The sequence below is a fragment of the Homarus americanus genome, unplaced genomic scaffold (genome assembly GCF_018991925.1).
Source record: "Homarus americanus isolate GMGI-L3 unplaced genomic scaffold, GMGI_Hamer_2.0 scaffold2539, whole genome shotgun sequence".
Classification (NCBI taxonomy): domain Eukaryota; kingdom Metazoa; phylum Arthropoda; class Malacostraca; order Decapoda; family Nephropidae; genus Homarus; species Homarus americanus.
In genome coordinates, this window is record NW_024725489.1 from 1006497 (window position 1) to 1078585 (window position 72089).

A 72089-nucleotide genomic window follows, 5' to 3' on the forward strand; every position below is an offset into this window, starting at 1 on the left:
TTACAAACGAACAACAAAACCAAGAAATACATTATAACCGCCTTAGACGCCCCACACACACACTGACACATGCTTGATCATTCACTCCCGAAATTAGTTAATTAGGTGGGTATCAGACCTCAATCAGGACAACCATAAACACCCAATTTCACGAACATGAGGAGAGGAGAGTCGGTATTGGCAGAGTGTGACGGTGATAACGTCAGCCAGGTGTCTTGGTGGGGGGGAGGGGAGGAGGGGGAGGAGGAGGAGTAGGGGAGGTAGGGAGGGAGGAGTAGGGGGAGGGAGGTGTAGGGGGGGGAGAGGAAGGAGGAGGAGTAGGGGGAGAGGGAGGAGAGGGGTAGAGAGGGAGGAGGAGCAGGGGAAGGAGGTGAATCATTAGGAAGGTTCTCTTATAATTTTGTCTTGTGAGGTGTTTTAATAATACTGTTGGTGTCTGCTGCTGCATCGAGTGAGTGGGGCGAATAGGGGCGAGTGGGGCCGAGTGGGGGGAGAAGGAGGTAGGGAGGGGTAGGGTCTGTGATGTTTGTGTGATTCTGTGTCCTGATTAAAGTCTGTACAGTATGTGTATCTATGTGTCGTGTTCAGTGTGTGTGTGTGTGTGTGTGTGTGTGTGTGTGTGTGTGTGTGTGTAACCTAACTCTAGATCAGAAAGCTACGGTCTCTCTCTCTCTCTCTCTCTCTCTCTCTCTCTCTCTCTCTCTCTCTCAGGGAGGCGTCTTACTCTTGGTGGTAATATTGCCTCAGACACTTGCCTTGCTTCCCATTCATTGCCTCATTATTACCTCATGATGGCGGCACCGATCTTTCTGGTGAGTGAGGGGGAATTATGAGAGAACACTGCCTCACCTTCCTTCCTTCCTTCCTTCCTTCCTTCCTTCCTTCCTTCCTTCCTTCCTATCACTCTCTTAACTACCCCTTCCTCCCCATCTATCAATGATTGAGTTTCTTCAACTTTCTTTAACTCACCCCTGTCACGAAGTCCTTGAGAGAGAGAGAGAGATTGTACATGTTAGGGAGCAATAATTTGTTAAAAGCGAATGACTCTGTGTGTGTGTGTGTCTGTGTGTGTCTGTTTGTGTGTGTCTGTGTGTCTGTGTGTGTGTACCCCTGCATGGACTAGCCCTTAGACACGTACAAATATTCATGAGAGAAGGGGGAGAATTATTCCTGGTAACTCTCAACCTATGATCCTTCCCTTTAAATAACACCAACCCTAACCTAACCTAGCCCGACCCTCGAGACCAACCCAACACACACACGTACTGTAGGGTGAGACAAAGAACGTCACCACACTGCCATCGACAACTTCTACGCTATCTTCTCTCACCTCACGTCCAGTTTGTGGTTCATTTGCGTCAGTTATTGAGGAACTCGGTGTTAGCAGGAGTGAGGCGGCCATACCATAACACCGACTAGATAACCACATAAATCTCGTCCCTACCGACTTATTTACTTATCTTTCTGTACAAACTGGATTATTTCAATATTTCGTATAGATTTCCATTCACTAATAATAAAGACGAAGGAATGAGTAATAAATCTCTTTGATAATAGAGGTGATGTGATTGCCTCAAGAGCAGCGCGCCAGTGTTGACAAGTGACCGGGCAAGAAGTACTAGAAAAAAAATCACGGAAAAAAGTCGTAATTTATGTGAGGTTATAAAGATGTTTTTTTTTTTCGTGTGACTTTTTCCCAGATACTTTATAAGAAAAATGATCTCCTTACTTTTAATCGAGGGAGCGGTGGGTGAATATATACAACACTCGGGTGCTCACAGTTCACCCAGCTGTAAGTGGGTACCTGCCACACTGCCTCCTTGTGTACCGAAGGCTCAATATACAATGTTGAACTAGTCCTCATCTCCACTAGGCTGTTCCCGCCTCTGTAAACATACCATTGTAATTAAAGATGGAATTACACACTTACAGTATACACATGCACTTATACACATACACACACACAGACACACATACACACACAGTATCATCACGTAATCTAACCCATATTTGTGGTATAATAAGAACTGTAACATTATTTAATATTTAGATTCTGTAACTGTACTGCCTTCAAGGTTAGGCTAGGTTAGGTTAGGTTAGGTTAGGCTAGGCTAGGTTAGGTTTCCAAGCAGTGCCACGATACCAGAGGATAGTAATACTCAATTTTTTAAAGCCTGTATTATCATTATTATTATTATTATTATTATTTACCTCGTGTGAAAATAATAAGGTTGAAAATAATGATGAGAGCTTTGCCAACGTAAGGAACTTCACCAAAGATTGAGAAAATAATGCTAAAGATGTTATTATACCCAGTAATTATCAATGTTTTTCCTCATTTTAAACATTTATTATGAAAAACACCAACAAAACTATTTCATTTTTGCGTGATATATTAAAATTTAAGTTCATATTCCACCAGTGACAGTAACTTTGGAATATTTGAAGGATTAGATGAGGCGAGGCTATCGAAACGAACCTGATATATGCAAATAATACCACTGGTGTCTACAGAAGTAAAAACAAAATATCAAACTTCTATATCTTGAGAATAACACTATTTATTTTTTATTTTAACAGTGTAACTTTTTTTTTAGATATGTTAGTTTTTATTCAGAATATAAATACAAGATTTAATCATTGGTGGACGCGGTATATTTCTACACAACATTCGCTTATTATAAAATGTTAGAAAATGGACAAAGGTTTATTAATATACAAGCAGCAGCGCCTGAGAGGATTTGTCGACACCAGGTGCAGTCAAGTCTTACGAGGTGAACTATGTATTTTTATAAACTTTCACAATAAATTCTTCTCCCGGTGTGTCGCTCAAGAGGGGGACATTTTAGGGAATAACTCTCAACTAAGACCAACTGACAGACTGTCCCTAAAACCCCTAATATTGTGGTCATTCCCCCCCACCCCCCAAAAAATTAGGGTCTTGCCTTTCCAATCCCTTGTGGCCTAAAGTTAACTGCCCACAACAAAATCCCTGGGAATAAGGGCCATTTAGGTACGTAGTGTATAGACCTAACTTAGTATAAACCCTTGAGGGCCTTAGTGTTGATGTGTAGTAATAACTTATTTACCTCAATTTATCTTTACCCGTTTCCATAATTCAGGTTAAGAGGGGAATTTTCCGTGTTTCTGACCTCACCCGACCTAACCCGATCTAACCAAAGGTACTTAAAGTTAACCCAACCTAACCCAACCCAACCTAAGGTAACCAAACTAAACGCAACCTAACCTAACCAAAACCTAACCTAACCAAAACGAAACCTAACCTAACCCAAAAAGAGAGGAAGCCTACAATAATATAATCAACGTCTCATCACCTTCTTGACTGGGAATAAAAGTAAACATTCAACTAATCCAAACTATACTCCTTAAGTCTGGCCATTTTGTTGCTACAAGTTTATCGACCATAAATATGTTAATGTGTACACTCTATCTTAAGGTGTACACAACAACAACACACACACACACAAACAAACACACACACACACACACACACACACACACACACACACACACACACACACACACACACACACACACACACACACACACACACACACACACCCTATCATCTTTAGTGCGTCTGTAGTAAACATTCATTATCATCTCACTGCTGGTATGTCTGTCGTAACCAAATGTTGCAGACAAGTGTTTCAAGCTGAGACCTCCTCTATGGGCAGCTGACTGATGCTCCTTCACACTCACGACCGAGTTGACGACGCTGACAGACGCTGACAGACGCTGACAGAATATAAGACGATGAATGACGCAGAACTGAACGAGTGACTGATTCTAATAACAACAAGAGATATATTAAATACTTACAATATAATTCCTACATTCAGCTAATCATAAGACTATTAACTAAATCTGTAAATCTCATCACACTAATTTAACTAATTACCGGACTAGCAAGGTAAATATTATAAAAGCTAAAACAACTAATTAAGCTAACTATAAGACTAATTCAAACTCTATTAAAAGCTAACACACATCATTCAGCTAATCAAGCTATATAAAACTATCACCTCAATAGACCTAAAACAAACTTCAGCTAAACAAAGAACTATTAAAACCAAAGACATAAGCTAACTTAAACCAACCATCACCCCACAATATAATGGCTGATCAGACATAAACCACGTAGCCATAAAACCTAAACCAACAGTCCTATCAGGTGATTGTTTAGGTCCTCCCGAGTGGCGAGAAGACGGAGGCTAATGGTTGTTAATCCCCGTGTGTGTGTGTGTGTGTGTGTGTGTGTGTGCGCGTGTGTGTGTGTGTGTGCCAACAATGGGTTAAGAGACATTACTTAGACAAGTTTTAATGAAATGTCTCCCAATATAGGTTAGCCCATCTGTCCCTCTCACGCACGCACGCGCACGCACACGCACACACACTGTTCCGTGCACCATTATGGTCTTTAGGTAAATATTGATAGATACGTAAATATATGAATCAAAACTAATAAATAATTAATTGAATTGTAAACATAACAAAAGTAATTAATTATAAAACACAACTAATGAAGGTAATACAGAAGGACTTAATAACGTTCAGAAAATACTTTGAAAAATAGTTATTTCGACCATTAATTTCCTTAGTTTTCATTCGAGGGTTTATCAGTGTTATTTCCAGGTCAGGTTAATGTGTTTCTCTCAGGTCACTTGTATACAGACACACACACGACTACAACACAATCCTGAGTTACTTCACTAAAACCTCCGGGTGTACTGTAGTGTAGCTTACTGTGGAGTGGTCGGGCTGGCTGTGTGTGTGAGTCCCTTGAGAGAGAGTGAAGGACCAGCCCCCACACCCTTGATGGCTCGTGGTGGTGCGGAGGGAGGTAGAGTTAGTCTTCAGTACACAGCGAGTGTCCGACCTTCAACTGGGTGGACTCTGGGTGCCCCTGCCTCTCTAAACAACTAAAACTTAAACAACAATAACACTAAATTCGAACACGGGACAAAATACAACAAAAACAAATAAATTGGCGAAACTACCCACTGTAGTTACTTCACCCACCCACACCCACACCCACCCACCCACACACCCACACACACACCTTGGCACAGTTTACACCACTTGGTAATATTTAAGATGAAAATTCGATATCTTAACAGATGACTGAACTAACTGTTGACTGGGTGGCGGTATAATGACTGTGACTGATTGACAGTTGTATAATTTAACTGTAGAATAACAGCTTTTGGAAAGGATGAATTGGATCACCTGAAGATTAACCTAACCTAACCTTAACCTAACCTTAACCTAACACTTACCTAACCTAACCTTAACATAACCTTACTTAACCTCTCCTTACACTAAATATACGATACTTAAAACTACTACAACCACTTTACTACCACACTTAAGGCGGGGGGGGGGAGTGTACAGTCATCGTTTGACCAATAAATTAACAAAAGAAACAAAATACAAACAAATAAATAATAAAAGAAACAAATAAAATAAATTACTTTCATAAAACAAAAGTTAATGACCCAGAGTGATGGATGGCACACACACGAGGGTCATTAACCTATTTAATTACCTGAACTTTATATACCTTCAGGGAGGATCGTTAATTACCACGTGGCGGAGTGTCTTATATTACAGCCTGTTAGAGGTTAAGGTTGTTAGAGGTTAAGGTCGTTAGAGGTTAAGGCTGTTACTCAGGTTAAGGCTGTTAGAGGTTAAAGCTGGAGATGAAACGAGGGAATGATCTTTGTGGTGAAACAGTGAGATACAAGGTGGCTCATTGATTACCTAAGCTAACCCAACCCAACTGGCTCATTGATTACCTAACCCAACCCAACCGGCTCATGGATCACCTAACCCAACCCAACTTAACCTAACACTAACCTAACCTAATGCCCAGGTAGCGTTAAGGTGTTTAATCATCAGGTGAGGTAAGTAAATGTGGTCAATAATTTCAATCAAAAACAAAGAGTCGTCACTACCAGGTAAGCAACAGGTAACAGCGCTGACCCCAGTGATTAAGTAAACGAAGTGGGAGAGGGGAAATACTTCTTGGAATAATTAACAGTAGAAAGATTATAGGGAGGAGGAAGAGGGGGGTGGGCACTACAGAGGTGAATATTAGTGGAAAATTAACTCTCTCTCTCTCTCTCTCTCTCTCTCTCTCTCTCTCTCTCTCTCTCTCTCTCTCTCTCTCTCTCTCTCTCTCTCTCTCTCCATATTAATTTTACACACATATGTGCCTTATCATCTCCACTACATCACGCCACGCGCCAGACAACACCACAAAATATTTATCTTCCCTTGTGACAAAAACAGATAACGTATTAACACGGCCCAACACGTTCTCTCTTACTTAAAAACTCGTAAATAATAATACACGTAGATTATAGCCCCGGAAACTCGCATTTTGTTCTGAGTAAAATATTAACGAGCTGTAGTCTTCATGCACGGGACAATACACACACTACACCCACACACACACACACACTACACCCACACACACACACACACACACTACACCCACACACACACACTCAAGCTTAGGTATAATAGACATTCCTTTAGGGAAAAATTTATATAGAATTATCAGTAGTATTTAAACACTCACTCTGAGAACTAGGGAAACATTGGCTATTGAGTGCCTGAGTGAGGGTCGTTACTGGCTATTGAGTGCGTGAGTGAGGAGGTCGTTACTAGCTATTGAGTGCGTAGGTGAGGGTCGTTACTGGCTATTGAGTGCGTGAGTGAGGTCGTTACTGGCTATTGAGTGCCTGGTGAGGGTCGTTACTGGCTATTGAGTGCCTGAGTGAGGGTCGTTACTGGCTATTGAGTGCGTGAGTGTAGAATTGAGTGAGTAGTTTAACTTTAACATACAGTAGTCACCCCACAACTACCAAGCACAACAATCACACATCCACCTCCATTAATCCTCACTATCCACATATCCACCTCCACTAATCACAAGTTACATCTGTCGGGTTTATCGGGAAATATCGGTTGGGGTGTTATCGGGAAATATCGGTGGGGTGTTTATCGGGAAATATCAGTGGGGTGTTATCGGGAAATATCGGTGGGGTGTTTATCGGGAAATATCAGTGGGGTATTATCGGGAAATATCGGTGGGGTATTATCGGGAAATTTCGGTTGGGGTGTTATCGGGAAATATCGGTAGATCGCTCATTTTTTTCACCATCACTCGGTTGGAATTTTTTTACATTTTAAATCTCTCTCGTCGTCTTTACTCATTTGTTGGAGACTTTCATGTTATCTCTATCTATCCATCTATCCATCTATCTATCCATCTATCTATCTGTCGTTTTTTTTAGGTGGGATACATTCATTTCTCACACACTCACTATCACTCTCTTTCACTCACTCTCACCCTCACATTTTAAACCGATCAGAAAATATGCCACAAACTCTTTATTCCACATATTTGTCGCCATTCGATATAATACAGAAAAAAAATCATGAAGTTTTATGTAGTAAATTTTGATATAATGTGATTTTTTCTTCCAATTTTATTCCCACGTTTAAAATCATTTGCAAGTTGAAGCGAAACATTTTCTCTTTTTATTTTCCGGGTTTTTTTTCGATAATTATATATAAATATACCAATTGGCTAAAAAATTACATATATAAGTTGTATTTATAATTAAGCTGGTTATTTTTTAGGGCAGCTGCTTCACCTACTAGCATTAACGTGAATGAAATAGCGACAAGGTTTATATTAGCAATTTATACGTAGGCTCCTTTGTTAGCGATTCAGACTATATCAACAATTATACGCAGGCTCCCTTGTTAGCGATTCAGACTATATCAACAATTATACGCAGGCTCCCTTGTTAGCGATTCAGACTATATCAACAATTATACGCAGGCTCCCTTGTTAGCGATTCAGACTATATCAACAATTATACGCAGGCTCCCTTGTTAGTCACTGTTGATTACTATACCACGACAGATGTTTATTGAGACATAATGGCTGTTAAATAGCGATAAAGACATGAATACTGCTGAGGTGTAACGCTCTGAGTATGAAGGTGTATTACTGAAGAAATACATTAATCATACATAAAATGAATACGACATAAATATACAAATCACCTTTATAATGAATTTTCAGAACAAAATCCGTGTATAATGTGTTGGTGAAAAATAAATTAACGAAAGGTTTTGTGTTTTGAAATTCGGGCGTGACGACCTTGGGGCGTTTCACAGACCGTCACCTCTGCCGCCGCTAATGAGACACCTTCTGAGAATCACCCAGGTAATTACTATATATCGGCGGTACACCTGTGGATGTCACCTGTAGCATTGTCGATTGATCAGTGAGAAGCATACGTGGAGTAGGTGTGTGTGTGTGTTCGTTAACTTACACCTTACATACCTCTCACTCTCTCTCCCTTTGGTGTCTCTCGCCCTTTGATCTCTCTCTCTCTCTCTCTCTCTCTAACAACTACGATTATCTCTATATTAAATCCTTTAGGAAGATATACCACGACCTTTATAACACTACATCTTGATCATCTAGTCATTGTAGTGAACTAAGGTCATACTTCATTATATCTCTAACTGCACACACACACACACACACACACACACCAGCCTGCACCACTAACTTAACGAAGCATAAAGTTGCCTTGCCGACCAGAACGCCATTATACCCCAGATTTGTTATTGAATTCTTATGTATTTGTTGACGTATTACTCCGCCTGTTACTTAAGCATCGTCGTCTATATGTGGAATTCAAAAGCAGATGAAGCGCTCGACTTAACAAAAGCTCTGCAACAAATTAACAGAACCGGATCTCTTTGTGTTTTAATTGAGAGTGCAGTGTGACAGACATACTTTCAGAGACGCGTGTGTGGTGATTTCTCTCCATAGGAATATATACGAGTTCTTATTTTACGCTTTGTGACTATCGGTGTTATTATGCGAGTTCTTATTTAAGCCACAATTAATTTCTACAACAAACAACAAATAACTTTCAACAAACAAATGCACTAATAAATGTATTTTAAATTCACTCTTGATGTTACAATTCATTAACATGGTACAAATGTTATTATAAACATATATTTCTGTCTTAACATCTAGGACTTTCATACACGTGATGTTCAAACCCGTAGACAATAACTAATGTTTATAAGTGTCATTCTGAGTTAAATTAATGTTTAAGTATTTCTGTGCATCGACAACAAAGGTCTTTAAACAGGCATTATAAGGAGATCCACACTAGCAGCAGGTGTTAATACTAGCAGCAGGTGTTAATACTAGCAGGTGTTAATACTAGCAGCAGGTATTAATACTAACAGCAGGTGTTAATACTAGCAGCAGGTGTTAAAACTAGCAGTAGGTTGTTAAGACTAGGTGAAAATAAAGTGATTACAAAACATTCTGTCATAAATAGTATTCAAATTTCAATATATTCTAACTAATATAATAATCTAGTTCATCCAATACTGTTCACGAAAAGACGCATTGGAGTCACGAGTAATGTTGGTATTATTTTACCTCTTATCATCGTATAATATATGTATGTAATATTCTCTATGTCATCTTCTTATTACATTTTCTGACTAGTTTCATATCCCGGTGTCGTGAAGCCTCGTGTGGTGAAGGGAGTGGTGATAATGAGGGGTGGTGGTGAGGGGGAGAGGTGGTGGTGAACGGGAGGGGGAGTGGTGGTGAACGGGAGGGGGAGTGGTGGTGAGGGGGAGGGGCGTGGTGATGATGGTGAGGGGTGGTGATGATGGTGAGGGGTGGTGATGATGGTGAGGGGTGATGGTGGTGGTGAGGGGGGCTTGAGGAGAGAGGAGCTGTAACCTAGTGAGACCCGCCAGTTAGGTGTCCTCTCGCTGTCACCACCTGGATAATATGTAATAAACAGGTGACAGCCGCACAAACTATCTTGCAACACGATTCTCTCGACGTTCATTATAAAATTTCTTATATATCACTGCATTTTCATTCGAGTCTGACAGCAATATGTTCTTACAGCAACACGTCCCTAAACCAGTTATGATCTAAGTGCAGTGGGACAATTTATAAAGGAAATTCACTTAATAAAAACTAATACATCACTAATACGGTTATGATTTTTGTATACATTATATTGTTTAAGAATTGTCGTCTCAAATCATCCATGGCAGCGAGAGATTTAATATAATTTAACAAAAACATGAAAGAGATGCATATTTTAGTTTGTTTATTTTTGTTTGTTTATATCTGTGTTCATTTAAGTTCTATAACATGTTCTCTTGAGTCTTTAACTACAGAACATTTCAACAAAGCGTCCACAGCGACCCACCAGCCTCACCTACACAGTGAAACCAATTAACATAGGTCTCTTGGGTGAAATACGACTGCAGGAGTTAAGCTGTGAGCCCCTGGTCTACACACTGCTCACGATCCTATAATCTTGGTCAAAATCTCTCTCTCTCCTCTCCGCAGCTGGGTCGTGTGGAGTCCCCTTACCACACCAACATCTCCATCCATCTCTCTCTCTCTCTCTCTCTCAGTTTAACGCCCAATTTTATCTTTTTTCCTTATATTTGTGACTTCGATGATTTACGATTTTCAGCATTATTATTTTCTCCAAAACTGACACTATATAACCAAATCAAGCCTTACCTAACCTAACCTTCCATAACTGTAGTAACTCACTCTACAGGTTACAGTTACCTTACTTGCCAAACAACAGAGGCTTTTAACTCGTGAACAGCCACCACCAGACTGAGACGCTGTGTGCTTGGCCACACAACAGCTTAAAAGCAGTGCTAAAACCTTGTGATTGTCAAGCCTAGAGGAGGTTGTGTGGCCAGGCGGGTCTTTAAAGTTGTGTCAACACCCGCTGTGCACCGCCTGATAGCCTCAGTACTGTGACACTAGGAAGGGGGCTTAGAGGCACGGTCGAGTCGTGGCTGGCAGGATCAGTGATCAGACACAACATGAATAAAACAATGGCGGACTGTTGAACTGTCCTAACACCCCCAAGTGATGTGGTACAGCAGCAGTGTCCCACCTCCAGTACAACTTATCTAGAGAAGCGAGTGGTAATTTCCTCAACCTGTTCGTACACTTTTTAACTATTTCACAAGTTGTTTATCAACCTATTAACTGTTATTGAGTAATTCAATTATGGGGCGTCATCATGATGTTTGGATGAGCATCGCGTCATTTATGTGAAATATATTTTAATTTGCCATTTACAAATCAGAAACTAAATTATGTGCTAAAAGCGTATTTTTTACCTTACGTCATTGCAGACAGACAGACCACTTCGACGAAATAAATAACTAAATTTCATCTGATTTTAACAAACATCATTGTGTTGTTGTTTTTTTTAACTAAGTGTTGGTCCTCACCGAGAGGTTCTAGTTGTGAATATAAACAATAATGGTAAGTGAAAAGGACGATGTTCTAAAACAGTGACGAACTAAATCACCGAGCAGGAGAGATACTGTCACAGTGAGGACGGTGACGGAACACTAAACACCACAACTAAGGTCTACTGATAATATACAAGTTCCCAAACAATATTTAAAATTGACTCCACTCCATGTATATGGTAATGTGGAGACATAAGCTGTATATTATGGCGACACATTTACCTTTTTAACATTCAGTACAACCACATGAGTGTAGGTCGCAGCTGACAGCCGAGTAACTCAGCGTTGGGCTAAAGTCTGGTTTTTCAACGTTGTAGTTTACGGAAATTAATCTTAGAAATTGTTTGAATACTTCCAGATTTTCTCGAACTATTAATTTACGGAGAGTAAATTTTGTGAACGAGGAAAGAAAAAATGAATTTGAATTTATTTAAAAGCATCAAGTGGACTGTGGCCTCTTAGCCTTCGGCAAATAATAAAAAAACAAATACTATTAAACTGTAGTTGCCGTCTTAAGCACATTCAAAATAATTTTTATCTTACTTCTCCACCAATATGCTTTACAAAGACTGCAACAGACGCTTTACTCCCGCAGATAACAAGCCATCAGTAACGTAAAGTACTGTTCACCCAACTACCGCCCTCGTGTTGAACCTGTTACTGTCTCTGCTTCATATATAGTGTATCACTTGCTCAGTCTTCCTAACCACAATGGATGTATATAACTCGTCCCGCCTCTTCCTGGTGTTTACTTGACTTAAAATTCTACAAAATAAACAAGAAGGTCGGGGTGTGAGGACCATGCAACAGGCGGGTGACAGTAACAGAACCTCCCGACACATCACACTGGCACACACACACTGCAGTATTCCTCCCCGAGACTCCACAAGCACTTTCAACTTACCAATGACTGTGAAATAATCCCAGGCAAGCAGGTGTATGTGAACAAGCTCTAGCCAACACCACGACGTTGTTGACAGAATTTGTTAAGAGACTCAGGTCACCAGGTGGCAGAGGACTAGACGTGTGTGTCAGTGAGGTCGTTGTGGGCCGAGGCTCTTCACCAGCCACTTGGAGTGTTCTCACGCCACAAAACTTGGTTATTTCCTGGAGTTATTATCGTCTTTCACTTTAATCTAATTCTACATTATCTGCTGATCTTACACGGAATTTAATATTTATTCAATTGTTTAAAGGTTTGGAATATTTTATTCTTGCTTTACACTTTTATTAAATAGAAATACATATGTTCAATGTAACTTAACCCCGATATGTGTAAAAATTGCATTAGCTTTAATAACATTGAGATATTTAAAGTTATAGATACAATTTACCACATTATGTATTACATATTCTGGAACTTTTAAATACGTAAAAAAGTTTCCTTATGAATCATTTTAATTCTTATGACGGGCCCTTATGTTGCCTTGTGTCCTGCTGTCTGTCCGTCCAAGAGATATTAATTTCCATAGTTGTGTTGGTGTACCACAAGAGGTCAGATGAGTTCAGTCGACAAGATTTTCTGTCATATATTGTTTTTCAGATTCCTTCGATATATTGTCATGCTGTAATGATTAATGTACTCACCTTTAGCTGCAACCAGCGATCATCGGCAACTGGTTCACGCCCTAGGCAAGACCCCTCCTTCCAGCTGTAATGGTTCCCTAACTTACGACTGGGAAGGTGAAGCATGAGTATAGTGCCGCCATTTTGCTTTCTTGTGTACCGAATAGTTAGTGTACAGTGTGTTGTATGCACACTGCTGCTAACTGGTCGCCAGGCCTATGAGATTAATTCCCTACTTGTGTTGCTCCATTAGCCTTGGTTGGTGTTAAGTTAGGTACAAGTAATACAAGTGTGTTAATCAGCCAATTTTATTTCAAAATATGTGACATAAATAAAGTAAGTAACCGTCATGAATAAAGCGAAGTGCAATTCATAAATGATTTATCAATGAGGAAAGTCTTCTGACCTCTGGCTACAGGAAGCCTCCGTCAGTGAGGCCGTGAGGCGCCGCCCTAGTGACTGCTGACACAACAGACTGCCATTGTGACTGCTGACACAAGACAACCGTCATGGCTTGCTGACACAACAGCCTATCAATGTGGTTTGCTGACACAAAAGACAGCGCCATCTACAGCCTCGTGCAGTCAACAAGCAGATAAACGAATAATAGAGAAACTCACTGTAATAAAAGTTAAAATACTGAATAATGACACAACTAACAGTGTAGTGTGATGCTCCTCTGCACGCTAAGATGAAGTGTGAGATTTAGGGCTTTTTATTATTTATGGTTACAACCTACGCTACATAATATGTTAACATCCACGGGTTCATCTGCAGTTCCTGAAAGAGTTGCACGCTGGGCTGGACTGGGCTGGACGCTGGCTGTGTGGACCATAAACGAGTATTTCCCGCCATGATGCAGCAGCACACCACAAGCCTATCATGGTGATCCACGGGTCGTCCACACTAAGCTTTTATATATGCAATTACAGACAGACAATATTTTTTATATATATATATATCTAGTACTGATACATCTCTATGTGCAGTATAGTAAATATTAATTAAATATAAAGCAGACGACGGGAACAGACCTCAACAGGCTCTGTGGTGAGAAGCGTCATCCTCAGTTCCCTCAAGACTCAGTGACGTAACAAATGCAGGATATACTTTGAACTGTTTAAGCTTATTACTACACGGAGAGGCCCACTTTATTGCCTTCTATCAGTCAGTCGTAATTTTATCACATAATTTATTTCTCTCCGACGAATATTTGAATGAGGAGGACCAGACCAAAGGGTGAGGATACAGAGGCTGGTGCTTCATTTTTCCAGAATTGCAGAGATACTGTTGTTGTGTGCAGTGACGGCATGGCGGGGGGGCGGGTCAGACGGTAAGTGAACGCTCCTCACTAACACCTGATTACTCTCACTCATTACCAACACCGCTTGACCACCGTTCCCTGCCTCTCCGCTCCTCCCGCCGCTGACTCTGCTTGCTGCCTTAGCTGGCGTGTTCACTTCCTCTTGCCGAAGCAACTGACGGCGTTGAAGGCGCACTGCTTCCAGTAGGAGCGTTTCCTCTGCAGGTCCTTGATGTCGGCGTTGTTTCTCAGACGCTCCACCATCTGCTTGGCGAAGAGGTAGTTGATGAGCACAGCGTCCAGGGAGCCATCGTCGTCAATCAGCTGCGGGAGACAGAGGGTGTGTGGGTTACTGTATGCTGATTACACTTACACACACACACACACACACACACACGTAAAACACCTTTCATTAATATTCTCAAATAATATAACACACTATTGAAATTACCCTTCATATATATTTCCCCCAAAAAATACTGCAAGCGCGCGCGCGCGTGTGTGTGTGTGTGTGTGTGTGTGTGTGTGTGGAGAGGGGGGGGGGTGCCACACACAATAACACCAGGAAGAAAGTGTCACAAGATCAACAACTTGGGTCGATACCGTAAACACATCCACACTTCAGGCGACCCCCACCCCGACACCACACCTCCTCACCCCCCACACTTCCCCACACGCCACCCTCCACCCACAACCCCACACCCCACCACACGCCACCCATAACCCCACCCTCCACCCTACCCCACCATACGCCACCCTCCACCCACAACCCCACCCTCCACCCACAACCTCCACACCCCACCACACGCCACCCCTCCACCCACAACCCCACACCCCCCACACACACGCCACCCTCCACCCACAACCCCACACCACACCACACGCCACCCTCCACCCACAACCCCCACACCACCCACTGGACTAAGGATAACTCTCACTCAGGTGTTCAACTCGTACTAATACGTAACCTTACCTGTGTCTTGTGGTGCAGAGAAGCGGGTCGAGGCACCATGCTCTATACTGTATACCGACCTAATCTATCCAATCCTAACCTAACCTATCCTACCTAACCTAACCTATCCTACCTAACCTATCCTACCTAACCTAACCTATCCTACCTAACCTAACCTATCCTACCCTACCTAACCTATCCTACCCTACCTAACCTAACCTATCCTACCTAACCTACCTAACTTATCCTAGCCAATCGTAACCTAGGTGAGGAGGTAAGAGAGTGTTTATGAGGAGATGAGGCAGGAAACAGCTCGCCACCATCATCCCAACCTGTCACCACACCAGACAGCCTTAATACGAGTCTCCAGTGTGTGAGATCCCGCCCGCCCTCCCTCCCCCCGTCAGGCACCGTGCAGTTTATGACCCCTATGTCGGACCTGACGAAACCCCACTGGATCGCATAAAACCTCACTATAAACCTCACTAAGTAGCATAAAACCTCACTAGATCGTATATAACGTCATCAATCACGAGATTTCTTTGATTTGGTCCAGTGGTAAGCTTGGCGTGAGCAAATTATAACACAACACAAAGGATATTTACCAACCCACAATACCAGGCAGGAATCACGCGGCATTTTTTTACGAGAATTTTATCGTAGGTCATCCATTGTAACGCCTCCCCTTCACCCCTGGGATCGTTTATATTCCCATTCTGTAATTACTGGCGTGACAGAGATAGAGTGTTTATCCCTCACACCGCTGTAACATAGGAGTAACCGCTCTAGGTTAGGTTATGGATAGGATGAATATTTAACAGATACGACTCAAAAAAGGAATCCAATTTAACTAATAAAATGACGTCGGAAGTACAATGAGACTCAAGAGTAAATAGTTGCGTTATTTTATCCCCCAACACACACACTCTACGTGCTGGTCGACGATATTCTCGGGTTTGTTTATGTGTGTGGAAGAAAACGGTGGTAGGGGAGGGGCTAACTATACTAGATTGCACCCTTCCTGCTAATTTATTCCGAGTTACGAGACAATACGCCTAATTCACCCCAGCTTGAGTAATACCAATATATTACCAGCCTCTATTAATGTCTGGTAGATGTATGAGTCGTGTTTTTTTTATGCTTAATACATAAATAAAACAGCGCTTGATACTGGCTGCATGTAACTCGACCATTCTGAGGAGAAGTTTATACACTTTTACTGCCTGACTCTTGACCTATAAGTGTTATGCCAGACTCTTTCCCTCTCTCTCTCCTACACACTCCGTCCCTCTCTCACACCCCTCCTCCGTCTCTCATTCCCCCTCTCCCCACAATCCTTTTTTTCTCTCTCCCTCGCGACCTTCCTCCCCTTGGCCCGTCACCAACCCTCACTCTCCTCCTCCTTCACGTCCCCCTTATTCCCCTTCCTCACATCCCCCTTTCCCCTTTCCTCCCTCCCCCCCTCTCCCCTCACGACCCCCCTCTCCCCTCACGACCCTCCTCTCCCTGGCATTATCAACGTGACACGAGTGAGGGGAAGCCCTTGACTCCCCTGTTGTCCAATATTTACAGCATCTCTTCCCCTTACACACAAACACACACACACACACACACACACACACACACACACACACACACACACACACACACACACACACACACACACACGCCAATACACACAAATTTATACACCTTCCATCACCACCACCCCATCACCATCATCACCACCATTACCACCACCACCACTATTACCACCATCACCACCACACCAACACCACCACACCACCATCACTACACCACCACCACACCACCCCACATCACACACATCACCACCACACCACCACCATCATCCACCATCATCACCACCATTACCACTACCACTATTACCACCAACACCACCACCCCCTTCACACACCACCCATCACACCACCAACACCACCACACCATCACCACACCACACCACCACCAACTTCACCACACCACCACCACATCACCACCAACACCACACCACACCACCACACCACCACACTACCACCACCATAAATTTAACTAACTAACCAATACATTCTACCTCCAACATCATCAACAACACGTCACTGTAAAAATGAAGATCAATTAGTACAGACACTCATAAAGAAACACCCCAGTTAAGGCAATACTTTAGGGGTAATGGTCGTTTAAATTGAGGCAATGAGGCAGACACAACAACATACTGGCTATGTATTAATACTATGTGGACCTGAATTGACCTAAAATGACCTGATGGATGACCTTAAGACATCGTCCATCTAGTAAATGATAAGTCCAAGTGATAATTTACTGTAGTGTGTGTGTGTGTGTGTGTGTGTGTGTGTGTGTGTGTGTGTGTGTGTGTGGACCTAAACAGGATTGAACAAGACTTTACATCGGCGGCAGCTTAGGTTCTGTAAATCATTTAAAATATTAACTGAAGCAACTGACTTACTGTGAATCATTAACACGTATCTGACCTGACCATGAAGGACAGTGCCACAAGGAAAGTGTCACAAGTATCGGAACTGACCATGAAGGACAGTGCCTGGAGAGTGCCACAGGTAACTGAGGTTAACCTATTCAGGACCTATTAGGACCTGAGGGATAGGTCAACTAGTACTAGAATTCACCTAACCCAACCTAACCAACAACTGACCAAGTCCTAACCAAGTCACCAGTTCACGACACGACAAAACTACAGTGTGTGGATCTCGTCAAATTCCCCCATCTAAATACAGTACCTGGATGTAATCACTTTTTAAATGGACCTGCATAAAGATGGCCACATTTATATACATTGCCTCGACGCCTTGGAGTAATTACTGGTTCAAATTGATGGTGAGTTTTGTGAAGGCATCGAGCTGTCAGAAGTTCAATAGTGTGGGTTCAATTGGGTGGTGGTGGTGGTGGTGGTGATTATGCTTGTGGGATGACAGACAGACAGACAGACAGACCAGACAGAAAAATCGAAAGACAGCTCAACAGACAGGCAAACATAATGAATGAGAAAGTAAAAACAAGAGAGAGAGAGAGAGAGAGAATCAGCTCCTCCAATAAGACCAGATTAGACCAAATGCCAGGAATTATAAAAGGGGAAAACATCTAATCAGACAGGATTGGGAGACGGCAAAACTAATCATCCGGGCAAAGGTTAGGGACAAAAACTAATCACTGAGGGATCGAGGAACAAGATTGGGTGAAGGTAAACAAACTCCATGGAGGATTGGGAGCTGTGATTGGTTAATTCAGTCTGTCTGTCTGAAGAAACACCGACGGACACTGCAGGAACTGTCGCCCAATCATCGCCCGAGAAACCCGCAAACAAGTGGATTCTGTTCAGTCGCGGAAAGATGAGAGATTGAGAGAGTTAAGAAGTGAGAGAGACTGAGCGAGTGAGAGAGACTGCGAGAGTGAGAGAGATTGAGAGAGTGAGAGAGTTAAGAAGTTAGAGACAGAGAGTGAGAGAGACTGAGAGAGTGAGAGAGACTGCGAGAGTGAGATTGAGATAGTGAGAGAGTTAAGAAGTTAGAGACAGAGAGTGAGAGAGACTGAGAAAGTGAGAGAAATATGAGGTGAGGGATACTGAGAAGGGTTAATATGGGAGAATGACAACAAACAAACGACCTCCCTAACTACCTAACAACCCTCGTTAACAAAGGCTCTCCACCGCCCCCCACAGACTTGATACAATCACCCAAGTTAACCCAATCAATACCTATAGCACCATCCCCCCCCCCCGATCATCACCCCTTCTCACACCTTAAGTTAATCATGTTAAATATTCTACCTCGACCTACCTCATGCAATCCTGAGTTGAGAGAGAGAGAGAGAGAGAGAGAGAGAGAGAGAGAGGTTTACAGAAACAGGGAAATATTGGGAGACAGAGAAGATAGACAGATAGACGGTCAGATATAGAAAGGTAGACAGACAGACAGGCAGGCAGGCAAAGAAACGGAGTTAGACAGACAGACAGGTAGACACAGAGAGACAGACAGGTATACAGAGAGAAAAACAGACAGACAGGTAGACAGAAAGAGACAGACAGAGAGAGACAGACAGAAAGAGAGAGAAACAGACAGACAGACAATAACATACAGGGCTCAACAACAACAACAACAATACTCACATGGTTCCCGGCTGGCTGTAAAACACAAACAATAACATTAGTCATAATAAAACATTTACAAATTAATAATGTTTACAACTTTTGTGTTTATCACTTAATATAAACACACGTACATTGTTTACTATGTGCGTGTGTGTGTGTGTGTGTGTGTGTGTGTGTGTGTGTGTGTGTGTGTGTGTGTCTGTGTGTCTGTTTGTGTGTGTGTGTGTGTAACCTATAACAATAATAACATCTAATAATATATATAATTTCAACCATTATATTCAACTTACCAAACTTGTCTATAATTCAGGTGGTAATTAATTGGTGACGTCATTAAGTCCAGGTAATAATTAGTGGTTTAGTGTTAATGTTGTCAGTATGATGATAATTAATAATTATTGAAGGAATAAACGTGAATTATTTATTATAAGTGATATGATGATCTTTATTTTATTATTATTATTATTATTATTATTATTATTATAACCACCACCTCTACCACCACCACCACCACTATTATCACCACCACTACTACTACTATCACCACCACTACTATTACCACCACCACTACTATTACCACCACCACCACCACTATTACCACCACCACCACTACTACTACCACCACCACCACCACGACTACCACCACCACTACTACCACCACCACCCACTAATACTTCACCACCACTACTACCATCACCACCACCACTATTACCACCTCCACTACTACCAGCACCACCACCATCAACACCACCACCACTACTACCACCACCACCACCACCATCACTACCAGCACCACTACTATCACTCACCACTACTACTACCACCACCACCACCATCACTACTACCACCACCACCACCATCACTACCACAGCACCACACTACCACCATCACTAACAGCCTGCATAATCCTCGAAAAATAAAATATTATCTCTGCGCTCTAAGATATCGTATCAATATTGACTGATTTATTCTGTTGGTGTTTGTCTTTTTGGGTGTGTGTGTGTGTGTGTGTGTGTGTGTGTGTGTGTGTGTGTGTGTGTGTGTGTGTGTGTGTGTGTGTGTGTGTGTGTGTGTGTAATAATAATAATAATAAACGGTTTATTAATAGAGTTGCAGCCGGTGGCTGAAAATATACAGACTTACATTTGATTTAGACATAATGATATAATATGCATTGGATACATTTACAGGGCTGTACAGTACATAAATCAGGAGTGTGTGTGTGTGTGTGTGTGGTGGGCGTGCAGGCGTGTGGGAGTGTGGATATGAAATTCCTCTACCACAAAGCACCTGTCTTTATCACTACAGGTGTTCATTGTTTATCTCGCCATTCCTCATCATCTGAAGTGGCTCACACACACACACACACACACACACACACACACACACACACACACACACACACAACACGTGTATTTCAGTTGAACATCAAAGCTAATATACCCAGGTGATGAACTACACAGGACTCAACGCTGTACCAATCTAGAAGCTGCTGTTGTCCAGGTAGACAGCCACTGAGACACAATTGGTGTTCCTTGTATAAGTAAGACGACCAAATCGACACAGTATAGATAAGGTGTTTGGTGTTCCTCTTCCAATCGAGTCTACGTCTGCTAATCTCTTATCTTATTATTCGTATATATAGATAAGTATACATGATATATTTGTCCAATCGTCTCCCAGTCTTCTAATCTGTTATCATCAGTAAAGACACACACACACACACCTCTCTCTCTCTCTCTCTCTCTCTCTCTCTCTCTCTCTCTCTCTCTCTCTCTCTCTCAGCAACACACTAAAACCCCACACATTCCTTGAAGACAGGCCTCGCGTTACCCCGGAGAGAGAGAGAAATGATCTAACACAATCAACATAATAAAGACACTCAAGGACCCAATTAAATAAAAGCCAATGTGGTTATGCCCTAACTGAAACATGAAGGGGTGGGGGGAGGATGAAGGATGGGGGGTAGAATAGAGAGAGGGGGAGTAGGATGAAGGGGGGGGCAGGGTGGGTGGAGGTGGGGTGTGTGGGTGGTGGGAGTGAAGACAGAATTGAGTGAAGGGGGGAAGAAGGGTGGGTATAAGGGAGAGAGGGAGGAAAGAGGGAGAAGGGGAGAGAGAGGAGAGGAGGAGGTAGGAAACAGAGGTGGGTGTAAAAATAGGAGCAGAGCAAGGGAGGAAAGGAGAGGAGGGAGAGGGGAGAGAGGGAGAGGAAGAAGGGAACTAAGACGAAGAAGGAAGGAAGGAAGGAAGAGATCCACAGAAGAAGGACCACACACACACACACACACGTACATTAACCAACACACTACAACACCCACGACAACAAGACCCCACCACCACCACCACCACCACCACCACCACCATACCGCGTCAGTCTTGTCACTTTCAATTCTATTAACGACGAGACACAGATATAATTTTATTGGCCAACAAGTGAGTTATGTCACCATCCATGAAAACCAGATATACAGAGTCAGTGTTTATAAATTCCGTGTCAATATTAACTATCAATATCTCTCAATGCACATATGATAGAACTAATCTGTAAATAGCGGATAAAAGGTAAAATTTATTAAAGTTTTAGGACAATGATCAATTATCTAGCTTTTAAAATAATTGATCATTTATATTTATACAGTCTGTTTATAAAGTCCGTGTGCACTTTTAAATATGATATGTACATATGATAGAAATAATCTGCAAATGGTATATAAAAGGTCATTTAATATAGTTTTAGCACAATTATTGTATATATGTCTGCCCGTCAACATGGCCGCCATATTACTGGTTATAGAAGCAATGAGTTAATCGGGACAGGATAACACTGTTGACTTTGTGGTGTAGAGGATATTGTCTCTACCGCATTGTAGGGCACACACACACACACACACACACACACACACACACACACACACACACACACGCACGCACACACACACACACACACCAACGCTCTCTCCACCCTGGAAATGCCATCCCTCAGTGACCTCCACCACCAAGCACTGGAAAGGTTTGGCAGTGGACTACTGCACCACCCTCATCATCGCCACCTCCTGCCACCTGCAGCCCCCCGCCCAACTCGCGCAGTCCGCCACTACAACAAAATTCAGCCCATAAGAGCCCGCACCGATAGATATAAGAACAGCCCCATCCCATCTATTGTTAAAATAATAAACAACTCCTGATTTATGTACTGTACAGCCCTGTAAATGTATTCAATGCATATTATATCATTATGCCTAAATCAAATGTAAGTCTGTATATTTTCAGCCACCGGCTGCAACTCTATTGATAAACCGTTTATTATTATTATTATTACACACACACACACACACACACACACACACACACACACACACACACACACAGATCGTAATCAACATTCCACTAAATTATAGGCTGTCTGTCTGTCTGTCTCCCTCCACTAATTATATAATATGTTCCTTCACTAAGACTCAATAACTACACGTTTAGGCGTAAGGAAAAAAATAATCAACAAGAAGAGAATATTATACACAGGTAACATGATGCCTTCAATTATAACATAAATAGCGCACCTTTCCTTCCCGCACACCTGGCTGATAGTGATGTTAATAATGTTAATTAATGCAGAAGACTACCAACAGCAATAGTTAAATAATAATAATAATAATAATAACAATAATAACAATAATAACAACAACAACAACATCGTCATCAACAACAACAACAGCATCAATAACAACAACTATAACAACAACAACAACAATAACAATACCATCCTATCAACACATAATGGGCCTCAAAAGACCATTATGAAGGCTCAAAAAATCACAGTAACTCTCAATGGCGTCCTGGTGCACCTTTACCTGCCCGGGAAGGTAAGAAAAGCGAGGCAATGTTTACGGCGCTTAAGCTCCGACTAACTACCGACCGCCACCAGCTCTGTCGACTCTAATAGATGATTCATTCGCTGTTAGTCTCGAGGTTTTGTTAATAGAAGCGGTATTTGGTAGATAGTATACACGAGAGAGAGAGTGAGAGAGAGTGAGAGAGAGAATAATAAGATCCCAGCATCACCCAGTCCCTCATTCTCTCGCTCTCCCTTACACTCCCTCACTTTCAGCTCACCATCACCCACTCCCTCATTCTCTCACTCTCCCTCACACTCCCTCACTCTGCTTCACTCTCCCTCACTCTGCTTCACTCTCCCTCAGCCATTAGCGGTGAGGTAAAAACTCTCACCCTCTCTCACACGCCTCGGCTCTTAACTAACTCAACCTCAAGATGTTTTACGCTGCATTAACTTCTGACACATGTTTTGTATTCTCTTTGATGGAACTATGCGATCTCTCTCTCTCTCGTGTAAGTGTAAGTGTGTGTGTGTGTGGTGGTGGGGGGGGGGGATGTATGTGTGTGTTTCAGTGTTACAATGTTTCGAGATAATTTGCTGTAAAGTCAACACACACACACACACACACACACACACACACACATACACACACACACACACACACACACACACACGGCTTTTGACCACCGACCACACACAGATATCATTTTCTGAGTGTCTATCCGCTTCCCACCACAAAGGAATGCCACTACAGGCAGAAAGATGAGCTGTCGTTTGTTCGTCAGGCGGAGATATTCCATTATTTGTGTAGGAGGAGGAGATCGCCAGGCGGAGTTTTTCGCTGGTGTTGGCGATGTGTTACGCTGGTGGTGTCTTCAGATCAACACTGTGTCTGTCTATCTATCTGTCTGTCTGTCTGTTTCTCTGTCTGTCTGTCTCTATCTCTCATTCTGTCCGTCTGTCTCTGTTTCTCTGTCCGTCTGTCTCTGTTTCTGTCTGTCTGTCTCTGTTTCTCTGTCTGTCTCTGTTTCTCTGTCTGTCTGTCTGCCTTTCTCCTGATAAAGAAAATAAAAATGAAGGAAGGAAAGATAATGATGATAATTTAGTTAAGATTCAAGGTAAAGAAAGATGGTGATAATGATGAAGGAAAGATAATGATGATAATTTAGTTAAGATTCAAGGTAAAGAAAGATGGTGATAATGATGAAGGAAAGATAATGATGATAATTTAGTTAAGATTCAAGGTAAAGAAAGATGATGATAATGATGAAGGAAAGATAATGATGATGGAGTCAGGGATCAAAACAATAACAACCTCAAACTTTCTTCATAAGTCTGATTGTTTATCATTCCTTGTTTATCTTCCTGTCTGTCTTTCTTATCACTTGTTATTGTCCTCTTCTGTCTCCTTACCTGCCGTCACCCAACACCTCTCTCTCTCTCTCTCTCTCTCTCTCTCTCTCTCTACTAATTGGAAGGAGTATGGAAGGCACTACACTCGACCGCCCTCACTTCCCCAACTAAACAGTTAGGTATACATTCACAGCTGGGCGGAGTAGGGGCGCCTCGGTCAACAACACAACAACAAATTTTACATCACATACACACAAACGCACATAGGTACATTCACATGTAAACACACACACACACACACACACACACACACACACACACACACTACATTATTCTCCAATACTTCCAAGATAAATCCATTTTCCTGTAGGACTTGTTGAGGCCATAAATTACCAGGAGTCAGGCGGCCGAGGCGACGTCTTGCTGCTCAAGAAAAGACGACCTCTCGCTGCTTGCCCTCAAGACCCCTCACCCCCTCACCCTTTCCCCCCGTCCTTTCATTCCACGATTCCTCAACCCCTCCACCATCCCTGTTTCACTCCCTTTCCCTCTCTCTCTCTCAGTTCTTCTCACCCTTCCTCCACTTCACCATCCTTACCTCACCCCTCCCCCTCTCTCTCTCTCTCAGTTCTTCTCACCCTTCCTCCACTTCACCATCCTTACCTCACCCCTCCCTCCCTCTCTCCCTCTACAGGTTCAAATATTCTTATATAACCAACTCGAAAAAAACATCAAATTAACAATATCAATTAAATTTACTCACAGAAAGACTTCACTTCCTATCTAACTCATTTCTACCTCACAAAAACCCTCATATCTAACTCACTTCCGCAACAAAATGGCTTCTAGATTCAACTGAGACTTGACAATGCCTGCAGGTGTTGTTTCAGAGTCACTTGAAGGTGTTGTTTATCGTCGAAAAGTTTCAGGGTGTAGTGCAACCCCTTGAGGTACTCCGCTCCGCCTGTCACTTACCTTTCTTGTATAGAGGGTCAGCAGCCGAGCCAAGGGGAACCTAATGTATTTTGTGAGCACGGGACGCACACATACATACTGTACTTACACACACACACACACACACAAAATAAAAGAAAAAGCAGTGAACAAACTCCGAACTTGAAGGTGAATAATTTATACCCCGGGGGAGACTTACCAAAACTTAATTAACAAACTTGGATAGAAATAAAGTTCTTATTTGAGAGAGAGAGAGAGAGAGAGAGAGGATGATTACTTAAACCCTCGAATATGAAATCTTAAACCATCGTCCACAAAGGTTTATTACTGTAATACAACAGAGAATACAAACACACTATCAACTGAATACACCAAACTGACAGACTGAACGAGACACAATGGAGGAAGATCAATTAATCAATGGAAATAGAAAAGCTTAAGAGAAGGGAAGAGGGGAGAAGAGAGGAAGAATAAAGGTTTGACAGGAAGGGAAGGGAAGGGCGTGTGTAGTGCCGCGCTGTACTCTTCTTTATGAGGAAATAAAGGATCACTAAAATTTTCACATTACTTTACACTTTATATACTTTTACAAGACTTATTTAACATTTTAACTTCTTCTCTAACATAATGCAAAACCCCAAAACTTTAAAATTACCGAAAATAAGGTGGGGAACTCGCAGTAGGTCGACCACAGGAAGGAAGGAAGGAAGGAAGTTTCCGAGATGTGCGGTACGATAACTTTTCCCTTCGACGTTTTCTCCGCGGAGGGAAAAGGAGTTGATGTTCCCTCGAGAAATATAAAAATAAAAATGGTCTATTGATATGCAGGAAAAGCTTTGTTCGTTGTGTAAGGGTTGATAACAAACTGGTAATTTTTTTTTTTTGGGGGGGAGGGGTATTTTGAGTGGATACCAATCTCTTGAGTACGTAAATTAACCCTTTGAGTAATATATCGTAACCCTTTGAGTGCGATGTCAACCCACTGAATGACTTGCAGGAACTATCACTCAGAAATGATTTTACTTTTCAGAACTATAGATTTAGGAAGGAATTCGGTCAAAATCGGTTAGGAAATAGTAGTGGATGAGTGGAATAAGTTACCAAACACCATCATTAAACTCGAACACGCGGGGAAGATTCAAATATATAGGTTTGACAGATATTTGAGCTACCACGTGTGAACCAACTGACCTATTCTAGTTTCCTTTATTCTTATGTTCTTATGATGCACAACGAAACATAACATACACGATTCAGAAGAAAAAAATAAACATTATGTCAGGGTCTAGCGAGCTGTTCTTCCACACGAGCGAACACTATAACGTCATCAAGTGGAAATGACAGAACAAATATTTACATAACATGTCGACCAGAAAGACAATCTACAGAATACAGTGTTATTAAATCTAAGTTTTATAAACATTATACAACCTATATACAAAAACTAATACCTTCAAAATACTACATACGACACTGAATTAGGGTACACGGGTATATTATTCACTACCAACCATCATCATACATTATTTTACACTGAATTAGGGTTCGCCAGTATTATTATTTACGGCCAATTTTCATAATAACCGTAGTATAGATCTGTACAAATGTCTTTATGTCCATTGTCGGTAAAATTTTTATGAGTAAATTCGTGATGGTTGATTGAGTCTTGGGCCAGCAACTATTACCTCACGTTGGTGTCTGGTGAAAGGCTCTAATACCCTTATTCATCATCAAAACCTGTATTTACCTTCGATGTTTATGAACCATTACGATTGGATTTTTTGTAACGTAATATATTGGAATATTTCGTCGCCTATAGTCTGAGGTTCTTACGATATTTCGCTCAATATTACAATAAGAGATTTTACGTAGAATATTGCAATAAGATGTTAAAGGAGAGCATAAATATACCACAAGGAAGGACGGACGGAGACATGGGGAGAAACTAAAGAAAGGTGATAAGGGTAAATATAAATAGGAGAGAATAAGGAAGAAGGTAATGAAGATAAACATAAATAAGAGAGAATAAGGAAGAAGGTGATAAAGGATGTGAATAATGCAGTAGCGTCGTTTCAGATCTTACTTTGTAATAACGCCGAGTTTTATTATTCATAAGGTAGTGTGTTAGAGGAAGGTGCCAGGGTAAAGGTCATATGCCACACCAACAACCTGTGCCAACACTTATTGTTTACATCAGTGCCAAATATAAGTGCCAACACCAATATGTTACACGCTACTACCAACAATAGTGACATTACCTATTCCACCACCACCACCACCAGTGCCAAAAAGAAGTGCCAACACCCCCCCCCCCGGTTATCACTTGTTTAAATCTGCATATAACTGTGGAGGTTTCGAAGTCTTGAGACCACACGGTCGACAATGGACTCACAAGACCACAAGGTGACACTTGTCTTAAGCTTTTTCATTATTGTGAGGAAATGATGACGTGAATGATGACGTGAATGATGACGTGAATGATGACGTGAATGATGACGTGAATGATGACGTGAATGATGACGTGAATGATGACGTGAATGATGACGTGAATGATGAGTATTGGTGGAGTGACTTATATAAAATATAAGTCACTCCACCAATACTCATCATACACACATCATCATACACGTCATCACCCATACACACGTCATCATACACGTCATCACCCATACACACGTCATCATACACGTCATCACCCATACACACGTCATCATACACGTCATCACCCATACACACATCATCATACACGTCATCACCCATACACACGTCATCACCCATACACACGTCATCACCCATACACACATCATCATACACGTCATCACCCATACACACGTCATCACCCATACACACGTCATCACCCATACACACGTCATCATACACTTAATCTTTCTGAGTTACTTGAGGGACCACAGCAAGGGTCCTCCTCTTCCTTCCTTTCTCTGTGTCTCTTCCTTCCTTCCTCTCATTCTCCCTCCTTATTTATCGCTCCTTTTTTACTCTCTTCCTTCCTCTAAACACTTTCCCACTCTCCCTGGTTCTCTCCTATCTTCCCTACCTTTCTTTCATTCCATTTCTCACACTCTCCCTCCTTCCTCTCACCCCTTTCTCGCTTTCTCTCCCTTCCTTTCATCCTTTTCTCGATGTGTGTGTGTGTGTGTGTGTGTGTGTGTGTGTGTGTGTGTGTGTGTGTGTGTGATGGATACAGGAAGGAGATCATGGCTGTATTTCGCTTGACTGATGTATGGAAGAGCATTATGAGCCCAGAGTGTGTGTGTGCAGGGCAGGTACAAAAACAAGTGTCGTTCATTAATTTGGAAACAGTAATACAGGTACAGGTGAGGGCAGGTACAGGTGAGGGCAGGTACAGGTGAGGGCAGGTACAGGTGAGGGAAGGTACAGGTGAGGGCAGGTACAGGTGAGGGTAGGTACAGGTGAGGACAGGTGCAGGTGCGAGGACAGGTAAGGAGGACATTAAGACACATACATTACAGGTAAGCGGTATAACTTTATTTAACCTGAACAAGACAGTTTATAGTCTTGACTTAATCTCATCTATTGCAGCTCAACTACCTTCAACCTGTGTTAATTAATTATCCTCACATAATGCACCTGAGGATAAGTATTTATTATCTCCCTTACTCACCTTGCCTCCTCACTTAAGCACTTTAATTAACCTTATATAACTCGCTGGTCTTTGTGTTCATTTGTCAATTCAGATTCTCATTAAGTGTCTACCTGGCCAGAGCTCCGTGTTTACCTGTCCTGTGTGTGAGTCCGGACCGTTCACTTAAACCTATGTGAACACGGCAAACGTTCCTCTCCTTTTTATTCAATTACGGCGTTCTCTTTCCTTCTGTGTGTGTGTGTGTGTGTGTGTCTGTCTGTCTGTCTGTGAGCAGACTATCTCAAATATTAGACGAAAAGCCTTTATAGTGTATGTCTACTGCAGCCATATTGAGTTGGGAGGGAGTGAGGGAGGGAGAGAGAGAGAGTGGGAGTTGAAGGGAGGGAGAGAAGCGTAAGAGGGATGGATGGAGAGAGGGAAGGGGACGGAGAAAAGGGGTAGTTGAAGGAAGAGAAGGAGAGACGGAGAAGGAGGTTTGGAGAGACAGAGAGGTAGGGAGAGAGATATGACCCCATCTACATGATCCTCAGAGTACATGATGCCAGATATTGAAAGAAAAATGTCTCCAGGGATTTTTTGTCCGGCACTGTACACCCGCGCCTCTATGGTGAGTGTAGGGAGGGAGCCACAAGCCTGGCCACTGAGGGGTCTAGCTCCTGTACACTCGCGGCAACAGCAAGAAACAACCTCCAACATTCACTGTAAAATGTCAGAGAGTGAACCTGCCCGGCCAACACCTTATCACAGTCGCTGAATTTTCAAAATACCTTAAAAATTGACGATGTTTCTTGATGTTTGCATGAAGGAAAAAAAACTGTATAAGTAGATGTGAAGAAGGAAAAATAACCGAGCTTCGTTTTCTTAACAAACTTTCGTAAAAAATAATATTAAGAAGTGGGATAAAGTGTCGAATATCGTACAATAAAAGGGGGGAGAAATAAAAAGAGTGGAGGAAGTAAGATGCGTGTGGTGAGGTGAGATAGCTGAGAGAAGAGACGCAGCAGGTGCCGACATTTGTTATCTGACGTCAACCTGATAGCGGCGCCCAACACCCCATGTCCTCCTGCTGTACAAACTAGTCCGCCTCGGAGGTAACTGATAACACCCAAAGAGCAGAGAAAACGACAGCACTTACCACTCCCATAACATCACCGAAAAAAATGAACAAAATGAAAAATAAACAGCGGGCGCCTCTTGATATACGTACCAGATTATTTTTTTTATGTGCGTCGCCATCTTGATAAAATATTGCGTTATTAATGTTTATGATATGAAGGCACTTTGAGATGGTAACAGTGTGTCGTTATGTTAGTAGGTGGAGGCTGTTTAACAGATTAATTTATGATAAAGGACACCAGTTTACACACACAGTATTATAATATATACTGTACTGTACACGTGCACAGTACATGCATAAACTCTACGGTCAAACGCTGCCACATTTAACTACATCGTCTGTTTTACTTCACAGCTGGAACAAATAATAATAATAATAATAATAATATAATCAGTGTGTGCATAAACTCTACGGTCAAACGCTGCCACATTTAACTACATCGTCTGTTTTACTTCACAGCTGGAACAGATAATAATAATAATAATAATAATAATAATAATAATAATAATAATAATAATAATAATAATAATAATAATAATAATAATAATAATAAAGTAATAAAATAATAAAATAATAAAAATAATAATAGCAATAAAATAATAAAAAATAATAATAATAGTAATAATAATAATAATAATAATAATAATAATAATAATAATAATAATAATAACAACTAAACTCCATACATCTCAGTCAAGAGTCGCCATAAACAAAGTTCCTATAATTCGACCCAAAATTCACGATCATCACCTGTGGCTAATTTCTTCAGGTATATAGTTTAGGACCCACATTTCCCATACCCACTTATATATTCAAATACATAAAGGTAAACTTATAAACACAAAATAAAGTCGGTAATTTTATACTTACTTCCAACAAAGACTTACATAGGAGAAAGAGTAGCAAACATTTACACTTAAACACTTAAATAAACATAATTAAGTATCTGTAAACTAAAAAAAAATAGGTAATTATGTACTTATTTCCAAAAAGTAGTAAGTATGTGTAATTTTTAAAAAGTATGGTATTTTGTGCTTATTTCTAAAATGTCGGGGCATTACTAAAGGACAAAAGATAACAACTGTGTGTAAACTAATAAAAGTGGGCCATTCTACTCACGTCCAACATGTGGGGCATCTGGCCATATACCTGGGGGTCTTGGTCAGGTAGCGCCTTGGCTGACACCCTGCTGACTCCCAACAGGGCCACCACAGCCACTACCGCTACCACGCTCACAAACCGCGTCAGCATATTGTCTGTCGGAGAGAAGAGAACACTGTTAGCATGGTGGGTTAGTATCAGCATGGTGGGTTAGTATCAGCATGGTGGGTTAGTATCAGCATGGTGGGTTAGTGTCAGCATGGTGGGTTAGTATCAGCATGGTGGGTTAGTATCAGCATGGTGGGTTAGTGTCAGCATGGTGGGTTAATGTACAGCATGGTAGGTTAATGTTATCATGGTGGCATTATGGTCACCTATGTTAAAATTGTATTAGATTCATATACTCTTAAAAGATTCAACAAATGAGTATTCAAAATGATGATTTATTGTAATCGGGGGAAAACGTATCGTACTGGAGGGAAAACGTCTCGTACTGGAGGGAAAACGTCTCGTACTGGAGGGAAAACGTCTCGTACTGGAGGGAAAACGTCTCGTACTGGAGGGAAAGTATATCGTACTAACGGCATCACTCGCGGGGGAAGGGAAGCATCGTACTAATGGTGTCACTATTTGGAACTTAAATCATCATGCACTTGGGAGACATTTATCAAGCGTGGGAGAGTTGCCTAAAAGGTTAACTCAATATGTTCATTTACTTTACTTTTTTTTTACTAGATATGCTAAAGGTTAATAATCCCTTGAGTACGATGGTTAATTATACTCAAAGGATTAAACTATCGTAATCGAGATATTAATCCATAGTACTCAAGAGGTTAAGGATTAAATCATTGTACTCAAGGGGTTAAGTCATACAGTACACATGCTAAACAGAAACACAATATCAACACTCAAGCAGTTACTCACAACCTACATGATAACAAGAGGTATATACTGTGAAGAGGTGGGCGGTGGGATGGCAGGGTGGTGGGCGGCGGGTTGGCAAGGTGGTGGGCGGGATGGCAGGGTGGTGGGGAGAGGAGAGATGACAGGAGGGTGAACGGCTGAATGACGATAGGTAAGGGAAGGGAGAGGAGGACCGCACACACACACCTGCCCCCCAATCCCCCAGCACCACCGGGATCTCTGTGATATCTACCCCTCAAAAGGTTTCAATTCCCCTGTTGAGGAGGGATATTGGAGGAGGCTCAACTCGCCTCCTCCGCCTCTTTTACCAACACTCCCGGTTATCCTCCCCGTTCAGGCGGCCAGCTGCATATTTACTATTGCTTCTCAAGAGGTTTTCTATTGCTTGAGGGGGGGGGGGCTCAGGGGGGCCCAGATGGCGGAGGAAGAGGCGGGAGGAGGGGAGGATAGAGGTAAAAGAGGAGAAGGAAAGAAGAAGGAAGTTGGGAGGTAGGTGGGGAGGAAGCAGAGGGAGGGAGGTAGGAGGAAGACCAAGATTTGTATCCCAGATGTTTATTCCCGTTAAATCTATTCCTCTCATATATCTTGGGTGGGGAAAAATGACCCGTTCTTTAGTATAGTCTCAGGGCAATAGTGACGACATAAGGGTTCTGTCAGGAGTTTAAAGAGTCATATAATAGACGACACGATTATGTTTTTTTGTTTTTTTTACTGTGTGTGTGTGTGTGTGTGTGTGTGTGTGTGTGTGTGTGTGTTCATCAACATTTAAGGCTTCGAACTCAAAATAAACTAGAGCTTCAAATGTTTCGACTTCCATTCATAAGGAAGGTTCAAAATTTACAACTCATTTCCTATGATCAAACAAACAAAAATAAGAACACAAACACAGAGACTCAGAGTTAGAGAATTAGTTAAGAAGGGGAGTGAACTAATTTGTTGTGTCGCGTCAAAACAGTGATAAGTGAGCCCCTTGAGTGAGCTGGCCAGTAAGGAGGTATATAATGAGTTATCTGTATGCATTAGTTAGATATTCCTGTAAATGACTCGATATAACCAGCCAATCACGCCACCCTCTCACTCACTGGCCGCTAGTGGAAGATGGGTGAGGTGTGGATGGGTGTAGGGTGAGCGTGAGTGGGCGTGTTTGGGCGTGGGTGGGTGTAGGGAGGCTTGGGTGGATATAGGTTGCCGTGGGTGGGTATGAGTAGGGGACGCTGGTGGTGGAGGAACTTAAATCAGCTGATGATGACGCTTAAGCCTGGTACGCGGCGTCGTCAGCTGATGACCAATAACAAACGCCTTATTGACAGTTCCCACATACATACATAAAACAGATTTACATGCAAAAATATGCACATATACAAATATTTATACAAGCACATACATATATGCAAGCACACAAACACAAACACTCACCTTCATTAAGGAATTCACACACACACACACACATGACACACTTCTCTCTCTCTCTCACACACACACACACACACACATGACACACTTCTCTCTCTCTCTCTCTCACACACACACACACACACATGACACACTTCTCTCTCTCTCTCTCTCACACACACCACCCCAAAACGCTCAAAGCAACAACAATACTTGAGGATTTACTAAACTCCAGCTGGCAGAGTGAGAGACCCAGTCCTACCACGTCCATGCCTGACTGTTGTGGTGCATGACTGTTGTGGTAGTAAAGTAGTAGTGCATGACAGTAGCAGTAATAGTAATAATGCATGGCTGTAATAGAAGCAATAGTAGTAATGTATGACTGTAGTAGCATCAGTAGTAGTAGTAATAGTAGTGCATGACTGTGGTGGTAGTAGTAGTAGTAGTAGTAGTAGTAAGGCATGACTAGAGTAGCATCAGTAGTAGTGTTACGTGAATATTACAATAATCAACAATATTCCTTAAAATTCCCCACCAAAAATTCCTTACATAAATAAAAATAGGGAAAAAATCAGTTTATTTTCTCCCCAGCAACAGAGACATAACACAAGTTTTCCCCCACCTGGTCCTCCCCAAGCTGGATTTATACTTTTTTCCCTTCTCTATTTTCTGCCCGGACTATTCACTGTGGCACGTTTATATAAACTTCTCCTTTTTCCCTTCTTTTTTTCCTTCCCCTCGATGCGACAAAAACTATATAAATAAATAAACAAATTCTTCTTTTTTTGTTTGAACGAAGCAAAAGTTGATTTTATTTCAGAGATTTGTTGTTTCTTCACTGCCAGGGATGGACAGACTAACACCCAGAAAGACGGGAGGAAAAGATTGAGACAAACAGATAGACAGAAGGGATCATGTTAGGTTAAAATAGGTTAGGTTACGTTAAAGTAAGTTAGGTTAGTTTAGGTTAGATTAGGGTTAGGTTAAATTAGGTTAGAGTTAGGTTAGGTTAGGTTAGAGTTAGGGTGAAATAAACTGAAGTGCCTTTTATCTTCAGATGAGTTAAAGACGTTTTACCCGGCACAGTTTGTTTACCTAAGTCAGCTGATCCAATAATGTGTGGCTTAGTGGCCGGGAGGGTCGTCATATGGTGGATTGTAAACACTGGTTCGGATCTCTCTCTCTCACCGGCCAGGGGTACACGCACATTTGTCGATCTCTAGATATTATTAAGTTTATTAACCCTTTTAACACGAGGATTTAACCCCTTTATCATAATGGTTAAACCACCTTGAGTACGAGCTAACCCTTGCGGAGGATAGTTTACACCCTTGAGTACGACTTAACCTCTTAACCACGTCTTAACCCCACGACCAAGCAGGGCCACCAGAGCATTAACCAAGGTGCCACTTTGATGATTCACGATGCCAGAGAGTGCCGGGGCGGAGAGACAGGTAAGGCAGAGGCGGGAGGGATCATCATTAACCCTAATTGGATCACCTGGGCTAGTGAACATTACTCTGACCAGCGTCACACACCTGGGTTCACCTGCCTCAATAGACTACCAGCTTGTATACCTGTTCTGTCAACACACTGATGACAGTTAGTTACCTGCTGTGTGTGTGTGTGTGTGTGTGTGCGTGTGTGTGTGTGTGTGTGTGTGTGGCTATTACCTCGTTATTAATCTTATTCGCTCCGCTTTAAAAATCACAAAAACATCAGTGAAAACCCGCGTGTTTTTTTCATTATGCAAATTTACTAATGATAACAACGATAATTACTGCTGATCAGACAGGTATTTGCCAGTCATCAGTCGTCGTGTGTGTTCAGGTGGTGTTGAACTGTCCAAATATTATGTTAAGTTAATTAATATCGTCGAACTAAGTCATCATTCACCTTCTTTCTGTGTGTGTGTGTGTGTGTGTGTGTGTGTGTGTGTTGGTTCAGTCCTAGAGCACTCCCCTCCCCACTTCACTATAGCAGTTTATGAGTACCTAACTTTACAGCTTGGGATATGATGGAGGTCGAGTGTACTGCTGGTCACGCTGTCTCCTGAAGAGTATGGGACCAAACATTACCCTCATCAACGAACCCTGGACCTCCACCACCACACAGCCACCAACCACTGTCCACCTGACCATTTATGAAGGCTATCTGTGGTAATATTAAATAGTGATTGTATTGTGTTGTATTGAACCCCCCATGACGAAAACTGTGATTACACCCCCCATGACGAAAACACACACACACACACACACACACACACACACACACACACACACACACACACACACACACACACACACACAATATTGAAGGATCACAAAACACAAACACAACTGATTTTTTACACAGCAATACTCGTGTGTTTCCGGCCACAAATAGTTACCCCAAAAATTACAAATTCATATATTTTTTTTTTTTTTTTGCAAATTGCTGAGTTGAACATTTCCTATATATATGTAAAACTCGGCACACAGGTGATCAAGCAGCGACACAGAACAGATATGGTGGTGTGTGTGTGTGTGTGTGTGTGTGTGTGTGTGTGTGTGTGTTGTACCGTGGTAACGTATTGATGGTACAACACACATGAATATTATCTACGTCTACAACTGTGTACCTGTGAACGATTAATGATAACCCAAAAATTAAACGCACACACACACACACACACACACACACACACACACACACCAAGATCATCTCAGAATTACAACACAGGAGACTTTTAATTATCTCAGCTTTCATCGTAAATCCCAGACGAAATCTTTAGAGAAGGGAAGGACTAACCTCACCTGTGTGGCCTTAAATTCAGGTGTCTCTTCTTAATTACAACGTTATGGACAAGATCATCTCAGCATCTCACTCTTATAAAGGTATTTGAAACGGGAAGATGGTGGGATGTTAAATAGTTCTTATATTCGCTTATTTTCCTATTTCCTATTCTCTGTACTTATTTCCTCTAATAGGGAGGTAGGTCACCTATTTTAGTAATATTAGACTCAAGTTATTACACAAATAAACTTTATAAGAATATCATCCAACAAATTTATTCAAAAAAATTAATGAAAAAATATAATAATTTTTTTCCGTGGTTAAACTATTTTTTGAAGGTGTAATAAAAATCTGTATTTAAAAAGCGTGAGAAAAATCTGCCGTAATCTGAGGTGAATCGTAACGTCACAGGAGATAATCGGTGAACAAAAACAAGTGAGTCACCATAGCCGATTTATCTTCATTTTTACTTATTTTCTTCCCTATTTTTGGTATTTCTTCTTTTTTCCCTCATTTTCTATCCTATTTCCCTCTTCTCTTTCTTATTCTCCCTCTTCTCTTCCTTATTCTCCCTCCTCCCTCTTCATTTCCTCCCACCCTTTGCGTCAGGGAGGAAATTAGCTCCAAACTCCCCAAATTATCTCCAGCTTTTAATTTGATACCTGAAAATTCTCCCTTTTTTTAGTGTCAACTATTTGAGAGGGAGGATAATGGAGGAGCTCTCTCTCTCTCTCTCTCTCTCTCTCTCTCTCTCTCTCTCTCTCTCTTAGCTTCCTCCCTCTCTCTCTCTCTCTCTCTCTCTCTCTCTCTCTCTCTCTCTCTCTCTCTCTCTCTTACTCTCTCATACACAACTTACCGTCAACTTTTAGGTTAGGTTAGGTTAGGTTAGGTTAGGTTAGGTTAGGTTAGGTTAATTGTTGGTTTAAACAGATTTCGGTAATTATTAGTCACTTTAATGTAATTTTGTGGTAGTTTTGACTCCCCCCTCCACCACCCACTCTACCTCCCCACCACCCACTCTACCTCCCCCCACCACCTCCCACCCCACCACCCCACCCCACCCCCACCCACCCCCTCCCCCACCACCCACCTCCCTTACCTCCCCACCACTCCCCACCACACCACTCCCACCAAACTGTACCTACCTCCCACCACCCACCTCCCCACCACCCACCTCTACCCCACCACCCACTCTACCTCCCCACCACCCACTCTACCTCCCCACCAACCACTCCCCTCTACCTGTTCTCAGCCTCCCACCAACCACTCTACCTCCCCACCAACCACCTCTTACCTCCCCACCACCCACTTCCCACTCCTCTACCTCCCCACCAACCACTCTACCTCCCCACCACCCACTCTACCTCCCCACTCACCCACTTACCTCCCCTCTCACTCCCACCACCCACTTCTACCTCCCACCACCCACCTCTACTCTCCCCACCACCCACTTACCTCCCCACCACCCACTCTACTCCCCCACCACCCCAGCCTTCTCGTGTCACCACACTGAGGAGAGGGACTGGAGACAGAGGCCAGATTAGAAAGCGTAGTAGGGTGGTGGAGGCTCATTCCGGGTGTGGAGTGAGTCACATTTTGCATATTGTCTGTTTTAGGAGAGGGAGAGCTCCCTTCATCTAATATACATGACAGAGGGTGTACATGGGGCAGGGGTCTCACACACACACACACAGGAAGACATTATGCAACACAAGGTTCCTTAACTAGCAACGCCTCAGAGACCCGGTAAGGTGGAGTGAGTTGCCTGTTGTAAAATGAGAGACGTGCAGACCTTCCTTACCCCCCTGCCTGACCCGCCATTACCCCGTGTTAAACTGGCCTACTTGTTGAGCTGAAGGAGACAGACAGACAGACAGACAGACACATATACACAGGTAGATAAACTCACAAAAAGCAGATAAACTCAGGCAAACAGGTAAACCTAAAACAAACAAACACACAGACAAATCCCAGACAAGCACATACAAACTCATAAGTAAGACTCACACATATACACAGACAGGCTAACATACTGACACACTCACAGACAGAAGTATATTTCAAGTTTCTGCCAAAAATTTAAAGGTTAGGTTAGGTTAGGTTAGATTAGGGATAAAATTGTGGGGAAATGATCGTGTATAAAACCAGTAGTAATCGTGTAAATATATACTGATAATAAACTTGAATTTCCTCTATATAAAGTCAATGTTTATTATCAATTATTATTTTTATATTTAATTTACTTTTATGGTGCAAAAGGGATATATTTTTTATCAAAGAAAAACAGATAAATATACTACTACTACTACTACTACTACTACTACTACTACTACTAATACTACTACTACTATACTAACTCACTACTACTGGTACTACTGTTTCCAAGAATAATAATAACAATAATAATAATAATAATAATAATAATAATAATAATAATAAAATAATAACAATAATTATAAAAAATAAAATAATAAAAAATAATAACAATAACGATTAGAATAATAACAACAATTTAGAACTAAACTGTTGAAATAATAAAATATAACACTGCCCAAAAACTGAATTTTATAATATATACAAAAATATCCAGACCAGACAGATAAATATATAAGTATTTTTACAACAATTACCTGAAAAACCTATCCTCAATACTTTCTAATTATTTTTCATACAGGGTGAAGGGTAAAAAAAACATTGAATTATATACAGGGTGAAGGGTAAAAAAAAACATTGATATTTAAACATACAGGGTCATGGCATTCATATTTACACAAGGTTCATCGTATTTTGTTTTAAATATTGCCATTATAAATCTATTATATATATATATATATATATATATATATATATATATATATATATATATATATATATATATATATATATATATATATATATATATATATATATATATATATATAATGTAGTTAGATTTTAATTATGTTGTATGTAAAGATTTTGTATTTTATTTTAAATTTTGAATGACTTAAAATTTTGTCAGGTGTTTAAAAATATTATTAAAATTAGAGACGACGAGAAAATTACAGGTACAGACAGACAGACAGACAGACAGACAGGTACAGACAGACAGACAGACAGACAGGTACAGACAGACAGAAAGACTATACCCCTTAACTCATGTAATTCTATGTCAACTAGATTCATCAATTCAAGATTTAAACAGCCATTACACCCAAAGCTTAATTACTGTATGAATACTTAAGTAAGTCATTAAGTGGTTTAGTATAATAACTCATTATTTAACCATATTTCACTAAACTATATAAGCCGGATATACACGAAGTGGTTATATATTATTAAATACGAGTAATGGTCTGTCGTCCTGGCTAATGTGGTTAATGTTGCGGTTGATAGTTAATGCGTGGTTAATGACGGTGGTGGATGGTTAATGTGCGGTTAATGTTGGTGATTGATAGTTAATGTGTGGTTAATGACGGTGGTGGATGGTTAATGTGCGGTTAATGTTGGTGATTGATAGTTAATGTGTGGTTAATGACGGTGGTGGATGGATAATGGGTGGTTAATGACGGTGGTGGATGGATAATGGGTGGTTAATGTTGGTGGTGGATGGTTAATGTGTGGTTAATGACGGTGGTGGATGGTTAATTTGGTTAATGACGGTGGTGGATGGTTAATGTGTGGTTAATGACGGTGGTGGATGGTTAATGGGTGGTTAATGACGGTAGGTGGATGGTTAATGCAGTAATGACGGTGGTAATGACGGTTAATGTGTGGTTAATGACGGTGGTGGATGGTTAATGTATGGTTAATGACGGTGGTATGGAAGTTAATGTTGTCAGGTAGGCCAGGATAGATAGGGTCACCAACACTAATGCTGATTAATGATTTACAAAGTCCCGGTACATCACATCTGTGTCAAAGTTACAACGCTGTGAATCTGAACTCCAGCTAACACACAGGTGGTGGTGAGGACAGCTGGTGGTCTAAGCTTCAAGCTTAGGTAACTGCTACATAAACTCTCCCCCTCCTCCTCTCCCTCTCTCTCCACTTCTCTCCTCTCCCTCTCTCCAACCTTTTCCTCCTCTCCCTCCTCTCTCCCTCTTCCCTCCCTCCGTCCTTTCCTCTTCCCTGCCCCCAACACATATCACCTCTTAATATGCATATGTCAACTGTCTCCACGCCCAAGGCTGAGAGAAGGGGTGGGGGGGGAGGGGAAGCCGTGGTAGTGAGAGAGGAAGGGAGAAAAGGGGGAGGGTGAGGGAAGAAGGGCATGGTGAGGTAGGGAAGGGAGGGATGAAAGGGTAGGGGGAGGAACGGAAGGAAGGGAAGGGAAGGAACGGAGGGATGGGGTAAGGTAAGGAATGAAAGGAGGAAGGAAGAGATGGGAGAGGACTGGAAAGAGAAATAAAACAGAGGAAAAAAATAAAAGTATTATTTATTTATTTTAATATTTAGTCTCATGAAAACGTGAAAATGTTGGTAAAAAGGATATATTTTTTTATATATAATCCAAGTCTAAGAGGCTTTACACTTATGTATGTGTGTGTGAGAGAGATTATACAGTTATATGTGTGTGTATTTGTGTGTGTGTGTATGTACAGCATTTGTTTTATATGTGCATTATATACGTGATTATTTGTATATATGTTGCTGTGTATGTGTGTATGTATGTATGATTAAAACTCCCATAGTGTTGGTAACTTCACACGTCATCACCCCAGAAGGACGGAGCAACAAAGAGCTATACTGTTCGGTGTTCTCAATATCTTTAGCGGCAGACGACAGGAGAATTGAGTTACTGCCTCGACACGGTGAAATTGACACCTATATGAGGACCACACACACACACACACACACACACACACACACACACACACACACACACACACACACACAGTTCAAGTTCAATGTCTAGGGTTCGTAGGCCTATAGGCCCCAGTACTAACAGGCTCCAGTACTCTAGTACTAACAGGCCCCAGTACTCAACAGGCCCCAGTACTAACAGGCCCCAGTACTGAGGCCCCAGTACTCAACAGGCCCCAGTACTAACAGGCCCCAGTACTAACAGGCCCCCAGTAACAGGCCCTCCCGTGCTAACAGGCCTCAGTACTAACAGGTCTCTAGTACTAACAGGCCCAGGTACTAACAGGCCCCAGTACTAACAGAGGCCCCAGTACTAACAGGCCCCAGTACTAACAGCTCTTAATCTTATCAAACCCCGAGGTACATAACCATTAAGATTGAGCCTAATGTTAAGGCTATTGATGTGTGCCTCTCTCGTTATAATGCCTATACTGGGTGGTCATATAGAACAGATGCTACATGTGAGTGTGTGTGTATGAAAGGGATATCGCTACCTCCTACTCCATCCCTGCTGTCATGAGCCACCTCTGCTACCCACCCCTTGCTGTCATGAGCCAATTCCTGCCACCTGAGCCACCCTGCTGCTGTCATGAGCCACCCTGCCACACCCCTGTTGTCATGTGAGCCCCCTGCCAAGCCACTCCACCCCTGCTGTCATGGAGCCAGCTGTCATGCTACACACCCTGCCAGCCCCCTGCTGTTATGAGCCACCCTGCTACCCACCCCTGCTGTCATGAGCCACCCTGCTACCCACCCCTGCTGTCATGAGCCACCCCTGCCACCCACCCAGCAACACGTCCACAGACCTTCCCCTCACACACGTCGCCAACAATAAGAAAAATGATCGTTAACAAGACTCATCAATTAAGAGAGTGATATTACTACTCTCTCTCTTACCCCTCCCTCAGTCCCTCACCCCTTTCTTGTCTTTCTTATCCCCTCTACCTCCTCCATTATCCCCTCTACCCCCTCTTTACCCCTCTCACCCTCCATTATCCCCTCACCCCCTCACTTACCCCTTCTCAATAGAGAGAGAGAGAGAGAGAGAGGACCCGTCTATAAGCCAGGCAGCATAAGGCTCTTGTGCCACACACCAGAGTAAACAGCCGCCTTAACGAACTTGTTGATAGTTCCTCAGCCTCATCGACCATCACTGTACACCTCCTAATGTCTTGTTGGCTACCTGCTGTGTGAGAGAGAGAGAGAGTCCTGCTGTCATGCCTATTTGCTCTGTGTGTGTGTGGGGGGGGGGGCACCATATCACTCGTCTGGTCGTACAAGAACCAGCCAAGTCTCTGATACTTTGTTCTACTCTAAGTGGCTCCTCTAGGCCTGACGTTACAGTGAATACAATACAGTGTTCAGTATACTGTAAACCTTCGGCATATACTGAGGCAGCGAGGCGGACACTGTACCCGACCACCATCACTTCTTCAACTGTAAAGGTGGACGGATAAATGGGGGTGAATCACCATCAAGAGAATAGTGTTTTACGTTAACCTCACAACATTGACCAAAGCACAGAATGTATTAGTGTTTAAGGGAGGTGGGGGTGACAGCCCTGAGGGAGCCCTAGGGTGAGGTATAGCCCTTGATGCACACACACACACACACACACACACACATTCAACCATTCCTCCCCGCTGCTGTAACAAACATCTGCTGTTCTCACGCCCTCCTACTACACGAGGCTCCCTTACCCTTTACCTGCCCGTCTTTAGGTGATCAGCCCAGAAACAAAGAAATTAGCATGTGACAGTAATGGCTGGAGAGAGGAGAAGGAAGAGTACGCAGAGGGGGAGGAAGATGAGGAGGAAGGAATTATGGTGGCGAGGGGAGAGAAGAATAACGTGATAACATCTTTACATGTCATCGAGGATGTGTGTGTGTGTGTGTGTGTGTGTGTGTGTGTGTGTGTGTGTGTGTGTGTGTTTCAGCCATTCTGCACAAATACTTCTACTACTAATAATAATAATAATAATAACAACAACAAAAGATTCGAGAAATACCATTATAAAAAGGAGCAGGATAAAAAGCACACAAAAATACACCCATAAAACAGCTTCACAAAACAGCGCCACAACATTTCTCTGCTGTAATATAAAAGTGTAATGGAGGGATAGAGGAGTACGCCAGGCGCTCTTGAATGCCCGTGCTGGAGCTGTATTTACGGTACGGGCCTTAAATTTATACTGTAGTCATCCCCCGTTGTTTATATTCACACTGGAGGGTTTTGTCTAATCTGCAATTCACGTTATGTCGAGGACCCCCCCCCCCCCCCCCCACACGTTGAGTTACAGGACCTAAAGGGGATTTTGAAGTGATAGGGGATGAAAGGGTTAGCGGTATAGATGATGGCTCTCACAAAACCAACTACGGTTCACCTGAAGATTAGCCACCCCAGCTTATTTTACTTGAAGATTTTTAACCCCGGTCTATTTCATCTGGAGATTAACTACCCCAGCTTATTTAACCTTAAGATTACTGTAGTCCTCCAGCTTATTTCACCTTGCTATTGAACACCGAAACGCTAACATAACCTAGCCTAGCCTAGCCTACACCCCAGAAACTACAGACACGCCAACACACTCATTAGCGGTAGCTCCTACGACAACTTAGTGTTTCATGAAATATATCAATGTCTGTGTATATGTACTGTAGAACAACTAACTCATGCTACGTATGTCTCAGTGTTCAGTTAAGTACACCAATTCTCAGTATCCTTTGTTTAATACCACATTTATTTAGTAAGCTACGCAACCCTGTGTGTTGAGTACATGGTGTAGTTTGAACACGTCTCAAGTTATGTGCACGTTATTACATCATCTATAATAATAATAATAATGTTGCATAAGTGACCGAAGCCAATAGTACGTAACCTTGGAAGATGTGATTTTGACAACCAAACTATCTTCAACACTATAGTCTACAGGGATTATTTACCCGTAGTCAGTAGAGTTAAATAATAATTGTCCGTAAACTGAATATATAAATCTTAGTTTTGTATTAATAGAAAGTTTTACAATATTTACCTTTTTAGTGATAGTCAGACACACGCAGAGGTCTGTCCAAGAGTAAAGGTAACGTACCACTTGACTGCCATAAAATTGCACGGTGTTCACACTAAACGAGTCGAGTTGAGTCGAGTCGAGTCATCAGAATCATTTGACTCGAATCAGTTTGACTCGTTTCCGTTCACACAGAAAGTCAAGAAGAGTCACGTACCACGTTTGTCAATATCCTGTCGGAAGTCAAGCAGTATGGACACACATTCTCTCCCAGCCATACATACTCTGTTGTGGATTCGGCGGCGTAAGGGGAAGAGGAATCGAGTATGGAGGCATGAACTCAACACCAAAAGACTAGATATTGGTGATTTAAGTCATTTTATTTCCTGACTTGCTAAATCACCCAGACAAATTCTACCGTTTCTTTGGAATAACAATGGAAAACTTCAAAAAGCTGGTTAATATGACAGGAATGGATACAAACTACAGACGTGCCATAGGAGTTGAAGAATAGCCATATTTTTAAGGTAAAGTTTGTATTTGATTTGAAACATAATATCGATAGGTAAAGTAATATTTGAAGGATAAAATTGACAAATCATATTGAAACATTATGTTGAGAAATTAAAAAAAAAACATTAAATCTTATCGGTAACTGAGATACACCACAACGGACTCGCGATGACTGACAAAATGGGTCTGGCCGTATTCATAATCGACTCGACTCGATTCAGTGTGACTCGACTCGACTCGATTCAGTGTGACTCGACTCGACTCCCCTGGTGTGAACGGTTTCTGCAAAATTACAAACAAAATAATGTCCACTTGAATGGCGAGTCACGGACTCACGTAGAGTCCGTAGTGGTGTGAACGCAGCCGTAGACGGGAAACAAAGGTATTAATATGACCAGTCAGAATCGCTGCTGCCAGACCTACAAATAATAAACTGTTGTAAATGTGGAGTTATTAGTATTCATAATTCTTTATATATAAAAACTTCTCAAACATAATATCATAATATTTTTCTTATTTAGTGGTGACTGAAACAAAATTAAGATGTCCGATTTATGGTATTTGACCCGTGTCCTTACACTCTCATCCCGTCACTGCCTACCATCATATATACAGTATATGGTGATCTAGGAATCATTTTACCTGGCGACCAGGTTAAATTGACTTTTTTAATGTACCACCAAAGAATTTTATTTAATTCATAGTCTAACACTTCAACCCAGACTGTTTTAGATGTGACTGCTTGCTCCCTTTTGGCCGTGTTGCTCTGTTGAAATTAATGCGCACACGGCTGTAATTGTGTTATTTAGATGCAATGTAAAGTTTTTTAAACGCCAAATTACAAGTTTCATGTTCTTCCGATACCGGCGGATCTTGGAGTTATCTCGGGAGAGTCGAGTGACCTATGACGAGATTTACCTCCACATCCAAACCACGAGCATTGAAACAGTCCTTGCTCGACGACACCTCCGCTGGGCCGCTGGCTGGGGATTGTCATCAAAATGCCCGAGGACCGTCCGCCTCGCCAAATACTATAACGCCAACTCCATCACGGCAATTGAACTGCTGGCGGTCAGCGGAAAAGATTCAAAGACCATTCCAAAGACCTTCTCAAGAAATCCGACTTGCAACCTACAGCCCGCCTTGGAGAGGCTGGCGGTTGACCGACCTGTGTGGCGGTCTACCTGCACGAGGCACTGAGCATTTGGAGGACAACTTGACCGGGAGAGGATAGGAAGACGTTTCCGAGGACACCAACGCGCTGCAGGAGTCGACCCTCCTGGCTCACAACACCCCTGCCCCACCTGCGACAAAAACTGCGGCTCCTGCATCGGCCTACACAGCCACATGAAGTGGCATCAACGCCGTCGGCGTTAAATTGAAATATTAGATTCATAATTTATTATATCTACAGTTAACGAAGGTTTTTTTTTCACTACGATCCTTAATTTATTATATATATATATATAGTGAAACTCAATGACTTCAACCAAGGATTTTGTCTCTAGTACAAAATCCTTGCATCAAGTCACAGGCTGGAGAAATTTTAGATATTGTTGAGTAATACTTGACTTGAGGTTCTTGCTCAACACATAAATTAGCTCCACTTCGTGGTTATAACACCAACAATATATAAATTTGCTCTGCTGCAAAAAAAAATCAGGGAACGGATCACTTTAAAGAATTTCCACCCCATCTTATATCACCTAAAGATTAAACTCTGGCCCAATTTTATAAGTAGTTCAACAGCGACATTCGCCAAATTATTCTAAAGATTGAAAGTGTAAGTTTTTCATCTGTTAAAGTTATGGGGGTAGTTGATGTTAAGATAAATTCAGCTTATATAATGTCTCCAAGGAACTAATTCTTCTGTTAAACTTTTTTTCTGAGGCAGCCTACAGGTGATAGGGTTAAGAAGTGAAGGAGTGAGTCACTTGTTGCTGCCTCACACACACACGCGCACCTACCCGCCAAACTCTCTTCCGTGGCCCTCCCACCATCACCCAATACTGTATATTCTTTCCAGCTCCCAGTTTTAATAATTAGAGGCTTCATATCGTCTCAAATGTGTTTAAAAATATATAATCCTAATCAATTTCTTGTTGATGATATATCTGCCGTGAGGACTATAGGTGTTAAGTGCTATTTTAGGATAGCAAGGATATACAGACGGGTATTGAAATATTGATACATCTAATAATAATCAGTACGATACGATATAATGATCAAAAACATTTATTTATATTAACTGACGCTAAGGCATTCAGAGGAGGTTGACAAGGCTAATCCCAGGCATTAGAAACCTTGAGTATAGGCTGTATAGAGGCAGATAAAAGCATCTAAATTTGCACTCCCTCTTGAGACGTAGAGTGAGGGGCGATATGATCGAGGTGTACGAGTATAAATAGAAGTCAGGGCTAAAGAAAAGGTGATAACAAATTTACTTAAACTATTCAACCAGGAGCGAACTCATGCAATGGTTTTAAATTAGACGAATTTGGATTTAGGGGTGAGACAGGTAAACATTGGTTTGGGAATAGGGTAGTGGATGGGTAGAACAAGTTACCGATCATTAACTCAAACACGCTGGGAAGCTTCAAATATAAGTTTAACAGATATATCAGCGATAGGGTTTGGGTGTAAACAGGGCTGCTTGGTATGGGCTCGTTGCAGTTTCGTTCATGCTTATGTTCTTAAGTTATTAACTGTTAGTTACTCGTGTATATTATTAATGTAAGTATGCGCGTTTAAAGGCCTTAGTTGTTGAAGCACAGTCATGTCTTATAACCACAATATATAAGTTGCTTCAATATCCGAGTCTTCTAAATATAGAACGAGTGCTTTTTTATACTATACATTAGCTGTTTGGAGTTGAGAGATAAAGGTGTTTCGTACTGGCCGTGATACATGACTGGCGGCTACATGTGTCTGCTTTTTGGGATAAGTCAGTGTGACGGATACACGTGTCTATTTCTAGCCGAGATACATGACTGATAGCTACATGTGTATCTAGTTCTTACCAAGGTACCTGAGACTGGCAGCGGTGAGACTTACCGTTCGTTGGGTGGAGGTGAACTAAGGAAGAGTGCAGGCGAGGGACTGACTGACTGGGGGCCGCTCGCTGGGTTCTTAGCTGGAGGTGCGCGCGTTATGAACTCGGGGCGAGGCAGGTCACCCAGGCCTTATATCCTCTGCCACACCAGTTGCTAGATACACCCAGTCAAATTTCCCACATATGATAACCGATAATAATTAAATAAAAAACACACTGTCCTTAAATAATCTCTCCTAATAAAGTATCGAAAGGTGTCATGAGCACAATATAAATGATGTTGTTGCCTGGATAGAAAAATAAGGAAAATTACCTTCTTGTGCCAGTCACCTGAAGCTTTGACGAATCAGAGACGAGAAGATGGGTGACGTCAGTGTGGGGGTGACGTCAGAGGGAGGGGTGACCTCATATCAGTACAGTATATAGAACATTAGTGGAAATTACTCCCACTCTCTTCTTTATTCTCAAAAAAAAAAGTAATGATGCGTTTTTAAAACACAAAAAAATATTTTCACCTTTATCGTACATTTGTAGTGATAATGGCACTCTCTCAACTGTACACCCACACCCATCGACATTGACATACATACACACACATACACACCAACATACTGTACATACTCACACAAACAGCCCACACATATAACACACCTCATACCTCACACACACCAACATACACACACATACACAACCCCCCCCCACACACACATATACAAACACCCACCCACACACACACACACACATGAAAGAAACTGTGGAGGCAGTACTAGTTATGGAAGAACGGGTCCACCACCAGCCGCAGCAACAGGGAAACGAAGGTAAATATTTAATCATCCTCCTTGTTAACTCTGTAGACTTCACCTTACAGTAATTAAAAACGAGATTGTAGACCATATATAATACAGTACCGATCTATATTATAGTTCATGCTCAGCCTTATGAGAATGACTTTTGTCTACATTGTACTTGTATGATAATTTTACTGAAGAACTATCTCTTTTTCTTTTATCCTCTTCACCACTGATCGTCTCGTCAGCCGCTTGGGCGATCGGTCACGTCTCTGTTGCGCACTGTTGGCAAACACTGGGCATGCACCGGCTCCTGAATGTACCTGAACCCGCTCCAGTGTTAGTCAAGTCTTGTCTTGAAAGAGCTCACACTCGGTGCCGTTGTGGGGTAATGAGATTGTTTGTGTTCACTCAGGATGGGATGGAGAAAGGAAACTCACAATATGCTCTCTATATACATGTTGTATAGGATGTACAATGCAGCTTGGTGCTGGGAAGGCAGCATGGTTACAAGCGTGATGTAGAGAGAGCTGGATGGTGAGGATGCTCAGAGGAGGACCAGCTTGTGGGTCGCCATGCCCTCCAGCGGGAGCGAGGACCACCAGGCAGGCGGAGGAGGAGGAGGTGTTGCTGGCTGGTTGGTGGAGGTAGAAAGAGACAGGTCACCACGAGGTCAGGTCTTAAATAGCGGGGGTAGGCGTGGCTTAGTAGTTGACCCCCGCTCCGTGATGTATGGCGGCGCTGGTTGACCTAGACCACGAGGCATACACTGGGGAATTGGTGGGGTCGGCTACTCAGCGACAAACAGCGTTTGTAGGGGAGAAATCCACTACACCGTCACAACACTTTCTGATAGATTGTTCCAAGAGTTCACAATTCTCACTCCGAAAAAGTTTGCCCTCACAGTTTTCTGGACTTGCAGCTTCTTCAGTCTTGAGCTGTGACCTATCTTTACATTGGGAGATAATTTTCTTCATATCTGCAGTCTTTGAAGACATCAGTGTGAGTGTGGAGTCACCTAGGCGGACGACTTTGGCTCAAAAGACTGTAGTTGCCTTTCTACATGTCAGTCATACGTGCTAATGTGGGACTAAGACAACTGTACTCTGAATGTTTACATGAAACCATTGGCCATGTTAGTTTTGACTTCTTTAAATTCAATCCAAGCTTTTAATTTTTGTCTTTACCAGAGTAATGTGTCACTTGTCTAACTCTCTTGGCTGGTGCTATGAACTGTCACACTATACATCTTATGGACCGACCCCAAATATTAAATAAGCCTTTTACCCTTACAGCCCCGGGTTAGGGTGCTGCTGGCAGTACTGTAAGGGTCTCTTTATTCACATTTCATATTTATTCTCTTTATTCTTCAATACTTATATACTTGCTTCATATCTATATTTTATATTAATCTTTTCTTATGATAATTATATTTCTGCTAATTATCCCCAATCATATACAACAATAATACTTTGGCCCATATAACTATAAGGAGTGCCCCAGGGTATCACACTGGTGTCACCACAACAAACGAAGAGCGCTGTAAGGGTCGGCTGCAGTCCGACACACTGCGAGGGAGTTCGGGCCTAGTTCCAGGGTGCGGAATCACACAATTTAATCGTACCAAATTAATGACATCCTGCAAGACAGCCAGCTGGTATGCAGCTACCGGTCCCCCGGTGACTGTAGGGTATTCAGCTAACACACACACTGTGCATGAGATATGATGGAACAGCGTCAGAGATGTGACACTGCTCCTCGTGCACGAGTTTATATACGGCTAACTGGCAACTCAGGCCTGTGCACTACACATGCCAGAAAGGCTAATCACGCAATGACAGAAATTACATTCAACTCAGTCGCTGTACATTTAACTATGAAAATCAATGCCATGGGTCAGGTGATTTTCTTATGTCTATTTTTATATTTTAATCAGCAATTGAGCTGGCCAGAAAAAAGTGAAATGGGCATCATATACACACGCTGTTAACGTCATTCTCACAACATCAGCGGGATTTCTAGACAAGGGGCCTCTATGGGTATACATTGAGATCTTGGAGATAAGAGTGTGACATTCTTTTCAGGAGATTAATTACTTTCTTAAATAGACAACTGACAATAATCAAACTACAAATATCAGATTCTCTGAGCTTTGGGCATCAAAATAATCTAACTTCAGTAGTAATTGGAAATTCATGGCTATCCCCAAGGACGATATCACGGGATGCCAATTTGGGTTTGAGTGTTATTCTGAAAGTACTTAATTTGTTAAACAACTTAAATTTCAATTCTGAGAAAAAAGTATATTTTGGTTAAAAATTTTGTAAGGTCTAAGACTTACATTTTGGGCCAAAAATTAGATTTTGCTGATAATCACAGTACAGTATGGGTACTCCTGAGAGTGCTGATTATGACTATGTGGTCCACGATTCGATTGCAGAGTAATTAGTGGCCAAAATGTCCCAAGAAAGATTTTATTAACATTTTTCAATGCTAATTACCGTACTCATCAACTATGGGTTTCCAAGGTGTAATTTAGGGATTGTGTGTTATTCTGAAAGTACTTAATTTGTTAAACAACTTAAATTTCAATTCTGAGAAAAAAGTATATTTTGGTTAAAAATTTTGTAAGGTCTAAGACTTACATTTTGGGCCAAAAATTAGATTTTGCTGATAATCACAGTATGGGTACTCCTGAGAGTGCTGATTATGACTATGTGGTCCACGATTCAATTGCGGAGTAATTAGTGGCTAAAATGACCCTTGATAGATTTTACTGACTTTTTCAATAATAATTACTCATCAACTATGGGTTTCCAAGGTGTAATTTAGGGTTTGTGTGTTATTCTAAAAGTACTTAATGAGTTAAACCCCTTAAATTTCAATTCTGTGAGAAAAGTATATTTTGGTCAAAAATTTTGTTAGGTGTAAGACAGGGGTGTCAAAGTCATGACCCACAGGCCAAATGTGGCCCTTGGGATGTTCAGGTGTGGCCCACGGGATGACGGTAAAATTTATCATCCCGTGAAATTATGAAAGATAGATTTAATCACGTTTATTTAGTAAAATGAATTTTACGTACTTAAGATCAGACAAACCCAAATGAGGTATTCCTGGTAAGCCAGGTAAGGCATTGTGTGAAGCTGTAAACTTCAATCCTGCAAATATGTGATATAGCACTTGTGTTGGCCCTGAAGAGGGTAACTAAAATAAGAATTGGCCCTCGAAAGGTTTTGAGTTTGACACCACTGGGTTAACGGCTTTTGGGTTATCCTTGGTTGAATTTATTTAGTTACTACAATGATTTACCATTATGAAGTTATGTGACAGCTTGAATATATATCTACTTAAATGCACTCACTTTAATTTCGTCAAAATAATCATCACAATTTTTTGGTCATTTTCCACATTCTCTTGCCAAGTTCTTATCCCTGAGGTCATTTTCAACAAACTTACAGACAAAACAGAGCACATATGTAAATTCTATCAAGAAAAAAATAACATATATTATTTGTCAATTATACTTATAAAATTACTGCTGTATCAATAAAATCCTTGAAGTTATTAATTTTCAAAAGTGTCTGATAATTTATTAACACTGCGTATGGTATAGCAGAGCAGTATCTTAGTATTTCTTTAACAACTATACCATAACAGATGAGAGGAAAGGAGGCATAACTCCACATAAATCAGTACTGTAACAGATGACTCAGTCATTTATTCACTCACTTGCTCACTCCATAAACTTTTCCTTAATCCTTACTCAGGGTTTTAGCATTACCCATGGCATCATCACCTCCATACAAGAACATCGCCCCAGGATAATGAAAATTAAAAATGTAAGGAATAAAAAACATTACATTTTATTTCAAGCAACTTCAACAAGGTCAATCCTGTCCAGCCTATCAAGTTGGTCCTGTAATATACAGTACTAACTCAACAAGTTTATGTTAAGTTCTTGGTAACAATAGCAGCAGCAGTGGAAAGTTACACAGACTGTAACAACAGTTTAACACTAAAGTATGAGTTATTTAGTCTTAACCCAGTACAGTACTCATGGCTGTCGGGAAGATTACAGTGACCCCTCGGTTAACGAACTCAATCCGTTCCAGAAGGTCGTTCGTTAACCGAAACCATTGTTTCAATGGGTTTGTGGGTAATTGGTTCCAGCTCACCGAAAATTTCCTAAATTCAACAAAAATGGTAGAAAAGTTCACTTACTTTAAGGTGTGTATGTAGAAGGCTCCTGGATGATGATGATGATGATGATGGGATTTAGAATGGGGGTGGAGGAGAAGGAAGAAGAGAAGGCATTGGGGTGGAAGAGAAGTCACCCCATGGTGCCATTTCACCCATAAAATTTTAGCTCTCTTGGTGTAATTCAAGATTATGTTTTTTAAATCAACACTGCACTGCATTATATATTGTCAATATGTAAAATATATTTCAAAATGACTAATAATTTGCTTGGAAACACAGAAAAAAGCTTTTAGTTGAACAGAGTCTCAAGCAAGATGTTACCTCTAGTGAAAACAGAGAGAGACTAACGCCTGTTTGCTGTGTTAAGAGGCTGGATGCCGCGCATTAAACTAGTCACTTTACCTTCAATTATGTTCAATAATTGTTAAAATGACTAAAAAATTGAATATTAAACTTTAAAAATTATTGAATAGTATAAACTTCTTGATATTTACTAAAATAGTAAGGAATTTAAGCCCTAGAACCGATTAATGTATTGGCGGACTGATACTAAAGCTGGTTGCCCGGTCAGTGCAAGCGAAAACATGTTGAGGTCGTTTCGTAAAAAATTCGTTAACCGAATTTTTGTTCGTTAACCGAATTGAAGATCCTTATGGAAGGCAGTTTGTTAACCGAAATTTCGTTAACCGAGGCGTTCGTTAAACGAGGGGTCACTGTACTTATCATCAGAAGAAGTTAGCTGTGGGCAAGGGTTGCTTTCTTCAGAGGACATTGGGGGAGGTTGGTCATCATCAGTGGAAGTTAGTTGTAGGGAAGAGCAGCCATCAGTACTAGAAGTTTGAAGTTCCTTGTATTCCATTTTTGCACATATGGGAACAGAGTAGAGAACCTTTAGCTACTAGTTAAGGGTTAATGATCATCAAGGGAGAAAATACTGTTCCATTAACTTAAATCTGAATGACCTTGATTAACCTTATTTTAATTATTAAAATCTCCCCTGTTCACTCTGTAAATGAACCTCTGTCTTAAGTTATGGTATCTTCTGGTCTGAAAAAGAATAAAAGAATATTTTACATTTTTTAATATTAATCTGTAACTTAATTTATAAATGTGTGAAATTTATGAACTATAATTGAGATAAGAACTAAACTGACACTCAACACAATATATTACTGCTACAATTTCTTACTTAGGCAAAACTATAAAAAAACTGATATTGGATTATTCTAATTATCAAACTCACTCTAGATATTCATAATTACAACTTTTAAACCAAATTTCCTTCAGAATAAAAAAAATACAAATTCTCTAGAGTTTGGTCGAAAAATATACAACTTTGTACAGTGAAGCATAAAACAGTGAGAGTAGATTTGATTGTTGAATTCTGAGAGAGATAATTTAAGCAGGCAGGAAAGTAGAGAATATACAAGGTTTTCTCATGACTATACTGTATACAAGATCCATCACGCCTAGCGTATCATGTTGGTCCTGTAACATACTAACTCAACAAATCTACTTTAAAGTCCTGACAACAGCAGGTAGGTAGACTGACTGTAACAATAGTTTAATATAGTTGTTTATTTATTTTTAGCCGATGATACTATGCTAAGAAGCTCCCCCCCCCCCCCTTCCACTTCTCCGAAAGCGTGAATTTGTTTGCGACTTCGACGGCAAACAGCCTTTATTTAAACCTTTTTATTCCACTCATACGTATCTTGAAAGTAAATGTTTTCAAGCAGTTACCGTATATCTTTACATACATTAAATTTAGCAGTAAAATGAGCCAAAATTGGGTATCCTTAACAGTTATTTTGGGATTAATTTACAATACTGTATATTAATAGTATGAGCCGATGAGTTACAAGAGAGGCGGTGGAGCTTGTACCGCCAACTAAAAATCCCCATCTATAGTCACTAAGCAGCAGCAGTTCACATAAATTACAGTACTTACTTTAACATAAGGCATAATTTTTATCCATGGGATTTTTTTATACAGGACTTCTTCAATGGACTTTACGTTCATCACCTTCATAATCCCTTTTACCATCCTCTCATCTTCTTCCTTCGTCCAATGTCCGTCTCTTACTGCAAAAATAAAGTGAAAAAAATGTCTCAACCACCTAAATAAAAAAAAAATGAATACTGAACATACTGTAGAATTACAATAAATCACATTAGGTCATTAGATATTATATTATTAATGAAAGAGTACAGATGCTTTACATGAGGACAAGTTACATGAAGTCTGGGGTAGTGGGAGGAGCCTAAACATTGCCACTCTCACTTAAATATATATACCATATACAGTGATCCCTCGGTTAACGAACACAATTCATTCCACAGAGTCGTTCGATGACCGAAAATTCCGTTAACGGAATCCATTGTTTCAATGGGATATTGGGTAATTGATTCCAGCTCACAGAAAAGTACATACAAAGTAAAAAAATAAAAATAAATAAAAAAAATGCAGTAAAGTATACTTACTTTGAGGTGTTTATGTAGAAGGTTCCTGGTTGATGATGATGATGATGGGAATTAGAAGTGGGGGTGGAGGAGAAGGGAGAAGAGAAGGAAGTGGGGATGGAAGAGAAATCACCTTTCAGGGGACCCATGCTTGATGCAGTAGTTTCACCAATAAAATTTTAAGTTCACTAGGTGTAATTCAAGATATTTTTATTTAAATCAACACTGCACTGCGCTATATATTGGTTCAGAATGACCAATAATTTTAATGCAAAAATGCAAAAATATTCAAGACACCAACAAAATTGATGTTCATTCCACTGTCAACAAAGCCAAACTGACGCTTGGTGGCTGAGTCAAGCGGCTGATGGGCGCACAAAAAACTAGTTCCCTGTACTGCATATACTGTATTATCAATACCGTATATCTAGGCCTATAAGGCGTCGGGGTGCATAAGACGGCCCCCCCAAATTTCCATTTAAAAAGTAGCTTTTGAGCTCTATTCGCTGTATAAGACCAGTACCCTAAATGTGACACTTACACACTGACTCAGTAGTCCTTTACCAACCATCCTTGGTTTATTAAAATAAGGCCAATTCACTTCAAGTAATGTCATCAAATGTTACCCGCTGGTGTAGTGTAAACACTAGTGACGTCACTGAAGCGTCTGCTATTTATCGGTAACTGGAACTAATGTCGGTGTCGAGTAAAATTTTTCCATTTACTTGAAATGGATTTACCGATTTATTTGTTTATTTATTTATTTATAATATACTGTAACATATTAAACACACTGCAAGTATTTTCTTTAATTTATACGCTTGCTTCGCATGAAACGATCGGTGGTGGGAGTGTTCCCTCGTGTCGGTGGTGGGACTGTGTTCCCACTGTTTATACAACAGCTACCACCGTATTCTAATTGTGGTGTTTCTTTAGGATTTGAGTGAAAAAGGTTACGTGTGTATATATATACAGTATATATATACAGTATTACCCCGCCTAACGCGGTTTCACTTAGCGCATTTTACCATATACGCGGTGCCTTGCCAGAGCTGAACTTTCACTTAACACGGGTTTTTTCCCCATATACGCGGTGAGTGTCCGGCTCGAGAGCTATTTTTAGATTTGCCCCACCCGCCACCCTGCCTGACTGCCTGTTTTAGCTCATAAAATTCATACAAATTACCCAGCCAGAATATAATTTACATTGCTGGAATTCTTACAATTTGGTGATCATTTTGAATATAAACATCATAGATTTTGCATTAGACATACAAATTTTAGATATAAAGTTTATTCTGAGTAAATATGTTATTTTTTGTGCAAAATATATGACATTTGTATTCAAAATATTCCTGGGCTTTCAAGGAATCCAGCAATGTCAATTATATTATCCTAACTTTAATCTGAGGTATTATTTAATACTAAATGTTAAAAACTCTTGAAGGGAGGGTTGGTGGGGGTGGGGTAGAGGGTTGGGACTGACCGCACGGTTGGAAGAGGGGGGGAGGCAAGTTGGGGTACTTTGATTGGCAGATAGTGTTGTGAAGAATATTTTTTTTTTTTATTAACTGAAGATATTTGTTTTAGCTCATAAAATTCATACAAATTACCCGGCCAGAATATAATTTAAATTGCTGGAAGAGCCAGAGGGAAGAGCCAGAGGGAAGAGCCAGCAGTGTAGTGTGAGAGGGGGAGGGAGTCGAGTCCATTATTTGAATGGACATTAACTTGGCGACTGTATTTCTCTATTTCTCTTAAGTATTAATTGTGTTCATGTACCATCATAAAATTAAGATGTTATTTTTACTAGAACATAGGTATTGTGTCGGAAAAAGTGGAGTTTGGGGATGGGCCAGTTTCTATTGGAATTAATCCCATATGTTCTGTTGTTCACTTAACGCGGTTTTCACTTAACACGGTACCCTCTGGGTTTTATTGACCGCGTTAAGTGGGGTACAACTGTATATATATATATATATATTTATATTTCATGTAAATCCACAATGAAAACGTGGATAAGATAAATCTTGATAAAATCACACGGGTACAGTAAATGGAAACAACGGAGCACCTTAGCTTTCGTCTTTATTCAAGACATCTTCAAAGGCAAAAAATATAAATTTTAAATGAATTATTTCTAGTGTGGTCGACTTCCTACACAAAGACAGGCTATAAATAGCCTCCTTATCTCCTCTCCATCTGCTCTGAGAGAGAAGGTCTTGGTAAATAACTTTTGTTTGTTTATTTTCATTGTTTGTCTAATTTATCATGTTGTATCAAAGTAATATTACTAAAAGTTTTAGGCAGCTACCAAACAGGGAGATTCTACTGCCTGGGAAGATATTGGAAGCATAATGTACAGTATTGTCTAATGGTAGACCCTACCAGTACTTCCATATGGCATCACGAAAATTGTGACCAAGTCTTAGGTTGCTGATTTATCTTTCTGCCTCATTTACACACAATTGCAGTTTCAATTGTTTCTCTTCCTTTGACAACACAACATACTTACAATATAATGTTTCTCACCTTTGATCTTTTTTCCATTTATTTATGGTTGGTTATTTAAAATAATGCCAATTCACTTCAAGTATTGGCATCAAATTTTACCGGCTGGTGTACACTAGTGACTCACTTAAGCGGCAGTTATTTAATTGGAACTAATGTTGGTGTGAGTAAAATATTTCCATTTACTTGAAATAGATTTGCCGATTTATTTGTTTATTTATTTATTTATAATATACTGTAATACATTAAACACACTGCAAGTATTTTCTTTAATTTATATACTTGTTTCGCGAAAAAGGGAGGCTACCATTATACCTGGTAGGTGAAGTTGACCAGACATTTATGGTGATCATTAAGGACCAAACTCCGAATCCATGACGTGACTTCTGTTCATCATTTATATCCTAAATTTACCACTGTCGGTAGTTTCAAGAATTAACGCAGTCATTTACTGAATATTCTTTGTAAAAAAATAAATTTTAAATGAATTATTTATAGGAGATAAGTATTATGATCAGTAAATATACAGATATGCATTACTGACCACCTCCGAACACAAGGACGGCTAAAAATAGCCACAGGCGGTCACAGTCAAGGTCACTTCCCCTTTCTTGTCACTGGCAAATGGGGGTGGGGGTCGGTGATGATAGCAGCTGTGTTTATTACCGGGGTATATTGTTCTTTTACGGTATGTTAGACTGGTTTATAATACATTTTTATTATTTTAATATACCGGTAATCTTCATTTTAATCCAGCTTCCCAAACGTAAGTTTCAGTATAAAATAATTAGTGGTAGGACTTTGTGAGTGGTTTACCATGTTTCCATCACCACTCTTGACACGCTAAACCCCAATATTTAAGAGGTAAGAATTTTATCTCTGGTGCTTAAGACGACCCCCTAACTTAGGGCTGATTTTTTTTTTTCAAATTCCGTCTTGTAGGCCGAGATATACGGTATGTTAACTAATTTTAAAATGAATAATAAATGTAATACAAAAAATGCAAAAATATTAAAGAGCACAACTTTCTTGATACAGTATTTACTCCTTATGGGAGGTAATTCATTAATCGAAATTTCGTTAATCGAACTGTTCGTTAACCGAGGGACCACTATACTGTACAGTATAACAAGACCTAACCTGAAATACTCATCACACGTTAGAAAATAAGTAATACGCGGTACAGTAAAACCTCTGCTTAATAGACTATATGGAGAGGAAAGTCTGTAATATAGAGGGTCTGTTAAATGTGAAACCTCCATCTAACGCAGGGGTTCCCAGTGCGACCCCGTCTAGTACTGTCGCCTATCCAGTGCGACCCCAGGTCATTACATATACTGTACAGTATATATGAGGATCCTGAAGAGTAAATACGGACATATTGATAAACGTACTTAACTATAAAAACAAGTAAGGAAACTGTATTACATAATTGATAAGTCTAAAAGTAAACACTATTAGAAACAGGCTGCAACTCTGTCATGTTTAATATGACATGTTTCTTTAATAATTTAATGTTCTATACCTGGGGATATAAGTGGATGGTTAAGCAACCTAACATAAATTTTTTTTAGTTACAACTATGTCGTGCAGTACGTATTTCGTATGTGACCTGTATGCATCATCATATAATTAATTTTCAATACAAGTCACATCTGTCGTAATTCATATGTAACGTGTGTACAATAATATCTACGTTAGCTGGAATCCCCCAAATACCGAACTCTCCGATAGCTGGAATTGAAATTTTCTCGGAAAATTGTTCCCAAAGCCGGAATTTTCTGAACAATTCCGGCTTTGAGAAAGTCGTCTCGTTACCTGGAAATCTCTCATTCCCGGATGTGTTCTGCGCCAATTGTTCCAGCTAACGGGATATCACTATATTATCATTTTAAGAAAATTCTGTTAACTGGGGGTATAATTATGTGATTAAACAACATAGCCAAAATTTTCCAAGTTTAAGTTTGATATGCGGTTACGATAAAAAAAATTTGATAAACACCATTTACAAGAAAGCTGCCTCACAGACATAGGAGCTTCCAAATTGTATCAGAACCTTAGACAGTTTGATTTTTAACCGCTTAATGTCAATCTGATAAATAACCCAAAACATTGATATGTCATCATAGATGGCAAAAATCATCCTTGCCTTTTTGTCAGCCTGTAATTCTGCTATTTCGAGGACAAAAGAGCCACACTGTTTTACAACTGTCTTGAAAAGAAACTGAACAAAATTCAAAGACTCGGTAAGCAACTCGGGGAATCTATCAATGAAATTTGTTGCCATTTTTTGTTCCATAACGTGTCATCATCAACGTTCACCTTCCCTGGACTGACCTGACTTGATACAAGGGGAGTAACTGTATTATTCTCTTGACCATAACTTAATGTCCCGACTTAATGAGACAGCACCAGGGCCACGTTCTTCAGTCCTTGATACCTGGGCTATGAGCTGTATGGGACCCCATGACCTCTAACGGATTATTTGGAGAGAAAAGTCCGTTGTATGGAGGTTTAACTGTATTCTGTAGTGCAGCTGAGGCAGAGCCTATTCAATATCTTAAACTCATCAAATACTCACCTGTTACCATTCTCTCTTTACTCTCCTTCTACAAAATGAAAAATCATTACAGTACAGTACACCACAGGTGCCCTTACATTTAATGTTCCGCAACTTCAAGTGAGTCACGAAGAAAGTCTTAAAATGGGCAGTTGTGTACGGTCCAATCAGCAGTTCAGCAGCAGGAAAAGCGTCTCTACTACCAAACCTTCTTATAATGAATTCCATTTTTGCCAAGATCCTTCCTGTCACAATTCGCTTGTACCTCACCAGTACATTGTCCTTCAAGTAGGTGCACATAGTTTTCAGCCTGTCAATAGCCTGTAAGGGAAGGCGTTGACTTTTAGAAAGAAACAATTGATCCTAAATTCTTATTTTATACCTCAAGTGTACAGTCAATAAGTAAAGAGTGCGAACATGATACTGAGCTGAGCTGGGAGTGTCATATGATCACAGAAATTTTGTTTTATTTCTTACAGAAACAAAGGATTAATTTTTCCTATAAAAAAACTCCAAGAGATATTTTAGTTAGTTAGACAAAATTTAAATAACAAACAACACTACAATATATCACTTTTTAATGATATATAATCAAGATTGAGTTATTAGTCTCAAACAGTTTATAATATTATATGTTACTTCATGTCATTCAGATTCTAGGGTAATACATCATCAGAAACTCAACAAGGGTCTTACAAAAGTGGTGTCTCTGTCAGGTAAGCCTCTCAGCAAATAGAGTGCAAATTTTCTTTTATTAAAAAAGTCTATGTAATTAAAATTAGGGAATTCCACTCTGTCCCCATCACCAAAAACCCGGCACGTCCTCAATGACACCAGGGGCCGCGCGTCATAAAATTTGTACTCCTGAAACAGAGAAAAAGGCATATGTACAGTATTACAGTAGGAAGGAAAAATTAAAAATAACTAAATAAATAAAATTCAGTAAATTTATATCTTTCAAAAACTTTAAACTGCGTAACACAAAACTTGTTTCTTGTATTAAGGGTCTCCAATATCACCTGAGGCAATCTTCGTCCACCCAGAAGTAAAGAGTAACAGTACCCAAGTTAACAGTTGGGGAAATGAAGACAGCCAAGTGCAGTGCCAGCCATGATGCCTCCAGTGCTGTATTCACACAGTTACTAACACACTGTCATGACTATGGAACCCAGTTTCACTTTTAATTAACAACACTGCTTCCACTCTAATGGTTGGTAATAAGCACTTTCACTATGGGGTCACCTCTAAGCTGAATAAAATCGTCTGAGGTTAGGTAAGGTTCGTACACTGATATGATAACCTTACTCACCTCCTGAAATCTCTGCCAATTACTCAACAACTGCAAATCCTCTTCGATCGATGCATGATGTGATTTCACTTTCAATCCAGTCTCCTCAAAAAATATCTCCCTGAACCAAAAACCCAGAGTGTTAAAGAGACAGTACTTATGGAGTGTGCTTAATTCCCATGTTATCTTGATGTTCAGGTTCTCAAAAAACTGTAAAACAGAAACAGATCAATAAAATTATACAAAAGTCATTACTATAAAACCTCACTTGTTTAAATCTCAATAAAATTACACAAAAGTACCTATCAAAAAAATTTCACTTGTTTAAATCTACCTCAAACACCTTCAGGCCAAACAATATCTCAACTCTTAGGGCCAATTGCAAGAGGCTCTGTGGTGTATACCATGCTGTAGTAGCCCCATGGTTGGTGTGCAAGAAGCGTTCTGGGCTAAAAAAAAAAAAAAAAATACAGTATGCACGATTCGTTATTGAACCGTGGGAGATTTCCGTGGTACTCACACCCCCGCCCGATGATCACTACGATAGAACTATATTTTGAAACCAAAAGAAATAGAATTGGATGCACATGAATTGTATAAATCTGCAAAGGAATAATATGTTTTTATAAGATATCCTCCATATAGAACAACACATGAAGAATTTTAGTGTTCTTTTTAAAAGAATTCCATGTTTGTTTAGGAACATCCGCCAGCCTCTACTTGCCCCATCGCCGCTTAAATCCTCCAAATTCTTCCTACCATAATAAAAGGTAAGCCTTTAAGATAAATAATCCAAATAATTTATGTGTAGAAATGTATGGAAATCAAATTAAGCTAAAAAAAGTCATAAGTGGTCTATTTGAAGAGTCTTGAGAACTGCTCCACCTGGGATGGTGAATGACATCCCTTATCAGAAATAATATCGACCCAATTTTCGTAATGAGCGCAATTAATAACCGTCCAGCACTACCAAAATAATTATTTCATTAGTATAAATACTTAGTAGCGTAAATTTCATATTTTAATAAGTCCAAATATGCCAAGTAACGAGCGCCAGGTAGTTCCGAGGCATGTTTCATTTGTGTATCAGTTTAACCACAATTTGTTACTACAGGTAATAAGATAAATTCAGTGACAAATTCATGTTCTTTTTTTAATTCCCTTAGTGACTCAATGTATTGCAAGAAAGAACTACCTTACCACTTTTTTGTGCAACATTTGGAGTGGTGGTAATAATTCACTCTGCCATTGACAGTGGTAGAATCAAGTACAGATATATATTGGCTTTGTATGACCATGATTCCAACAAAAATGAATAATGTCTTCCAAAATAAATGAAATTTAAGGTCTTATTACCTTTTTGGTCATCCAGGGAATTTTAGGATTTTAAGTTGACCAATGTTTTCCAGCTAGGTTAAGTTAATTAGGTTAGGTTAACATTTTGATGTAGAACATTAAATTTTTAAAGGGCTTATAATTTTTTTCTACGAATTTCTCCAAAAAATGGATCGGTTTTGGAATCACCATAAAAATCTACATTAGAAAAGAAAATCCATTTTTTGAGTGTGTGTTGCATATCAAACCAAACAAATCTGAGGTTCCATTGGATTGCATTTTTTTTTTTTAACAGACAAAATTACCCACAATATGTAGGTGTTGGAAACTTATAAGTATTAACCCTCATAAATAAAGATGTTTAGAATTTGCAAATTTAACTAACACAATATTAATGACTATATTTTCACTTACAGGTGGAGATACAGCTGACTATTCACCTTTCACCAATACTGAAGAAATAAATCTTGGTATCATGATTGATGGGGAATTTTTCCGGTTCCAGGGAAGATTTTGGAATTTGCTGCCTAGCCTAACCTCGGAATTGGTTCCCAGACTCGGAACAGAAACATTTGGAGACTTTCCGTAAAATCCCCAAATTACTCATAGACCAGAAAAAATGCAGTTTCTGGAATTTTCTGAAAATATGGCCTTGGAGAAATCATAACATATGCCTTAATTAATTTTGTATTTACTTTTTTACTCTCTGCAACACATACATGGATATTACGTATTAATATATTTGTGAAATTGGTGGATGATTTTTCTTTTAAAATAATGTACTTTACTCCTGATCATCCATATACAGGTTGTACCTCTCTAGTCCGGCAACCTCGGGACCTGGCCGGTGCCGGACCATGGAAATTCACCCCTTTTCCTGGATAGATAGTGACTTGTGCTTATGCTTCGAAGCACTAGCACCACTTTCTCTGCTTCATGGTCTCTTTGAAGACATATTGAAGGGTTAAATGTCGTACAGTAGCTTCTCAAATTTTGCGAGTTTTTAATTCAACATTTTTTATTTGAACACAAAAACAAAACAATTTAAAATTTTGACGGCAGAAACTCGAATTTCGACGTGTTTGAACGGCCCACCAACGTTCAGACGACGTGCACAATCATGTAAACAGCGTCATTTATCTAATGTACAAAAGATTCATTATTGTTTATTACCGAATGTCTTTTTGATTGAATTAATGTTTATGTGTGCAAAATGGGCAATACAATTCATTAATATTACAAAGAATATTAAAACACTCAAGGAAATGAGACAGCATTGTTTTCGTTGATTACAAAACCAGTGACTGACTGGTTCTACATATAAAACTGAAGAAAATAAGACCCTGGTTGTAGCTGTAGTAAAATTAATATGGTTGTTTTAAGTAATGTTATTTAATGTTAATAAATGGAACAATAGAAGTAGCTAACGATAATGGTAAAGAAAAAAAGAGAGATCGCGTATGTAAGTGCGCACATGTGAAAACATATCGTCATTACTCTATATAAGAATATGAAAGCAACACTAATTTACAATTCATATATATTTTAATTAATGTTTCTGATTTTTTTTTATTGAATTAATGTTTGTGTGTATAATGAACAATACAATTCATTAATAATACGTGGAATATTAACACGAGGAGACGTGACGGCTGCCGGCATTGTTTATGTTAAAGCTTACAAAACCAGTGACTGATTGGTTCTACATATAAAACTGAAGAAAATAAGATCCTGATTGTAGCTGTAGTAAAATGAATGTAAAAAAATTAATAAGCTTGTTTGAAGTGGTAATGTTATTTAATGTAATAAATGGAACAATATAAGTAGCTTACCATTAATGGTAAAGAAAAAAAAGAGAGATCGCGTATGTAAGTGCGCACATGTGAAAACATATCGTCATTACTATACATAAGAATATGAAAGCAACACTTATTTACTGCTCATATATATTGAAGGGTTAAATGTTGTACTCTGTACAGACAAGCAGAGAGAGAGAGCAGCCGAACTGCCGGATGTAAACAAACCTTAATTTCCCGCAGCTTTGTTGTTGATGTTGTTTTTTATGGGGATTAGCCCACCCGAGCATAGGTCACTGACCCACATTGGGGCCTGAGGGGCAAAAATTTAATACTCCTGTAATAATAATAATAATAATGCAGAAAAAAAAAAAAAAAAAGCTGCCTATCTACCTATTGGACAAACTAAAATCGTTCCGAACCACGGGAGTTTCCGGACCACAGAATGCCGGACTAGAGAGGTACAACCTGTATTATAAAATATCCTGCTTTAAATAAAGGCTATATTCTGACATAAGCATTATCATTGTACAGTCGACCCTCGTTAATTCGGACCCCTTTAATCCGGATTTCGGATAATTCGGACAAAATCTGAACGAACTTTTTTTTTTTTTAAGATTTGTAGGAATACAGTGGGGTATGCTATAACGAATCTAATTGGTTCTAGAACCTTGTTCGTTATAACATTCGTTCGTAATAGGATTAATCCGTTTCAGGCCCCCAAATACAACCACTTAACACTGAAAAATATAATATAAAATTGTAAAAATTGTAAAAAAGTGCATAAATATGCATCTAAACCCCTGAAATAAAGAATATCATTAATATTTGTAATAAAAAAACAATAAATTAGAAAAAAAAAATTTAAATAATGTTCGTTGTAGGAGTTTCGTTCGTTATAGCATTCTCAATTTTATAGGTAAAACCGTTCGTTATAGGAATATTCGTAGTAGGATCCGTTCGTTATAGCATACCCCACTGTATTACCTACGCGGACCTTAAGCTAAAATGCTGGTCCACCCACTGCTGGGATAAAACATCAGCGTCTTTTTGGTCAAATGTAACATCTCCACCACTAGTGTGGAGGGGGATGCAACTTTTAGCTTCAGACATGAAAAATATTTACCATTTACTGCCAGTAAACAATGGAAACGTAAAATTTTTACCAATTAGTAATGAAAAGTTGTGCAGTTCCTTCAGCAAATGAAGCTCACCAACTTACAATAGGTTAAATTACCTTACAACGTGTTTTCAGTAGTCTATGTTGAAGTTCTTAGCACAGGCTAACTTATTATATCATATACGGTATCACAGTTCTCATTGATCTACAAAAAATACCGGTAATAAAAACCTTTTAGATATTTCATACTTAATATAATACCTGGTAATCTACTTCAACCTCCTATTGTTTACAACGACACATGACGCACCACCAGCTGTTGAGTATCAACTACACGGTACACGTGTTTTTCGAATCGTTTTCAGTTAAAAAACTGTTACATCACATGTATATTTTACCTTAACTGAGCCTGAATGAATATATTCTCGGAAATAAATAGTAGTTTTGCTGAAACGTGATGTATTTTAATGTAAAATAGGATAAAATACATGACGAAAACAAAAGACTTTACCTAACCTTCCGATGTTCTAGAGAAGTTACTCATTTTTTTAATAGTTTTTGGTTAAAATATTGTTATATTACAATGGTATTCTATTCATACTGTGCTTGATATAATGCATTCACAGAAATGTAATATTTTTGCTGAAATGACGTACGTTTTACAGTGGAAAGTGGGATAAAATCGTGACGAAAACAATGACTTTCGCTTTCTTTCGTTCAAAAGATGTTACCGTAATCACTTTTCGATTGGTTTTCAGTTAAAAAACTGTTGTATTACAATAATATTCTATCCTAATTGACTTGAATAAAGACTATGATACCATATTTCTGAATATTTTCATTAAAATTCATCCAAATCATTTTCCTTGTCATCGTTTGCAGCACCAAACAGCTTCTCCCAGTCCTCTCCTTGAACAGGGCTAGAGGGTACGTGTTTTTCGAATCGTTTTCAGTTAAAAAACTGTTACATCACATGTATAGTTTACCTAAACTGCGCCTGAATGAATATATTCTTGGAAATAAATAGTAGTTTTGCTGAAACGTGATGTATTTCAATGTAAAATAGGATAAAATACATGACGAAAACAAAAGACTTCACCTAAGCTTCCGATGTTCTTGAGATGTTATTCGTTTTTTTAGTAGTTTTCGGTTAAAATACTGTTATATTACAATGGTATTCTATTCATACTGTGCTTGATATAATATATTCACGGAAATGTAATATTTTTGCTGAAATTACGTACGTATTACAGTGGAAAGTGGGATAAAATCGTGACGAAAACAATGACTTTGAAATATAATGCAATATTAACCCCTAAATCGGTTAATTCGGACAATCGGCTAAAACTGACACCCTTCCCCCCCTATTAGTCCGAATTAACGAGGGTCGACTGTATTCTTATCCTTATTATTATTACAGTATATATTTAAACATTAAAAAATGCAGGAATAATTTGCAATTAACATTGCAGACTGTAGAATTTCATGAATATACCTACTGTATATGGGTTCCATGACATTTGTTCACAAGATGAACCTAATCTAACCTAACCAAACATGTCTTCCTTTCCATAATAGTTGAGTACAGTATATGCCTTGTAATCAAATGTCTGCACACTAACTATATGAAAACTCTCTGGTGAGGATCCATATACAGTACAGTATTTACATGGAATATTTTTCCAAATAAAAGACCATTTACACAGCAGATACTTTTCTCCAACTGCTGGTTTAGTCCATGTCATTAGCATATTGTATACATTTTTACTCCTGACATTGGGAAAGTGCTCATGTCTTGCTTTTTGGAAAGGGTATTTATTGCATTACTATAATCAGGTGGAGACAAGTAGGAACCATTATCTCAAGTTTTCATATCTTGTAGATAACTGACCTTTATATTTGTATAATATGAAAGTAAAAATTTTTGGTACAAAGATAATTTTCTGTTTGATAGAAAACTAACAGTTATGGTGATATTTTTTCAAGATTTTATCCCAATTCATCTGTACAGTGAGTTCATCACTGCCATAGCAACATTATGATACCTAATACTGTACTTTGTTATATTCTACTGACTTCATCCACAGAACAGGCCATAGTTCTCTTTATTACACTCACCCAACCCCAAGTTCATGACAAACTTATTACTTTATTGTTAGATTTAATATGGATAAAGAAGAAAGGCACAGATATTGCACGCTATTCCTACGTTTTTATGAATGTCACAGGCTTAATTTACCTATATTCACTGTAAATGATCGTATTTCATTCCCAGAATTGACTTATAATCAAAGAATAGCTTGAGATTCAAGTATTTTTATGCTCGTAAATAGTGTAGCAAGAGTAAACGTTTTGTGCCACTGACAACGTTTTGAGGGTGCAAGCATACCAACCCCCAAGTCTTCCGCCAGTTAGTACACCCGACTACCCTACAATGATGTAGTAACAACAAACGACGGTCGGGTACCACCATGGCCATTCTTGAAAAATCGCACAATTTTTACTCCATTGTATTACGACTTTTGGGATACCACAGCTTGGTGTACATCCCAGCTGATCTTGCTATTGGCCCTTACATACACAAACCACACCAAGGTCAATAATCACATGAATCACACTTATCTATAGTCAAACCTACGTATATTGGACATTGGACTTATTACGGGGTGAAGGCCAGTCCGATAAAGCCAATTTTCTGATAAATCCTACAGCTACAAGACATTCTACAGTAGCTACAAGACATATCACACATACTGTAGTCTAAAACATCACTAACATGAATATTATTGTGCTAGTTAAAAGATAACACAGTATGGTACATTAAACTTTATAGAGAAGTCCTTTATGTTATCAATGACTACTAGCTATTACATACATAAGCACATCAACCCTCCCCCCCCATAGCTAGATATCATTAAATGCATTTTAATTAATGTACACTCTCATGATGAATTTAATAATTATCTATCAATCAAGTCTGTCTTGTTTGTCAATCTTTGCTAAAATCAAGACAGAAATAATAAGAGGTAAAATTTTGGTCATTGTATTATGCTAAATAACTACCACCACCACCACCATTATTTATCACCACCCATACCCACATCACCACCAATTACCCAAGGAAGCTATGGAAGGAAACATTAGTGATACCTGAACACCATTTAGACGCTGTGACAACATTACAAATCCCTGTACTCACCTTTAGATGTTGAGGCGTTGGTAAGTAGGGATCGTTGTAGTGTGTCGGGCGACGTTCCTTCAATTCTTCCTCCGTCAGTTGACCCATTTCTAGTCTCTTGAAGTAATCACGAAGATAGTTAAGCTTACCCATCACCTGTTCTTCAATTTCCTCTTTGGTAAATTCATTGTCTGTTAGTTTCTCCTGAACTAAAGTCCAATGGCAATGAGACAATGGAATATCTTCAATCTCTTCCTGAGGGACTCCCACTCCAGGCGGAAATTCATACATCCTTTCCTCAAGCGTCCTGTTCTTGCCCAACCTGCTGAGTCTTACAAAGCCAGTGTGTCTTCTTGAAGACAAACTGTTATAATAGCCATCATCATCAAAATATAAATTATATGAACGTTTATCAACACGTAATGTTCCCATTTTCTTCGCTTTTGCTTTATATGATACGGAGTAGCACTCGTCATCAAAATCATAATCATCCGTTGATTGACTCACTTGTTCATTTTCTTTAGGTCTCCCAACATCTTGGTTACCTTGTTCTGTGTTCCTGTCAGGACAACTCTCTGTGATAGACAAAGAGCTGACATCAAGAAGGCTTTTATCTGAAGGAAAATCATTAATATATGACTCATATTCCATACTGTCATTCAACCCGTCACTACACACCTGTGAAGTAAGTGTATCTTCACACCATGAAATATGTCGATTACTATTATTACCTTTCTTCATTTTCTTCTTCTTCAAATGTTCATCAGTAACTTCACAACCTAGTCTTGTTTCAGCAACAGGAGACACGCTATGGTCCCCCGTCATTCCCTCAATAACATTATCACCACCAAAGTTATATTGGCCCATAATAGAACCTTTCTTTGATTTTTTCTTTTTCTTCCTAAAATGGCCATCACCACAGCCCACAATATCAGTGTCGGGTGATAAATAAAGACCTTCCTTCGCTTCCTTTTTACTCTTTTTCTTGGTAATGACAATATTTTCCTGATCACCAACTTGAGAATTAATATCTTGGTAAGGGGTGTTTAAAAAGGTCTCTGTTGTGTCCAGTGATGAGTCAAGGTGTATAAATTTTTTCTTCTTTTTAATGCTGTTGTTTTCTTGGTCATCATCTTGAGCAATAATGGAGTGAGTTGTATCCCAACCATGAGCATCAAGTGATGAATCAAGATCTTGTTTTACTTTCTTTTTACTTTTCTTCTTAATAATTTTGTCTTTATCATCATTTTGACCATTAATGGAGTGAGTTGTATCCCAACCATGAGCATCAAGTGATGAATCAAGATCTTGTTTTACTTTCTTTTTACTTTTCTTCTTAATAATTTTGTCTTTATCATCATTTTGACCATTAATGGAGTGAGTTGTATCCCAACCATGAGCATCAAGTGATGAATCAAGATCTTGTTTTTCTTTCTTTTTACTTTTCTTCTTAATAATTTTGTCTTTATCATCATTTTGACCATTAATGGAGTGAGTTGTATCCCAACCATGAGCATCAAGTGATGAATCAAGATCTTGTTTTACTTTCTTTTTACTTTTCTTCTTAATAATTTTGTCTTTATCATCATTTTGACCATTAATGGAGTGAGTTGTATCCCAACCATGAGCATCAAGTGATGAATCAAGATCTTGTTTTACTTTCTTTTTACTTTTCTTCTTAATAATTTTGTCTTTATCATCATTTTGACCATTAATGGAGTGAGTTGTATCCCAACCATGAGCATCAAGTGATGAATCAAGATCTTGTTTTTCTTTCTTTTTACTTTTCTTCTTAATAATTTTGTCTTTATCATCATTTTGACCAATAATGGAGTGAGTTGTATCCCAACCATGAGCATCAAGTGATGAATCAAGATCTTGTTTTACTTTCTTTTTACTTTTCTTCTTAATAATTTTGTCTTTATCATCATTTTGACCATTAATGGAGTGAGTTGTATCCCAACCATGAGCATCAAGTGATGAATCAAGACCTTGTTTTACTTTCTTTTTTACTTTTCTTCTTAATAATTTTGTCTTTATCATCATTTTGACATTAATGGAGTGAGTTGTATCCCAACCATGAGCATCAAGTGATGAATCAAGATCTTGTTTTTTCTTTCTTTTTACTTTTCTTCTTAATAATTTTGTCTTTATCATCATTTTGACCATTAATGGAGTGAGTTGTATCCCAACCATGAGCATCAAGTGATGAATCAAGATCTTGTTTTTCTTTCTTTTTACTTTTCTTCTTAATAATTTTGTCTTTATCATCATTTTGACCATCAATGGAGTGAGTTGTATCCCAACCATGAGCATCAAGTGATGAATCAAGATCTTGTTTTACTTTCTTTTTACTTTTCTTCTTAATAATTTTGTCTTTATCATCATTTTGACCATCAATGGAGTGAGTTGTATCCCAACCATGAGCATCAAGTGATGAATCAAGATCTTGTTTTACTTTCTTTTTACTTTTCTTCTTTTTATTATTATTATTGATGGTGTTGTCATTGTCATCAAATTGAGACGTAAATATCAAGGTGTGTGTTGTGTCCTCAGCATCACGATCGTCACTTGCCTGTGCAGTATTTTTCTCTTCGGTACAAGATACCTCAAGAATGTTTTTGGATTTTTTGCATTTCTTGAAGCTGTGAGTTACATCGTGTTTCGTGGTATCAACGTCCATAGTAACATCAACATCTATACCAGCTTTGACATCCACATCAGATAAACTCCACGAACCTTTTGCTTTCTTATATTTTATTTTGTTTCCAAAGTCAGGATTGTCCAATTCATTCTCAAGTGACAAAGACGGCCCCAATTTTTGTTTCTTTGGCTTCATGTCATCGTCATGGCAACTGGCATCATGGCATACCTGACCACCAGTACCTGGAAAAATTGTCCTCTTGCGCTTCTTTGATTTATTTTTGCGAACGTGAACATCAAGGCTTTCCGTAAACTCCAACTCAAAGCTACCAGACTGCTCATTCTCAAGGTGAAACATACTACTATCATTATTTTCAAT

The 72089-nt window shown here is 39.8% G+C and overlaps 3 protein-coding genes across 3 annotated transcripts in view; all 3 read right to left on the reverse strand.

Annotated features, from left to right (window-relative positions):
- Window positions 1-13254: 13254 nt before the first annotated feature.
- LOC121864932 (prohormone-1-like) lies at window positions 13255-47938 on the reverse strand. Its single transcript, XM_042364142.1, has 4 exons — window positions 47831-47938; window positions 31338-31474; window positions 19354-19368; window positions 13255-14587 (listed from the first exon to the last, which is right to left on the reverse strand). The coding sequence occupies exons 2-4, from the start codon at window positions 31467-31469 to the stop codon at window positions 14417-14419; spliced, it is 318 nt and encodes a 105-aa protein (XP_042220076.1). The 5' UTR covers window positions 31470-31474; window positions 47831-47938; the 3' UTR covers window positions 13255-14416.
- Window positions 47939-53430: 5492 nt separating this feature from the next.
- Window positions 53431-71113, reverse strand: LOC121865087. The gene is made up of 6 exons (XM_042364419.1): window positions 69089-71113; window positions 61660-61848; window positions 61047-61214; window positions 60449-60671; window positions 54768-54901; window positions 53431-53863 (listed from the first exon to the last, which is right to left on the reverse strand). The coding sequence occupies exons 1-6, from the start codon at window positions 71111-71113 to the stop codon at window positions 53795-53797; spliced, it is 2808 nt and encodes a 935-aa protein (XP_042220353.1). The 3' UTR covers window positions 53431-53794.
- Window positions 71114-71165: 52 nt separating this feature from the next.
- Window positions 71166-72089, reverse strand: part of LOC121865088 (MATH and LRR domain-containing protein PFE0570w-like) — a 2933-nt gene continuing 2009 nt past the window's right edge. The window contains exon 2 of the mRNA XM_042364420.1: window positions 71166-72089. This exon is cut by the window's right edge and continues 714 nt beyond it. Within this exon, the coding sequence (XP_042220354.1) occupies window positions 71166-72089 (924 nt within the window).

Excerpts from the sequence above, each read along its gene's own strand:
- LOC121864932 (XM_042364142.1), bottom strand. The coding sequence starts at position 31,469 with ATGCTGACGCGGTTTGTGAGCGTGGTAGCGGTAGTGGCTGTGGTGGCC.
- LOC121865087 (XM_042364419.1), bottom strand. The coding sequence starts at position 71,113 with ATGATGATAAAGACAAAATTATTAAGAAGAAAAGTAAAAAAGAAAGTA. Across the intron at positions 60,672-61,046 it reads CTGACAGAGACACCACTTTT|GCTATTGACAGGCTGAAAAC; the intron begins GTAAGACCCTTG and ends CTTCCCTTACAG. Across the intron at positions 54,902-60,448 it reads GAAGTTGCGGAACATTAAAT|TAAGAGACGGACATTGGACG; the intron begins GTAAGGGCACCT and ends TTATTTTTGCAG.